This window comes from Marmota flaviventris, chromosome 14 (genome assembly GCF_047511675.1).
Source record: "Marmota flaviventris isolate mMarFla1 chromosome 14, mMarFla1.hap1, whole genome shotgun sequence".
Taxonomy (NCBI): Eukaryota; Metazoa; Chordata; class Mammalia; order Rodentia; family Sciuridae; genus Marmota; species Marmota flaviventris.
The window spans coordinates 64,041,768-64,113,856 of record NC_092511.1 but is presented as its reverse complement, the minus strand read 5'-3'; positions in this window follow the sequence as shown (position 1 = coordinate 64,113,856).

Sequence of the window (72,089 nt, the reverse complement as noted above, 5' to 3'; positions counted from 1 at the left end):
ATCCCTAAAAAACAAATACCAAATGTCTTCTTTGATATAATGAGAGCAACTAAGAACAAAGCAGGGAGGAAGAGCAGGAAGAAAAGATTAACATTAAACAGAGACATGAGGTGGGAGGGAAAGGGAGAGAAAAGGGAAATTGCATGGTAATGGAGGGAGATCCTCATTGTTATACAAAATTACATATAAGAGGTTGTGAGGGGAATGGGAAAATAAACAAGGAGAGAAATGAATTACAGTAGATGTGGTAGAGAGAGAAGATGGGAGGGGAGGGGAGGGGAGGGGAGATAGTAGAGGATAGGAAAGGTAGCAGAATACAACAGTTACTAATAGGGCATTATGTAAAAATGTAGATGTGTAACCGACGTGATTCTGCAATCTGTATTTGGGGTAAAATTGGGAGTTCAAAACCCACTTGAATCAAATGTATGAAATATGATATGTCAAGAGCTTTGTAATGTTTTGAACAACCAATAAAAAAAAGGAAGTATGAAATAGTACAACCACATTAACAAGCTCTTCAGCAAATCCTTAAAAAATTAAGACATCTGGCTCAGAATTTCCAATCTCAGGTACAGATGCAAGAGATGTGAAATTCATGTTCCAAAACCAAACCAAACCAAAAAAAAGATTTGTATGAAAAAATTTTTGGTAACCTCACTTATGCTATCCAAAAAGCTAGAAGAAACCCAAATGACCATTAAGAAAGAATGGGTTAATGCACTTGATTAAACTCAAAATTAAACAAATGCTAGAATGTTGTATTTGGGTGATGGAGACTGAGTGGAAATGAGCAGTGGGGAATGTTATAGAGTCAATGAAATGTTTTGTGTCTTGACTGGATATTGGTCATATAGGTGCATATATCAAAATGTACCAGATTGTGTACATAAAATCTGTACACTTCACTGTAAGTTTCACTCCAACAAAAAAATATGAGAAAAAAATTGTATAGAAAATTACACAGATAGTTTAGAGCACTGAAGCAAGCAAGGTGTTGATAATTGGAAAATCTGGTAGTAAAAATGCTATTTCATATCTTTGAGAGTCCAACATGCTCAAAGATAACTGGAAAAATATTAGTGGATGTTACACTCCATGGCAAGATTACACAATGCATTCAGTTCTTTTTCTTGTATCTCAAATTATTGATTCTGTTTATTTTAATATTGGTCCAAAATTTAAAAAAATATTATTTTTAAACTTTTTAATTAGTTTTAAACCAATTGAAATATAACTCGTGGCAACATATGTACTACTTATCAAACATTTGTCTGGAGAAACTTTTATTCAAACAAACAAACAAAACCCAAAGGCCATGAGGGCAAAGAGAATGGAGAGTTTGAATAGAAGTAATGACATGATCTTAATTATACTAATGAGATAAAATCCCCATGCATAATGTTTTCAGTAAAAGTGATTAATTTATTTAAAAGTCTCTGCTATTATATTAAATATGTATAATATTTAACAAAACAAATTACAGTTTAAAATCATTTCAAGTCCAGAAAGGAGATACATTGATTTTTTTAAGATAACACAATGACACTTTCTTTCAAAACAAAACAAAAACTTCAACTACGAATAAACATTAATTACTATTTAACAAAGAGTGATCAAAGGTCCACTATATTCTGGGGACTGTACACAGTTTAGAAATATCAAAGTAGGAGTAACAAACCACAAGCTAGGACAGTCTGGTATGAAAATACACATTGTAAATAATATAAGCATTTTAATACATCTGTGTTTAATTGTATTATTGCTTAAAATTTTTTAATTGATAAAGTCCTCCAGGAAAACATTCAAAAGGAAATAATAAAAAGGTCCTGAAATATTCATGCATAGATATTTATTTTCTAGAATCCATTAAGAAATTGAGAACAAAGTGCCCAAATGTAGTGACTAGTTAAATGAGTTTTGATACGTGTATACTATGGAATAACATGTAACAATCAAACAAAACACATGCAATAGATTACAAATATACCTGACTTTCAGCAAGACTGTCTATATTTTTCTGTTTCTGTTTTTCCATTCCTAAATAGCACAAAAATATCTCTCAGACCTACCTTGCAGGATTATTGGAATGATTAAAAGCTAGAATGTAAATACAAAGTATTAAAAAGATCAAAATATTAAAAATTTAAAAATCTACTCTTCGAACAAATGGGAAATTAGTGGGTGAAAGCATTTCCTCTTTATCATGAAATTCTACATTCCCAGACTAAACAATAACCCTATTACTTTCATGAATAAAACACTTATAAAAACAATATGTGAAAGAACCTATTCTATTTCTGTTGATTTTTTTCTGTATTGACTTTTGAAACTGAAGAGGTTTCCACAGCCTTTTCAGTTCACCTCCACAGAGATGCCTCAAATAGAGAGATGTTAGCCCTGGCCCTGCTTTGCACATAATTACCGTACATCTTTTCCCATGAGGTCATTTTGGATTCCATTTTCATTATCATACCCACTTCATAAATCTGATTTGAGCTCATATTATGGAAAAAAGTAGAATATACAAGCCTATTCCCATCTTGCTTTAGTTCATAGAACAATGCACTCAGACAGCACAAACATAGCATACAGGATATGCATGGTTTCTCCACAACTCTGATTACTTAATAAAATGGCAGAAGGTGTGATTTATTCAGTATTCAAATGGGAGAAAAGAAAAGAAAGTGCTCAGGTAGAAGTGGGTTTTACATTGCATCCAGAATGGTAATTTCATGACATGATTCTTCCTTTCCCAATTCTTCTTTGCCCATTATTTCTGGTACTGTTCCATGTTGCTATATAGAACAGCAACCTGCTTCTTGCAAACAAATTAGCAAATTACTGTCATTTGTCAAAGAGCAAAAAGTTCACTAATTTTAAAAAAAGATATCCTCCAAATAATGTTATGCAATAATCAAATGTTATCACACTCTGTGTGAGGTCCAGGCCATTATCTCAGAAAACATCCCCTCTGCTACCACCTTGGGTTAGACCGTCTCCAGATGAGCTCTGGGAGTTGCATCCTCCCTCTATATCCAGATGATAAAGGGATGACATCCAGTCACCATTTCTCCCTTACTCTTTAGGCCCCTAAGAGATGGGCTTTTATTATTTTCTCATGGAAAAACTATAAACTATTGAGTTAATAAAAAAAATAAAATTTCTCACATAGCCAGGCTTGGTGGTACATGCCTATAATTATGGAAATTAGGGAGGCCAAAGCTGGACAATTGCAAGTTGAAGGCCAATCTCAGCAACTTAAAATAGAACCTCAGCAATTTATCAAGACTCTCATCAACTTAACAAGACCCTATATCCAATTATGAACTAAAAAAGACAGGAGATGTAGCTCAGTGATAGAGTGCTCCTGGGTGAAATACTCAGTACCATAAAAAGGAAGGAAGGAAGGAAGGAAGGAAGGAAAGAAGGGGAGGGAGGGAGGGGGGGGGGAGAGAGAGAGAGAAATTCTCACAAAATTAGTCTAAATCCAACATACAGACCAAAGAATATGTGGTTATGATCCCTTCCTTCATTATAGGTCTTCTTATCTTTTTTCAGTTGTCAATCAACCTTTATTTATTTATATGTGGTATTGAGAATTGAACCCAGTGCCTCACACATGCCAGCCAAGCGCTCCCCCACTGAGCCACAACCCCAGCTCCTTGTTTTATCCCTTGGGAACAGTGGCCTAAACTTTGCATTGTCAGTTAAGCAAGTCTGTATACTCTCCACATAAAGGTAGCTTTGCAGCTGGGTAAATCAGGGAAAACAATTTTAACTCTGCTTCTACAGGATTCTGGAATCCCTCAGTTCATCAGATTCACATGATTCACTGTAGTAGATACTTCCAGCATAGTGATCTAATAGAAGATCGTGGATATCTTCAGACTCTGCCCCCTTGAATTAAATGGTAGTTTCCACCTAAGTTCTTTTTTTAGAAGGAATGGTCTTGGGAACACTCCATTTATTTTTCCTTTTCCTGAGTCTGCAAATCCAATGAATCACAAGATCCTTTAGGGCTCGTGTTACAAACATTTTAAATTGACTTAATTCTTCTTAGGTGCCTCCACCATTATCTCTGGTCAGTCTCGGATCATGACCCTGGCTGTGAGATAAGCAGCCTAATGACTGTAACATCCCCTGGTCCCTGAGCTGGCAGTCCCCCAAAGTGAGCTATCAGACATTTATACACTGTGGACCTGAAGCCAGTCACTGTCTCCATACTTCTCCCAGAACAGGGGCCACATGTGTCATCATGGTATGACCGAGAAGCCTCTCTGGGGAAGGGACAGGACTCTGGGGTCACATTCCAATTCCAGCTCTGACACATGAGAAAAACACTGTCCTTCTCCTAGGCCCAGGTAGAGTGGGTAGTCACAACCCCATAGAGTCTTGACATAGGGTGTAATAAACTGCTACATTGGTGGTATGTTTTCACAATAATCAAGGATAGAGTAAGCAGTCCAGAAATAATAATAATTATTATCTTTACTATCATTATTATTTGCACTACTTTCATGAAATAATTCACATGTCATTACTGGTTTTCCTACCATTCATTTTCTTGTTTTGTTTTTGCCTTTTTTTTTTTTTTTTTTGGCTTATGCTCCCTATGCAAGGAAATTACACATTATTACTTCTTCCCACTCTGTACCACACCTCCCCTGTGGTCATAGCTCTGTACCTCTTTCCCCATTACAACATTACATGGTAGCCATCAAGGCAGGACCTCTAGCTGGTCTGACAGAAATCTAAGGCCTCAGGAAAATGTATGTGGTGTGATACACAGAAGTGTCACCTCTAGTCTAAAGAGAAATTCTATGTGGACTCGCAGAGGGGAGGCCAGAAGGAAAAAAATTTGGGGACCCTGGGACAGCAAGAAGCTGGCTCTGCTTTGTCTGCCTCCTGGAAGCTGGCAAGACCCGAGTGGGAAAACATTTCCTATAGCACTGGGGGAAACAAGCTCATTGTATCTTGTCAATATTATTGACTGAAATATAACTGGAGTGAGTTGTTTTCAGCTGGCCATGAATAAAATAGAAAAATCAAACCAGAATCCAGTGACAGTAGAGTTTTACCTTAATTCTTATTAGTCAATTAATTAGATGTTTCACTCCTAGTATCCATATCTTTCACCCCAGCTCACAGCTATCATGGATATTAGAGCACTAAGGTGAAAATTGCCATTCTGGAACAGGTGTTCCTATATTCCTAAATCACACTTACTTGGGACAAGATGAGCTTCCAAAAAAAGATTGCTATTTTAATGATGCTCATCACAGTCATGCCTGGCTCAGGGTTTTCAAATCTCCTCCCTCAACTGCAGCAAATTTAGAAAGGCTGCATTTTTTTTAAAGCATTCTAAAAGATTCAACAGTTTTCTCCATGTAATCAGAGACACTAATTATCAAGCCTATTTCAGATAAAGTAGTAGTTAATGCCAATTTATCAAGACGGGAAATGAATCTGACTTTATTTCTATTGCGACTGCCCAAAGGCAGGTGGCTTAAAGCAAGTATATTTAGTTTAATGAGACTCTGGGGGATAAACAGTCTAAGTTTGAGCACCCTCATTATGCATCAGCAAATACAGTGACCTGCCTGCTGCAGAAATTCAATTTATATCTACACAAAACATGGCCGTAACTAGTCCACCGATATAAGCGTAAGATATTAGACTCGCCCTCCCCCAGATGGAAATTGTGCATTTCTGTTCCAATGCTTGTGTCTGAAGCTTATTTGGGAAGCAATTTCCTGTGCTCTAAATGTCTCTTCCTTCACTTCTTTTAACAAAGCTATTATTTTCTAATTTGCAGGTATAGAAAAGAGTCTAAAGAAACTCTTCTTTAGTTTATTCACCAACAGGCTTTCATCATAAAATTGTCAGGGATTTACTATCATGTGGATCCATTGTTACTCAATCCAAGGTCCCAAGTTTCCTAGGACAGAGAAATACGAAGAAAATATTCATCCATAACTCCTTTTCCCAGAAGTAAAGCCTTGGTAATATACTTGGTAATATTTAGGCAGATTGGTCATCTAGAGTTTATTGGATTTATATCATTAGATTCAGATTAATTAAGGAGAAAAGAACAGAATTAATAAAGATACATGAAACATTTGGAACACATTTTTGAGATGCATGTCTAAAAGAGATATCTTGACTCTATTTGGATGCCAAACCCTTGATGGCATGGTACCCCTCTTTCCCAATCTCATCCTGATTTCTGTGGTCCTTCAGAGATACTTCAGTATAGATGAGAAAACAATGTAATAAAATATAAAATCAAACTATTGTACACACACTAAAGATGGGATTGTATGGTAACAGAGAAAGAGAGGGGTGAATTAGACGAGATCGGGCGCGTTCAGGGTGATATGGCCAAAGACAAGAGAGGGGTGAATTAATCTGAGAATTATCGTTCTATTCTCAAACTTGTGCATTTATTCCATGGTCTCATCCACTTGAAAGATAATATGCAATTTGCTTTGATCAATGTAAAGACAGATAATAATTTTTTTCATTATGTTTATCCAGGGAAGTTTAAGAGCCATTGTGGATATGACATGTGACTCTTTTCTAATAACTGGAAATACTCCAAATGAGGGTTTCCCAGCAGCCTGGGTGGAAGCAAGAGGGAAGACAACAGAAAGACCTGTCTCCGACTGACCTGTGATGAGCAAGGAATAAGCCTTTTGTAGTTTGGGCATGGAGGCTGGTCTAGATTTGTAAAATAAATAGATAGCAAGAATGGAGTATGTTTTATTCAGCTTTTCCACCACTATGACTAAAAGACCTAACCAGAACAATTGTAGAGAAGGAAAAGTTTATCGGAGGGCTCACGGTTTCAGAGGTCTTAGTCCATAGAAGGCCAGCTCCATTTCTTGAGGCTCAAGGTGAGGCTGAACATCATGGTGGGAGAGTGTAACAAAGGGAAGCAGCTCACATGATGATCAGGAAGCAGAAAAAGAGATACAAATATATACCCCAAAGCCACGCCCCTAATGCTCCACCTCCTCCAGCCACACCCCACCTGCCTTCAGTTACCACTCAATTAATGTCATCAGGTGATTAATTCACTGATTAGGTTAAGGCTTTTGTAACCCAATCATTTCCTCTCTGAACCTTCTTGTGTCGTCTCACACATGAATTTTGGGGGACACCTCACATCCAAACCATAACAAGGTACAACCATGACAAAGCCCTTTCTTTGTGGCACACGGGTGAGAAGTTAGAAAACTGGCTTTAATGGATGAGAGGACGGTGGTTCATGATAGGAAGAGACTGAACATTTGATAATTATCTCTTGAGGTTTCTTGGAAGACAGACCACATTCTTAAAAAGCATGTGGCTGTAGGAGGAAGGGATGGGGAGGAATGCTGAGTGTGTGTGTGCTGGTTAATGCAGGCTTTATTTGGAAATGTAATATAAGAAAAGATATCATTTCAGAAGACAATTAGCTAGTCGTAAGCAGAGAATTAGTGCAAACTTAGAACTCACAAGTTCAGAGAGTCATCAAGTTCAAGAGATAAGCACCTCTCAACCCAAAATCTGGTGGGGAGGAGTAGCAGGGGAGAGCTGAGAATGTTTTGGAGAGACAAAAAAATGCTATTAAAATTTAGAATCCAGTCAAGGGTATGATTACGATACCTCATTTAAATCTTCCAATTCATCGAGTTCTCTCAACATAAAGGCTAATGAAAGATACGGCAGCAATAAGTCCTCTCTATTTGACAAAGAGGTTAAGAAAGAAGTGACTAAAGTGGTGTGCCCTCTGGAGCATGGTACACTCAAGGCAGCCACAATCAAGCCACAAAGTAGACAGATAATCAAGAGTGATACTGTGAAGATGCATTGCAAATTCCTAAGATGTATATCTGAAAAAGAACTGTGGATACACCTGTGGTGTCTCTGGTTCACAAGGAACCATCTCTAAACATGAGGAACACACTGGCCCCCATTATCCAGAGATCCTAAACTTCCAACTAAATAATGTGAATGGACAGAACTTTTGAATTGTTCCCTTTAGGGAGGGATTAAGATATAGCAGAGCAGACACCCCAGCCGACCTGAGATAGATATACAGCGACAGCATGAAGTAAACCTTGTGAATTTAAACTCTGAGGTTTGTTTCTACTTTTAAAACCAGAGAATAACCTAACTCATCTTGATATAGAAATACACGTAAATAGTTCTTAAAGTTGGAAGATGAAAGATATACTTTTTGCCTCATATGCATTTCTACTTCTAAAATGGACATATATTATTCATGGAATAACATAATAAAGGTTTAAGATGATGGCTTTTATGAGAGCATTAAATATAACATAACAGAAAATTAACATGTATATAAAAAGTTAACTTAAAATAAATTATTCAGTAAATAGTACTGGGATGATAGTCATTAAAAAAAATTAAAACCTTGCACCTCACCCACAAAAAAATAAAAGCTAATGTCTTAACATCAACTGCAGTCACTTCATTATTATATCTGTTAATCATTGGAGTTTTGGTAATGCTAATAACAAGTAATGATAAATGGAGTATTTCTGACATCTATTAATTCATCTATTAACTGGCCCTGTGAGGCAAGTTGTAAGTGTTATCATTTTTGTTTTTCCATCCAAGGAAACAGTGAGAAACAGAAAGGCAAAATAAATTACCTGAGGTTACACAGCTAGAAAGTGAAAAGATGCAAACTGGCTCCAAACTCTGTAATCTTAACTACTGTGATGTCTATATCGGCCTCTCCTGATCATTTGAGTTAATGATCCATTAGGATAATATTCGTGTGAAAACGTGTTGCATGTTTAAAATGGAAAACTCTCTACTATAACATTTGGCTCTTATTTACTATTTTAATAAGAAAAATAAAAGCGGGTATGATGATAGGAAAGGAAAGCAGCATATGAATTTAATACACTTGAGAAAAATATGGAAATCATTAGGTGTAGCAAATTGTTAAATCCAAATCCTCAACTGCGAGCAAATTGGACTGTTGAATTGAAGCCAACCGTCTGTGTGTTCAACTATGAAGGAAAACAACAGAATGAAAGAACATCTTGGAAATGTGAGAAACATTTCATTGTTGGTTGGATCTCAAAAGAGAGATGTTAAAACTCCAGGGAAGATGGCAGAGGGCATTGAATTTGCATAACTCCTCCCTGAAACACACTGAAATTAACAAAAGGGGAGGATGAATGAAACTGAGGAATGACTACAACGCCCATTAGAGATAGACTGAGAGAACCTGCATAGAGGGGGACTTTATATTGTCCCCCATAAAACCTCTGAAGTATCAAGCTTCCCAGACTTCCACCTTATGGCCAGCTGTGTGCAAGATCCTCTCTTTATTTTAGCATTTTAGGTCCTCATTTACCTATCCCCATTTCCCTGCCATATAAACAGAGTTCTCTACTTCCATCTGGCCTCATAAGAGCTACTGCCTGGAACAGGAAACACTTGCCACTGTTAGGAAACCCTTCTAGTTCAGTCTAGCTGCCCCGGGTTTTTGTGCCTGTCCTGGTCTTGAGGGTTTCATTCAATTTTTCCTTCCTATCTTTCAGGAGTGACTTCTGGCTCTGTTACGAGAAATATGTGTCACAGTGGAGAGATCTCTCCAGAAACAGTGGTCTCCCCAATCACTGTGTTGTCTAGTGTCTACCATTTCTCCACCAGACTTGAGATCAAATCCCCTACAACATAGAACCTCCATACAGATTTCCTAGAAGTCAAATTCAAAGGTGAATCAATAACAATAATAAAGATAATATGCCTTGAACTCCAAGAATTGGGACTAGATACAGATTGGTACCCAGAACCCTGAGTTCATTTGTCCATGATGCTATTGTCCCTGTGGGTTAACCGGCCCCATGTGCACCATGTCAAGGAGAAACTCTCTCCTGCTTTCCGTATGCATAGCACCTCCCTCAGCTTCCAGTAATCATACAAACTCTTCCCTACTTTCAATATTTTCTCGATTAAAATTTGGGCAGGGAGAGGAGTAGGAAGTTAGGAAGACTCCGGTGCTCAGTTGACATCCTATTTCTTGGAAGTTTTCCGCATGCACTGTTGATTTTGATGCCAAATATACGCTTTTCATTGATCTGTCTTGATACAAATAAATCAAGAGCAACATCCACTCTCAATCTACAATCATTCAAATGGTATCTGCTCTTCTCAGTCATCAGTCTTCTTCTTGTGATGTATCTAAACTTTGTCATTTTGAGAAAGGTAAATGGCTCTCCAAAGGCCAAATAGAGCAGAAAAGAGACTCTTCAGACTACTTGCCTTTCAAGACTAAATACATCAAATTTAGGTGTCAGAAGTTTATTGGTGGTGCTTGTTTACTTTTTAAACATTATTGAATTTAAAAATCCCCTGAGTGTGCTCTTATTCCTTACAGGTAATACAAAAGTGGAAAAAAAAATGTCATGTTAAGGATCGTCAACATGTCCATCATTCTATTGTATAGATGTAAATGAATGTTCTCTAATTTGTGAGGCTTTTGGATCTCTTTGATGCTGGCAATCATGATGAGGTGGCCAAGAGCTGCCACTTCATTTTCCATGGAGGTTAAGTTATTTTTTCATTTCATTTATGCAAAGGGATCAACAAATTCTGAGTTGTCACATGGAGATAATCACATTAAGGGAATGATAATGGGATGTTTTCTTTTAAGATTCCTATATTGAAGGTATACTGTATTATTTATTTTCTCGTTACAAAGCCTCTTTCATATAGACATGGTTAATTACTGCCCCCTACCAACCACCACTCCCTGTTATAGTTACATAGCAGTCATTTGACACAGACCTGGTAAAACACAATTCCTCTAAACAACACATTTAATTGTGGCTCATTAGTGAGCACATCCTTTAAGCATTTTTTTCCAGATGTCTGCTACAGTAAAGTGATCACCTGATCCCTGGAAACAAACAGGTAGGTCAGCTGTGCTGGGTGACCATATAGGACTGGATGAAATCTGGTGTGGCAGTCAGCAAAAGATCAGTTCCAGTTGTGATATTTACGATTAGGGATGTCTATTCCAAAATGTGTTCTTGGCATACTAAAATGTAGAAAATTAGTAAGATGTAGGAGTTTGCTGTTCTGCTCAAGAATAGCCATTAACATTGTTGTGAGAACATTGGCATAGACCTTCCTGTTCATCATCCCTTTCAAATAATAATGTATTGAAAGTTCTTTGAAATCACCAGGTGGTAAAGCAACAGATAAATTGAAGTTGTTATTATCAAAGGCATTCTCATTTCAGACCAGTTTGTCAGGCACTGATGTTCTAATTTACATGCAGCCAAAAGCTGCAGATCTTTGTAGGGCCATGTGCTGCAACTCACTCTGTGGTTAGTTTTTCAGTGACAAAATTTCCATGGTTTACTACTGAGGTTGTAAGGCTAATAATATTGACTGAATGAAATAATAGGAATTTCATCTGATACATGGTGATAAAAATGATTTAGTATTTTTCACTTAATGCTTTGTTAGAAATAAGAAACTTATTATAAAATAGGTATTTTTTTTAAAGGAAGAAGAAAAGAAGGAAGGGAGGGAGAGAAATAGAGAAAAACTGGAGTGAAAGTTTCAGATATTTCACTCTTAGATTATTAATTGCATATCTGACTTTATTAAAAAATGAAATGTCAGCATATCAAAGTTTATTATAAATTAAGTCTACCATGTTATTAAAGTCACACTAAATGGTTCTGTTAAAAACTTATAATAATTATTTGCAATTGCTTCTATAAAGGTTATCTTACTAACTTACTGAGGGAACTGGAATGACCCTGGCAAATTTAAAAATAGTTTAAAAATGTTTTTAAATGCAACAAAGGTAGAATCATGAATTTAAATTTAATGTTTGTATTTTTATCCACCTTTAGAGTCCTCTAAACCCTTTAATCTAAATATACTTGCATGAAGTAAATATTCATAGAACAAAAAATAGAAATGAAACTGAGCACAGTGTGTTGTAAAGATCCCCATGTCATATTTTACGGAATTACATCCTTGAGTAGGATTCACATGAGCCTATTCAATATAAGGCATGGATGCAGCTCTGGAATTTGATTCATTGATCAACTTAGATGCCTTGCCATCTTTTCACAACATGGAGATCATATTATATATTCATTATTAATTTACAAGTTAATGTTATTAATCTTGAGGGCTGGGATTGTGTCTCAGCAGTACAGCACTTGCCTCACACATGTGAGGCACTGGGTTCAATCTTCAGCACCACATAAAAATAAATAAACAAAATAAAGATATTGTGTAAAAAAAAGGGCTTCATTTTTAAAAAGTTATTCATCTTAAACATTGAGTCAATTTTCAACTTTCTGCATTTCTTCATGAATTTATTGCTTGCATTTGGATAATTTGATACAAAACTAAATATGGCTAATGTATCAAAATTCTTTAATCTATAGGCTCCCCCTCTGTTTTCCATTTACAGTCCTTCCTTCCTTCCTCCCTTCCTTCCTTCTTTCTTTTTCTTTCTTTTTGAGAAAACAATATTCACATGTCCTGTCAAGATTCCCACATGATGCTGGTGGTACTTGCCTGTAATCCCAGTGACTCTGGAGGCTAAGACAGGAGGAACACGAGTTCAAAGCCAGCCTCAGCAATGGCAAGGCACAAAACAACTCAATGAGATCCTGTCTCTAAGTAAAATACAAAATAAAGATGAGGATGTGGCTCAGTGGTCGAGTGCCCCTGAGTTTAATTCCTACTATCCCCCCTCCCAAAAATAAAACAAAAAAAGATTCCCACATGGTGAACTTTATTGCTCATTCATGTTATTTTTAAAAATATTTATTTTTTAGGGTTTTTTTTAGGTGGACACAATATCTTTATTTTACATTTATGTGTTGCTGAGTTTCAAACCCAGGGCCTCATGCATGCTGAGCGAGCACTCTACCACTGAGCCACAATCCCAGCCCCTCATGTTATTTCTTAACATGCTTCTGCGTCTCATTTGTTTTCTGTCAAAATCAGATATGTTTGGAACATATACAGGTTGCATTTTGGGCAATATCCCTTCCTAGGTTTGTGGCAGAAATATGTCTTATCTGCATCACCTGTGTAGAGCCAGAAAGCCACTTCCTTTGCCTCCCTTTCTAAAGTTGAGCTCTGAAGCATCCTTGCTCACTCACCTTACCTTTCATTTGTATTGTCCTTCATCATAAATCTAAGACTTCCTTCCTGGACCTGAAAGCCTCTACTCAAAACTAAGCATCCCTCTTCCAGGAAATACTAGCTCTTGTTACCTATTTAAGGCAGATGATGACTCTACAGGACACTTAAATCTGATGTACCCAGGAACAAAGGGACTGTGTTCCCTTTAATATCAAGAGCCTAATGTGCCAGAGACCAAGAGATTCTGTAACATTTAGAACTAGCCCTTGAGTGACAGTGATTTCAACATCTGGGTTCACCTGGGTTCTTTTCCAATATCACATTTCTAGATGCATCAAACAGCACAGAGATGAAGCAGTAGCCATTCAAAAAAAATTTGAATGAATTGAAATATAGCAAAAAGTTGAATCGAAATATAACTAACAAACCACGCAAGTTTTAATCTCAGATATTCTACTTTTTTACTGTCTATGTGACCTAGGAAAAGTCATTTCACTTTTTTGAGTCTCATTTTTCTTATCTGTAAAATAGTAGTGGCACCATATTCTCAGAATTGTTTGAATCACATACTTTTTAATAAAACACAAAGAGCAACTGAAACTATAGATCAAAATACAAGTATAAGGTCATTATTTAGTACCCTTGAGCTATATATGTGAGAAACCAATGGTAGATTATCATAAATAGTACATATGAGGGAAGAAGAGGAATGGATATTGTTTACCATGTGCCAAACATTTCATACACAGAAAGAAAAAAATATTTCATGCAATGTCCATATTTAAGGTTTTTCACCAAGTAAGGTTCAACTATTACTAATCTCTTGTATAGGATGCTTTGGAACACATGTTTAAAGTTCAGAACACTGAAACTCAGACCCATTATGAAACTTGCCTGATGTTTTTATACTTCTCTCTCAGAAAAAAAAAATGTATTGGTTCTTGAGATTTCTTTGACATAATTACAAGAGGAAATTTAAATGGTAAGCCAAGATTATAAAAAATAATGGTGAAAGTTGTTCTGATTATTAAAGAAAAATGATTTGAAAAATTGGTCTCCAAACATTTCCAATTACCATATGTTGAAAAAAGAAATAGTGAAATTAGTTAGAGGTGATGAAGTGACATGAGAACACTATTAGATTCTTGGCCACCCCACAGACAGAGCTAATAGAAAAGTAATTGCTAAATGTAAGCACTATGGGCAATTGTCTACATGCAATTCAAATCCACAAATAGTTATTAAATCTCTCTGAACTCCTTTAGTACTTGCTGCCTATGTCACTTATTTGCTACCTTACACTGCACTGAATTGCTAATTAACTTCAAGTGTGTACCTGTCATCTCTCCAACACAGGAAGCCCTCCAATATAGCCAGTCTGTTCCACCCAGAGGACCAACTCCTCAGGGAAGATGTGGGTTTAGCATGCTCTTTCCTCAGGGACAATCCCCCTCAGAAATCACAAAAAGATCATTGAACAAGGTTCTTAAATCCAAACAGCCTTCCTGTGGCTCTTCAAGATTCATGTCAGCTATGGAGCTAAAGAGGAAAAAGATGAATTATTTGAGAGGAAGGTGCAGTCTATTGTTCATGATTGTAATAAGTAGAAAAGACCATGGGACTCAGTATGGAGAAACTGAATAAAGACCCCAAAATTGCAAGTGGCTGTCTCTACTGCAACACCCACCAATGAGGATATACATCAGATGAGGAAGCTGATAAACAAAACAAACAAGAGACTCTGTCAAAATACTCACTAACAAGAAAAAACAAAATGACACCATTTTTAAAAGGCAAAGGGTCAACAGATATGAAAAAAAAAAAGTTTAACATCTTTAATCATAAGACAAATGCAAATTAAAATCACAGTGAGGTAGCACTTCACCCCAGTTAGAAGGGTTATTACTGAAAAGATAAATGATAACAAGTGTTAGGATATTCAGCATCTAGACATCTTGTGCATTGTTGCTGATACTGTAAGTTGGAAGAGTCATTATGGAAAACAGTATGGACGTTTCTCCAAAAATTAAAGGAAGAATTACAATATGATCCAGCGATCCCATTTCTGAGTGAACATGTATACACAAAGGAATTGAAATCAGTATGTAAAAAAAAAAAAATGTTTGTACTCTCATGTTCATTGTAACATTATTCTAAATAGCCATGACATGGAAACAAACCAAGTGTCTACCAACAGATGAATAGATTTTTAAAAAATGTATATACATACAAAAATGGATACTATTGAGCCTTAAAATAATAGGAAATTCCATCATTTGTTACAACATGGTTGAAGCTAGAGGATATTATGATGAGTAAGGTAGATACAGAGAAACAAATACCATATGACCTCACTGTATGTGAAATCTAAAAATGTTGAACTCACAGAACTAAACAGGAGAATGGTAGTTACCAGAGGTTGCAAATAGGGAAATATGAGGAACAGGGCGAAAGGGCAGACATTAGTTAACAGGTACAAAGTACTAGTTAGGAAGAATAAGTTCTGATGTCCATAATAGTGTACCATATGTTTCCGAATGGCAGATAGGGTTTTAAATGGTCTCTGAAGCTGAAATGCCCCAAATTTGTCACTAGCTATGGTGAAGGGACTGGACCTTTCACCCTTCCACAACTACATCAGGTATTGGCCATGGCGCCTCTAAGGAAGAAAGTGTGGCCTGGGTGGAACAGCTCTCCTTGGCCAAGGTGAAGAGGGCTGAGAACCGAGGGCTACTGTTCCCAGCAACTACTTACAGCTGGAGAGTAAGTCTTGATCCAAAGGGATCTGGGCAGCTCAACATTGCATCCACCAAACAGCATCTTTAAATTGCTTCAAGTACCAGCTGGTAAGGGATACAGGCCTGTAATCCCAGTGGCTTGAGAGGCTGAGGCAGGAAGATTGCAAATTCAAAGCCAGTCTCAATAACTTAGTAATACCCTGTCTCAATATTTAAAAAATTAAAAGGGCTGGGGATGTTGCTCATACTTAAGTGCCCCTGGGTTTAATCCCTAGTATCAAAACAAACAACAATTAAAAAAAAATGGTACAAGTGACTGGGATTTGGCTCAGTCGTACAGCACCTGACTAGCATGCCCCAAGTCCTGATTCATCTCCAGCACTAAATAAATAAATAAGTAAATAGATAAATAAATCAATCAATCTGCACAAATGAATGTTTCCATCTGAATCTCAACTTTCTAAAAATATGAAAATTTTCAAAATTTACTCAATAAAACATAGAAAACCTAAATAGCATTACAACTACAGTAAACATTTTAAGGTGGCAAACTCTACCCCAACTCTTGCACTAAACGGAGATTTTAGTGCAGGAGATACATTTAAAAGAAAAGAAAAAAGTCATGAACCAATCTTATTTATGAATCCAGGTGCTAAAGATTAAATAAAACACAAACAAATATGAACCAGCCCTGGACTATAATACCATCATGATTATAATGTAATAGAAGGTATTATTATCTTGATAGATGTCCTTAAAAGGACACATAAATTTTTTTGCTGTGATTCATTCATGATTACAAAACTAAAAGTTTGTGTTTTGTAAACTCTCTTTTGTTTCTTAACATGCTAAGGTTTATTAATCTCAAAAGAGCAGTTGGTATCATACTTTAAAAATCTGAAATACTTTAGGATATTATGAATTCTAGTGAGAAAAAAGATTGATGCCTATTTTCACTGCATTTAGTCAGCATTGTTCACTAAGTGCTAGATAATGTAAATAGCTCTGTCAGCTGTCTCTCAACTTAGTATTCTAGACTAATTCTTAGTCTGGCAATATCAAAGAAAATGTAGTTCTACTCCTAGCCCTTTGTGATTCCACAAAAATTAACATTCATACAATATTACCACTCTAAAATGACTCTTAGTTCTGGTGCCTAGTATTTTGTCTTTCTTTCATTTCAAGACCCCAGTGTAATTTTAAACTCATCTCAAAAGGAAAAAAAAAAATGATTTCTAGCTTTATTACTGACCTGACCCCTCCATCCTTTCAAGACATAAATTCAACTTTCCTCCAGCAACACCTTCCACCTACTGTGCCAGAGATGATTGTTGGGTTACTGAGCCAAGCCAACTGACCACATCCCTGCTTCGTGCTGTTTTTAACCGATGCTAACTGCTTGCTTAAATAGTTTTGGATTTCTAAATAGTCAATTCTATATTTTCTGGTGCCACAAATGCATGCTAGGGTTGCCCCATATCTTCATTTTGGAGTTCCAGTTGCTAGGTGCTGATCTGCACCTTTACCAGCTGTTTCCTGCAGGTACTTTGTTTTTAGAACTGTCAAGCTCTAACATTATTTGCCTCACTTCTTGTGAAGATATTTGCCCAGGTGGCAGTAGCAGGAACTACTTTACTTAACCTGGCCACACACAGCATTGCGGGGTACTTGAATATAAAGTCAATGATAATGCTCAGCCTAGGAAAGCTAAGGAATTCCCTGACTTGTTCACTTCCATATCCCCAACAATTAACAAAGTAACAAACAGAAGATACTTCATAAATATCTGTTGAATGTATTATAATAGTCAATTATCAATTTAAAATAATCATGTGGTTGGGTCTAATATAAAAAGTGATTACCAGAACCTGAGAAGAGTGTGTGGGAGAGAGTGGAGAAAGTTCACTTAATGGGTACAGGAGTACAGTAGAAATAGAATGAGTGACTTCTAATTTTTCTCTAGCACAAATGAATAATTATGGTAGACAACAATTAACTGATTTTTTGAAATAGTTTATATGATATTTTTCAATATTTTCACCACAAAGAAATAGTAAATGAGTCAATGACCTTGATCTGATTGTTTCATATTGTCTATGTGTATTGAAGCATCATACTGTCAGACCCATACTCTATCACTGAGCCACATACCTAACTCAGTACAGTACTGTATCCCATAAGCATGCACAATTATTATGTGTAATTATGGCTGAGGTCTAAAATGTTCCCCAAATTGCGTTAGGCAATGCAGAAATGTTCAGAAGTAGTTTGGTTTAGATATTAGGTGCCCCCCAAAAGCTTCTGTGTGAGACAATGCAAGAAAGTTTAGAGGTGAATTAATCGGGTTATGAGAGCCTTAACCTAATCAGTTAAACTTGAATGATTAACTGGGTGGTGACTGTAGGCTGGAGGAGAAGGTTTGCTGAGGGTATGCCTTTGCGATATATTTTGTCCCCGATGAGCAGAAGAATCTTTCTCTGCTTACTGATTGTCAATCACTGGGCTTCTTTCCTTTGTCACACCCTTATGCCTTGATATTCTGCCTCAATCAGGCCTAGAGAAATGGGAATTGACCATCTATAAACTGAGACCTCTGAAACTGTGAACCCTAAATAAAATTTTCCTCCTCTACATTGTTCTTGTCAGGTCCTTTGGTCATGGCAGTGAAAAAGCCAGCTAAAATAAAGCCAAAGAGATTGGATTATGATAGCTATGACCTTACCAGTGGATTAATCCATTTGATGGATTAATAATTTGAATGGACTGTTGAGTAGTAACTGTACACAGGTAAGGGGTGGTTGGAGGAACTGAGTCACTGAGAGTGTGGTGTTGACTGTTTGTCCCTAGCCCCTTTCTCTCTCTGGCTCTCTCTGTTTCCTGGCTGCCAAGATCTGGGTGTTCCTCTGTCAAGATTTTCTGCCATTGATCTTCTGCCTCACCTTGGGCCCAGAACAATCATGTTAGCCAACTATAAACTGAGTTCTCTGAAAACAGGATCCAAAGTAAATTTTCCTCCTCTAAGTTGTTCTTGTCAGGTATTTTGGTCACAATAATGAAAAACTGACTAATATTTGTGTCCATTAAAAATAAAAATAAAAAACAATGTTAAGAAGATAGTACCAATACGAGTCCTGTCGGATTTAGAAATGTTAGGCAGATCAAAAAGAGCAGATCAGAGAACTAAGAGGAAGGGCAGTTGGCAGATGGTCTCAGGGAGAGCTTCATGACTCCTGTGGGGTCTGATATCCTTAGGCTTCCAGTCATTATAAAGGTAGCAGGAGAACTCTGGTGACATGAGAGACAATGCCCATGAAACAAAGGAACCTCACCTTTGGATACTTACAGTGTGAGTTAGTATTCAGGATTGAAGAATCCCTCCTTTTCCACTGACACTTCCATGATGCTTGTGAAAAGCACTTGTCTTTGAACAGTCTTGAATTTAGATTTAAATTTTAATTAAAAAATAAATTAGACTAAAATTCCAAAATGTGACTTTGTTTAAAGTACTATGTCCTCTTCTGCTTTAAACTTCTCTCACTTATCCTCCGTGTGACCAGGATCTCTGTGAGCTCCTGTATTCACACATTCTGTAACCCTGTAAATGAGCAGTGACTCAATTTTAAAGAACAAGGGCAGCAGTCCTCAGGCAGAAGCAATACCCTGTGTTGTCTACCCTGGTGAATGGGACACTGAGATATATGGGGTGATTCTGGCCACTGTTGATGAGGCATATGCTGGCTCAATCTGGCCCATGGCATCATCTGTCAGGCAGTGGAGTTATCATAGGCCTGTACTGGGTACATAATGCTTAGATACAGTTGAACTTGACCCGAAAGTGCCTCCAATATACCCAGGATGTGGCGTCAGGGGACAACCTTGTAACTTAGGTATTTATTTTTATTGAAGTTCAAATGGAACCCAGGGGACTCTTGATAACAAAGACACAAATCCTATCCTAATTGATGTGGTCCAGAGGGTGTGATGGAGGTCAGAATGCAAGGAGGAACAGTAGGGCTCTTGAGGGAATCTAAGATGAAGTTGGAGAGAATCTGGAGAGTAGGGAGTTGGGGGGAGAAAGAGGGTGAAAAAGAGGGAAAGAAGGAAGGAAGGAGAAAAAAAAATAGATTTAGAGATATCAAGACCAAGGACTGCAGAGGCACAAAACTTTTGAAGAAAGTGTTTGATGTGATCTTGGGAACACATTCCAATCCTATGGCACAGCACTGTGTAATATTTCCAAGGAGAAAACAAAAACTAGAACAAATCTGTATTTGTGAAAGAACTCCAAATTCTGAAAGTACAAGAGTCCAAGTTGTCTGGCCCTGAGGCTTCTCCCATGCTTCTTCATAAAGACACCAAGAATTTTCTTTGTGCTTTTTTTTTTTTAACAGCTTGGGTATTTATATATCAGACTTCTTGTTAAACAGGAATTGCTTTAAGAAGCTTGTTAAAAATACAGATTTCTGGGGTGTTTTTGTTGTTGTTTTTGTGTTTTGTTTTTGGAACTGGGCTTTGAACTCAGGAGTACTTAACCACTGAGCCACATCCCCTGCCTTTTATTGTATTTTATTTAGAGATAGGGTCTCACTGAATTGCTTAGTGCCTTGTTAAATTGCTCCCGCTGGCTTTGAACTCGTGATCCTCCTGTGTCAGCCTTCAGAGTCACTGCACCCACAGATTTCTAGGTTCTCAGCCCCATAAACACTGATCCCATAGGAACAGGAACCCAGAAGTCTGCATTACAAACATCAGTGGTGACCGAATGACACGTGGTACAAAGATCACAATTTGAGAGACACTGCTCTGAGACCTGGCCATTTCACAGTGTGGTCTCCAGACAAGCAGCAGCTCTAACAGCTGGAAGCTTGTTAGAAAGGCAGACTCTCAAGCCCCACCCCAGACTAGTTGATTCCCAATCTGCCTTAAGCAGCATTCCTAGATGATACATGTGCAAATTAAACAGGAGATGCTGTAAAATTTCAGGGGTTGTGTTTAATTTCAAGGGTACTGGCCCTGATGTAAACAGTGAAGCTACAATGTATCTCCTGAAAACAGTAGCCAATGTCTCTAGCTACTCACAGTTTGGAGGCCCCTGGTGGGAAGCTAGAGTACCTTTCTTACCTGTAGAGAGATGGATGGTAGAACAACCTTGTGCATGTGCTTAAGATAACTTTGAGGATTATAAAAAACAAGTTGGAGATGGGTAGCTTTTCAAGGAACTGGACACCAACATTATAAAGGCACAGGCTTGAAACAATTGAGATGCAGGCTTAAATAGTAATGATGCTAAATTGATATACGGATAGTAGAATTGGCATTAGAAGTTCAGAGGAATCTTTAATTCCGAAAATGAACAGATGATGTATAAGATTTCCTTAAGCTTAAAAAAAAAACCTACAATGATATTTTCTGAATACTAATCATAATTGTCCTCTCCATGCATGACTTCAGCTGGAAAGATCTGGCATGTTCACTGGTGTGGGCTCTTATTGCTACCAAATCATGACCAGCTGTCCTCCATTTACTTATTTAAACACTGTCTCTTGTTTGTGACCGCTGAGATTATTTACAGAGTCTGTCACTTGCTGTGGCTTTCCGGTTATCTGCCTAATTTTTTTTTTTTTTTTAATAAAACAACAGCAACAAAAACATACTGCCAGGAAATGGGACATGCCAGATGTACCCATCTAGCCTTCATGTTTCAGAGCGGCCAAGACACTGGGCTGCTCTTCACTCATTGATCCATCCATCTATTCAACAATCTTTCCCTTTTCTGCCTTAGATATTTTGCTTTTCTTATTTTCCCTTTTCCTTCTATTTTACTCCACCTATATCCCTCTTTTTCCGCTATTATTGATTAACTTACTTATGTAGGCATCATTTATGTATTTAAGCAGGGCATACAAATCAATTAAAATCAATTAAATGTTATTTTCTATGTCAAGTAGTAAGAATAACATCTGGCCACTACAGGCATTTCGTAAATGAGAGTATCCACCAAACATTTTTTGATAGATGCCTATATACATGCCATGTTGCCATAGAAAGTGTAGGATATAAAAGAGAACACACAGGTCTTGTTCATAATCCAGGCAGGCAGAAGTTGCCTAAGCTGATTATCAAGATGAGGCAGTGGGTAGTTGGTGAATTGTGGCTTTCCCACCAAGGTGATCTCCTTCACATATTTGGCCCTGAATTGGCTCATCTTGGCACAACCCTCTTATTCAGAGGAGGACGGATCCACTTGTCATTTGCCTCCAGAGCTGGTGACATAATTGGCTGGGCTCAAAGCAAGTTGAAAATGTGGGCCTCTTGTTCAAAAATTATTAAGAATTGCAAGATCGGTAGCCGTACAGTGGGCACAAGGCATTCAGCCAAAAAGTAGTGACAGTCACCATAACCTCAGTCAGAAAAGTCTCTTTTCAATAGACTGGTTCTATTGCTAGTTTGGAAACAACTAGCCTTTAGCTAGTGTGCAAACACATTTAGCAAACACAATTTCCATTTTCGGTTTCCCAGTATGTAATCATCTATCAGAGCATGTCCAATTATTTGTTGCCTACAGAAAAAAAAAGGTAACACATGAAAAGGGGGAGAGCTGATCAGCAGAATTTAAGAATCACAAAGGGATGATGAAGACCACTAAGTGTTTTTAACCTTAAGAAGATTTTACATTTCAGTCTGGGTCCATTTACCATTACTAGAGACATACATAAGAATGGCAGTCAAAAAATGACAGATGTTTGTAAAAATGTAGAGAATGCTTAATGTTGGTGGGAATGTAATGAGATCTACCATATGATCCAGTAATCCTACTACTGGGGATATCTCCAAAGGAAAAGAATTCAAGATATCAAAGAGATACCTACATTCCCAAGTTCCTTGCAGCACTGTTTAATATAACCAAGATCTGGAATCAAACAAGGTGTCCATGAATAGATGAAAAGATACAGAAAATTTTAGCATATACATTCAACAATATACTATTCAGTCATTAAAATTCTGGACATTTGTGTTGACATGGATGAAACTGGAGATCAAAATATTAAGGGAAATAGGCCAGGCACAAACAGACAAGGACTGCATGATCTCACTCACATGTGAAGACTGAAAAAGATGAGCTTATAGAAGTAGAGGGCATAATAGTGATTACCAGAGACTGAGGCTTGGGAGTACAGGGGAGAGGCAGGTATGAAGAAAGACAGGCTAAGGTAAAAAGGACAGACAGATAAGAAGGTGTAAGCTCAGTTGCTGTCACAGAAAAGTATGAATACAGTCAGCAATTTTGCATTATGTACTTCAAAACAAATAGAAAATGGGGCTTTTAATATTCTCATCACAAATGAATGATAAATGTTTGAGATGATGGGTAACCAAATATCCTGAGTTGGTCATTACACAATGAATAAATGTACTGAAATTATTACATTGTACCCCATAAACATGTACAATTACCATCTGTCATTTTTTTAAAAGTCATTTCTATGGAGAAAAACGGTAATTCTACATGTTTATAGGGTACAATGTAATGTTTCAGTACATTTACCTTCTTCTCCTCACCCCATGCCCCTGGAATTCAGAAGATGCATTTTTGGGCTAAGAAAAATGTTAATAATGAGAAATTAATCATATTGAAATGTGCCACAACTCTTTGCATTTTGGAGTGTGTAAGTATGTTGGAAGCTACTCCTTTAACATGTGCTGCATGGCTATGAAGAATCCTCTAATGATTCTCATTTGCATAGACTTTCATAGCACCTGGCACTCTGCCCTGTTCTCACAGCTTCACAGCTGTGTACACATCTATCTCCATCACTAGACTCTAAGATTTTTCAGGGCTGTTCTGCAGTGTTTTCATATGACCTGGAAATTGAAAATGGGTTGGACTTATTTGAAATGGTTGGGGAAAAAAATCAAAAGAATAATATAGCACAGGAAAATGACACGAAGTTCAGATTTCAGAGTTGGAACAAAAATCACACTTTCTTTTGCATATTTTCTCTGATGGCTTTGGCCCAACAGAGTTGAGTATTTGGGACAGAGATCATATGGCCCATGAAATCCCAAAATATTTGTTATCTGAACCTTTGTGGAAAAACTGTGCCAATGCCTGCTTCTGTTTGAGACATGGATCATCTTCATCCATGAATGCCTGAGCCTGGCACATTACCATATGTTGAAAGCAGTAGGAATGTGGAGGGGAAGAGGAAGAAAGCAAGTGAGTTCCTTTTTCACATGATATTGCTCTGGAAGCCCTCTGTCTTCTAGGGCTCTCTCTTGAATGAAACTCTAGCCTATCCATCTGTATGTCTCCTCAATTTATGACTTGACCGTTTTGACACAGAAGAGCACATCCTTTGTTCTAGATTGCACCATAGTCCCTTTACTCAAGGAAGCCTTAGGGAGTGCTGTGCTACTGATGATGGTCATGGCACACTATTGACTAAAATGCTAAGGAAGTTTCAGATCAGCTGCTGATAGCCCACAGAGACTATAGTAGACCTGATTAAAGAAACATAATAAAGCAACTTAGTTTAGAAAATAAACAAAAAAAAAATGTTTTGCAAAATAAGTTTGGGGGAGATAGTGGATATGTGTGTGTGTGTGTGTGTGTGTGTGTGTGTTATATCAATTTGCTCCCCATTCACCCTACGCGAATTCCTGTTACTTCCTTAAACTCAAGGATTTGACACCTTCCGTTTTAGGAAAATAATTAAAATTGTCTCTTCCTATTTTTCTAGTAGGGTCCTGTGGAAAAGTTTTATTCAATGGATTCCTTTGCCACTACAAACTTTACAAAATTTTCTCTGATTAAAAAAAAATAAAACACTATTTTTTTTAAGATCCACTTTAATTCTTTTAAATAATGGTCACTATCTCTCCAAAACATATAATGCAAAAGTAAACTTTTTTTTTTCTTTCCAAACTGAGGGGCTTTATTATGATCTTTTAATCAGGTCTACTGACCAAAATGAAAGCATGCATTTTTTTTTTCTTTAGAGAAAGGAATTAAATGAAATTTCCTTCCTTACTCTTTTAGTTGGAAAATAGTATTATGTAATAAAATAATATATTTGTAGCCTTAGAGAAATACTGTGCTTTTTAGAAATGTCAACTTTTGGCTGAGAAGAGTGTCTCAATCAAGACTCTTAGTGTCAAAGCTAGAAAACCAGGCAGAGAAAATGTCACTCCAAAGCACACAGTCTCACACAGGCATATACGAGGAGTTTATTGAGCCAAGAGTCAGAATGGCCACCCGGGAATCACATACCCTCGTTACACAGAATAATTGTTCTGAAATGGTGTCTGAGGAGTCTGGTTTTATAGACAATAAAGAAAAACAACAAAAAGTTTGCAGCAGTTGGCTGTCACAATTGCATTGGTTGACAAGAGTAGCACAGGTCAATGACTGGTTGCCATTGGCTTATGTTACACATTCCAGGTAAGATACGGTGATAAGTAGGAGCAAGGCTTCTCCATACTATTACAGCACTCCCATCAGCACATCTACCAGGAATACATAGAAATGGTTAAAGGTTAATATAAAGTAGAAGATGAGATCTTGGAACCTGGGAGGATATGATTACTGGTTCAAAAATCCATATCCATCAGACTTAAAGGAATTTGCAGACTCCCTTTCTTTTTGGATGTATTTGAAAATAGGTATAAACAGAAGGAGGCTGGGCTGCATGGGAGCACTCATGAGCATACCATCAGAATAGTCTGACCAGGAACCTAGTTCTGTGCAGTCTTCTCAAAATATAGCATCAGCATGGATTAAATTGTGTCTCCTCAAAATTCTTACGCTGACATCCTAATCCCTATTGCCTCACAATCTGACCTCTTGTGGAAATAGGTTGCCACAGATGTAATAGGCTAACAGAAAGTTATAATTCAGCAGATAGTGTCTTAGTGAGTTTTGTGTCACTGTGACAGATACCTAAGAAAAACAACCTACAGGAGGAAAGATTTATTTTGGCTCAGTTTCAGAGTTTCAGTCCATGATCAACCATTTCCATCACTCTGAGCCTGAGATGAGGGAAAACATCAAGAAGGAAGGGCTGCTCAGTTCACGAAATTTGCAAAGAAATTGGGAAAGGAGAGGCAAAGGCAAAAGATAAACCCTTCCAGGGCACACTCCAGTGACTTACTTTTTTCAACTAGGTTCCACCTGCCAGGAGTCCATTCCACCCATCAGTGGACTAAGAGAGCAAGGCATCTCTGTACTATTATGGTACTCCCATCAGCACTTTAATCCACTTGGTGGATTAATCCACTGATGAGGTCTGAACTCTCATGACCCAATCATTGCTTAAAAGCCCCACCTCTAAATCTTGTTGCACTGGGCACAATGCTTTCAACACAAGACTTAGGGGGAAGTTCCAGATACAAACTATAACAGGTAGGTATCTAATCCAATATGACTGGTGTTCTTATAAAAAGGAAATTTGGGATCAGAGATAAGCACACTTCACAATGTGAAGATGTTTGCAGACATTGGTGTCATCTTTCTACCAGTCAAGTGTGTTAGTCAACTTTGCATTGCTGTTACCAAAATACCTGACAAGAACAACTTACCAAACGGAAAGTTTACTTTGTATCACAATTTCAGAGATACCCCTGCCACAGGGTGGACTCTCTCCATTGTTCTGGGCCCCAAGTGAGGCAACACATCATGGCAGAAAGGTGTGGCATTGAGATGTTGCTCAGGATATGGCAACCAGGAAGCAAGAGAGGAAGTAGAAAGAGTCACAGGGAAGAGGAACCCTCCCAGGGTATGTCTGCAGTGACCTAACTCCTCCAGTCATGCCCCACCTGCCTACAGTTACTGCAACCAAAGAAGATAGGATGTTTGACTCCACTCAAAGTAGGATGGACTGAATAGGGTACAGCTCTCAAACCTATTATTTCACCACCTAACATTCCTGCATTAACACAGGAGATTTTGAGAGATACTCCATATCCCAATCATAACACCAATGACTGCCAAAGATTGCCAGCAAACCATCAGAAGCTGGAGGAGGAGCAGGGAACAGATTCTTTGTCACAGTCTTCAGAAAGAACCAATTTGGCTGTCATCTTGATCTCAGACTTCTAGTTTCCAGGACTGTGAGATAATAAATTCCTGTTGCATACGCCACTCCAGCTGTGGCAGCCACCCCAGAAAACAAATACTAACAAATACTATTGCTGACTCTTTCCCTGCCACACCATTCCTAACGTCCCTAATAGTCCCAGTATCTTTGCTTATGTCTAAAGCTTCAAGTCTCAGGAAGAAGTCTCCAAGCCCATAAGCCTGAGTCACAGGAGCAAGCTTTGTTTTCGTGAAACTGGAGAATGAATATATAATCCCTTTGAGCTCCTGGAAATATAAGCAATACCCTGCCTTCTCCCAAGATAGCTCACTGGAGACTCTACACCTAGGAAGATGCTGGGGTGCATTGTTGCCAGACGGCATAACTAATGGCTGTTGTGTAGGATTAGTGTAATAGGATCTCCAAAGTGGCCAGGGCATTGCAGGCCACTTGAAATTTATTGGTTTCTCTAGTGGTATGGAATCATTATTGCTGAGAATGATTTCTTTCCAATATTAAAAATAACTGAAAATTCCTAGACAAGAGTAGTTTGTGACTTAGAGTACAGTCCTGCATCTCTTAACAATAGAGAAATGTCATGGTGTGAACATCAGAGAATGCCACATAAACCTGGATGGTACAGGTCAGTCACCCAGTGTGGTCTCTTAATATGATCAAACCATGTGGGAGATACAAGATGTATGCGGCTGCTGCCAGCATAACATAATACAGTTTTAGAGTAAATATTCTTTGTAAGTAGGAGTACACAAAAAAATGATAAAAAAGCATAGTACAAAATGTTGGGGTGATCTTATGAAAATAGAAGGGAGACCAGTAGAGTAGAAAGAAATCAGGGAAAGGGAGGAGGGGAGGGAAAGAGAATGTACTGGGGAATGAAATGGACCAAATTATCTTATGTGCATGTACAGATAGGTAACAACAAATCTCACTGTTATAATTATAATGCACCAATATAAAAATAAAAATTAAACAGTACAGTAGATACATAAACCAGCAACAGTCATGTATTATCATTACCAAAAATTATACACTGTACATAATTACATGTGCTATACTGTTTTTAGACAACTGGCAACACAGATTTGTTTATAACAGCATTACCACAAACATGTGAGCAATGCATTGAGCTATGTATGACATTATGACAGCTACTATGTCACTAAACAACAGAAATTGTTCAGTTTCATTATAATCTAGCGGCACCACATTGTGGTCTTCATTGACCTAAAGTTTTTATGTCATATACAATCATACATATAATAAAAAGGTACTAAGAACGCAGTAACATTTTTACAAATAACTTTGTACTTATTAAACAAAATTGAATGCACAAACATTGAGAGAACATTTTACCTATCTGGATGAGACATTGTATATTGCATCAAGAAACTATGTTTATTTGATGTACTGCCTGAAAGACCTCTTGCAATAATTTGCAATAACCTGGGGCCTCCCTTGTTTGTTCCAGGGGTCTATAATCCACAGGCTTGGAACTACTGTTTTCTCGTGCAACTGATTTATTGGAAAGGCACAATTCTTTGAGAACATAAATATGAAATGGCTTTCTTTTTTCTCTAGTTCTTACTTTAAACTATGTGTTTTTGAATTATTCTTTTCCATCATCCTATAATTTCTTAGACTCTTTCAGTTATCGTAAGTTCAGTTTAATTTCCAACTTCACACAAATTCATTTAAATCTCATATTTTCCCCTTCCCTAACAAAGTTGAAAGAGTCTAGCTGAGAAGTCCCCTTCCATTTCTCAGCAATGGCTAGATCTTCTGATGCTTCGAAACAGGAAGCAGAGGAAAGACAAATGTCTCTGGCCTGTTCCTACCAGCTGTACCTGGCGCTCTGGGCAGCCTAGACAGGACATCAGTGCTAGCTGGGTGTCACCATTCAGGTGCTGTGTGGTGTGTGTGAGATTCTGTCAGAGGGCCAGTAGAAGCCTCCTGCTGCTCAGCTGCAACATGCAACTGCAGTCTGACCTCTTTTTCTCCTCCTCCGACTTTCTTCTGGTGATGTTGACCTATGGCCTCTGGTGCTGAAGTTCCATAGTTCCCTTGAGTGAGGCTCAGTAGGACCATTCGATCCTAGCTACCAAGTGTCCTTTGGTGTCCATACCCTTGCATACCAAGCAGATGCAGTGCATATCACCCCTCTACTTGGATACCTCTTGCCCATTTCTCTGCACAGGCCAAGTCAGGAAGTCTGCTGCTTCAGAGTGTGTAGGCAATGCATCCTGATAGAGGCTTGGGTTACACAAGGATATGTATGGTCAAAGAACACTGAAATGTACTGTCAAAAATCTGTGTATTTTACCATGTATACATTATACCTCAACTTAAAGAATGCTAACAAATGGAAAAGAGAATAACTAAAAATGAAAATAAATGCCTATTTGTTTTTTGTTTTTATTTTTGTTGTTTTTCCTTTTTGAAAACATACTTAGTTTCTTTGACTATAGTTCTTGAGGTCATTTCTCTCTTGACTTGGCTTTGGATTGAAATCATCTGTACTTCTTGGAGAGGGGAGAAAAATCTCACCTGACCATGGAAACTTTACTCCCCATAAATCCAAAAATGTAATTATACTTCGATTCTTCCTTTCTTACTTGACTCCTCTCTCAAAAGTGTTGATTGGGAAAAGTTGGGAGGGCCTGGCATGGTGATCTGTGTTGTAAGAGCCAAATATGCTGTTTCTTGCTAAACCCTTAGGAGGTATCTGGCCCAGCTACTATCAAAGGTGGCTTGCTTAAAATTCCTGATTTCTAGTATACTATAGTGATGCAGCTCTATCAACGTTTGCAGTAGCAGCTTAATTCACAATAGCTAACTATGGAACCAACTTAGGTTTAACAGATTAATGGATAAAGAAATTGTGGTACATATACACAATGGAATATTACTCAGCCATAATGAAGAGTGAAGTTGTGGTATTTGCTGGTAAATGGATGGAACTGGAGACTATCATACTAAGTGAAATAAGCAAATCCCCCCAAAATTACAGGCTGAATGTTCTCTCTGATATATAGATGCTAACTCCCAATAAGCAGGGGAGAAAGAGAGAAAAGAACAGACGTTCACTGGATTAGACAAAGAGGAATGAAGAGAAGGGAGAGGGGATGGGAATAGGAAAGAGAATAGAATGAGTCAGACATAACATTCATCTGTTCACATATGAATACATGACCAGTGTTAACTCCACACCATGAATAATCACAAAAATGGGAAGTTATACTCCATGTATGTTAGAGATGGCAAAATACATTCTACTGTCATGTATATTGAAAAAGAACAAATAAATTTTTTTAATTAAATTAATTATTATTTTTTAATCCTCCTGATTTCAGTTAGGTCTTGGTAATGAATTGCAAGCATCTGGTATAAGTGCCATCCACAGTCTCTTACCAAACAAACAAAAAACCCAAAATGAAACACATATAGTAATACCATGAAAATCAGAAAATTCATACTTCAGGCCTGATTCTTCCATTTCTCCATTTTACAAATAATTGTTAAATATAGATCATGTGCTAGGATCTTTCCACATAGTCACCTGGGGAGAAAGACAATTACCTGGGAAATCATGAGTCTGACCCTAAATAAGATAGAAAAAAGAACACAGGGTCCTACACAAACACTTAGGAGAGCTGATGAACCAAAATGTAGGAAGATGAAAGAAGATTTCCTGGGGAGGTACATCAGAGCAAAGACCCAAAGCTTGTGTAGGGTTAGGAAAAACAAAGAAGAAATGATATTCTAAGAGAGAGAACATAGAGTGACTAACTTAATTGAGTGGGACTTCCTTCCAAATTCACCACCAACTTAAAATAAGAGAAACTCTCATTCTGATTCTCTCACAGTTAAGGAGGCCAAAAGTCTGACATCAAGATGAGGCTAGGTTGGTCCCTCTGGAAGCTCCTGGAAGAATCTGTTCCACGCCTCTCTCCTAGCTCCTGGTGGTCACTGACAATCCCTGGCATTCCCTGGCTCATGGATGCACCATGCCAATCTCTTTCTTCTTCATCCCATGGCCTTCTTTCCTATGTATCTCTGTCTCTGTCTGTGTGCCCTCTCTTCTCCTTATAAGAGCACACATCATCCAATTTAATCCAGGATGACCTTATTTAACTAATTGCATTGGCAAATACTACATTCTGCAGCTCCAGGTGGACATAAATATTTGGAGGACATTCTTCCACTGACCATAGTGACTAAATATCTGTGTGATATTTAGCAACTTATTGCCACTCGTGCTCATAGTAAAAGCTCTTACTTCTGCAATTCATCTGTTCACTTTTTATTATAATTCATGATTTGAAGCTCCATCATCCCTCATAAATGTGTTAGCTCCTGGAAGTAGAGAATTAACCAACTTCAGCTATTATTCCAGAACCCAGATAATCAATAAATGTCCCCTGAAATCTGAAAAATTTTAAGATTTGATTTTCTTACTTTTAAGTATGCTACGGGTTCACTGCATTAAATGTGGCCATTCTGTTTTGGGTCAAGGGCTCAAAGTCAAAGTGTGCATTGGTCTGCAATCTTAGCATGACATACATACCAAGTATAAGAAAAGGTGGTTTTAAAATGTGATTTTTAAGCTGTGTTCTTTCTACCACAACTCATTGCCACTTTGATTTTTATGATAATAGTAATTAAAATAATGCAGAGAAGGGGTAATGATACTTTAAAGACTTTGAAGTCACATTTTCTGCTTTCTAGAACAGTCATGAAAAATCCCTTGAAAACTGATTTTAGATATATAGTAATATTTCCTTTGCAAACCTTGATAACGTTCCTATATAATCAGAAAGTCTTTGCTTTCTGGCTGGAAAATGGAAAAATTAAGCAAAGTTTTATAAACACAGAAAAATCATAGAAGATATGTTCTACCTTCTAGTAACACATTTTTCCAGGTAACTTTATCATTCTTAATATGGTTTCACATATCATCTCTTGGACCCTCACCAATATCTCATGAGGATAAGAATCTAAGGTCTGGTAACCTAAAAGCAGAGGATTGGATGAGAATCTTGTTCAAGTGACTCACTGAGGTAGGGCTCTGAGGAGAAACAGAGAGAATCAACATATCATAGCAGAATAAGTCAGCCCAAGATGGTTTCAACTAAGGTTTGAAACCACAGGAACTCAGGAGAGTGAATTGCAATACAGGGTTGCTCCACACTTAGACAAAGGGATCGGGATTGTATGCATCTAGATTAATCCGTTATTGACCGTGTGTCTGCTACTTGAAGTAGAAAATGAAATCTTCCAGACATTTGGGGAGAGCTGGTTCCCCTTCTCCTTTGGTACCTTTGAGGACCATTAGCACCCAACCCTTACAGCAGCTGGTGGTAGCTACTATAACACTAGAAAACACATGTGTATGGTACCAGCAGTGTCTACTCAGCAGGTGTCATGACTGATCCCATTTTACGTAAGTCACAGCCAGTGCTTAGGGAGATTCCTTTCCAAGGCTACTCAGCCAATAAATGACAGAATCAGGACTTGAACTCAGGTCTTGCTTCATAGATTGTGTTCTTCCTGCCATCTCTGGAGAGACTCCCTTCTGATGAATGTCTCACAGCAACTTCTTTGATAAATATTCTCTGATGCTATGTATGATCCCAATGGGCAAGAATAAGGCTCACACTAGAAATTATTAGACAATATGTCTTTCCTAGGAGCTAAGTATGATAGTGATGATTGCAGATCACATTTGTATAGATGGACCAGGCTATGGATATTACTTAAGGTGGACTCTATAATTTTTCTCAGTATATGAATTTTTCTTTTTTTATTTTTTTTTTCCTTTCATGAAAGATCTTGCTCACTCTCTGTCATGATGAGACTATACTCATCATTAAAACTTCGATGCTGGATAAGCTCTATGGCAAGCAATAAAATATTTTGCAAGATATTACTAAGCATAATCAGAAAATCGACATTTGACCAAATCATCACAGGCCTAGTGCATTCTACCTTTATATTCTTTATCTCAGAAAGGGAAAACATATTTGAATATCAGGCCCATTTATTAGAACATCTAGCAATAATCTTGAGCCATGAGACATCGTTAGACCAAATCTGAATAGAGCAAGTCTGAGAAGAAGCATTATTTCTTACAGACACCATAAAAAACCCATTTCATGCAATATTCTCTTCCAAAGTAGCATGCAAGCTCATTCTAGCACTTTGGAAATGAATCACTTGCTCTGATTGTCTCATTCAGGAACTTGAGTAAATCATCCTGCTTGTGAAGTTGCTAAAATACAGGGAAGAAAATTAACTTTCCAGAATACTTATCCAAAGTCCTATACCTGCTTTAGATTAGATTAGGGACTTCATTTCCTTAGTCAAACTAGGGGATTTTATTCCATTCTTGAAGATAACTAAATACAAATGTGTTACAAAACCATCTGAGGGGCCTGCACAGCATGCTTTATTTTAGCTGTAAGTTATAGTCATTTCTTCATCAGGTTATAGCCTTCAAGCTACAATAGTTCTTAAAGTTAAATTTTCTATCACCTGATAAAAAATGTATATGTGAAGATGATGTATCACAGTGCTAGTTTGAATTTCAGTCTTTGACCCCAAAATAACAAAACTGTAATGACACATTTCTGTTATATCTGACCTGACCAAGGGCAAAGTATTTGGTAATAATATACCCTGTACGTTCCGTCAGGACATTGGATAAAATGCCAAGAAGTTGCTATCTTAATGAAATCTAAAAGTAATCTAATTAAAAATGACACATAAACTGTGTCTATGAGGGAGAAGATGTGATTTAACTAACAAATTTATGCAGAAAAGTTACACTTAAAAATCTACTTGAGATATAAGCAATTTTAAATTAATTTGCCACCTTAAAAGTGAACTGCTTGAAAAGAACAATTTAATTTTATGTTAAAGAGATAACATTCCAATAAAGTAAGAAATTACATATATATGCATATTTTAAACGACTACCGATGTCTATAGTTAAAGTGACAATAAAATCTGGGGATAGTTACTTTTTCTCTTCAAGAGAACTGGGTGTAGTAATCCTTACCTATCCAGGCTTGTCTAATTAATGCTTGCAGAGGGCTCTAAGTTCTTGCATGTGAATCTCCATAGCAGAATAAAACAGACTGTTAGGAACACCTGAGGAAGCCACCAGGAACATTGTCATGAAAGCCTCACGAAGCCTCTCAGCTTCAAAAAAGATGATACATTAGTACATATTTGCAACAAAGGAGACTATCAATTCCTCCCTTCCAAAGAGAAAAGAAATGCTAAAAGAGAAAAAAAAAATGATAAGAATTGTTCACTTCAGTACCACCTCATGCTCACCTACAGCACCATGTTCCTATCACAGCCATTTATATTAAATAAATTTGTTTTTCTTTTCCATTTTTGTGCTGGGGATGGAACCTATGGATGCTTTACTACTGTCTTTTTTATTTGTATTTTGAGACAGAGTCTCACTAAGTTGCTGAGGGTCTTACTAAATGGCTGAGGTTGGCCTCAAACTTGCAATCCTTCTACCTTTGCCCCCCAAGTCCCTGGGATTACAGGCATGTGCCACCACATCCATCATCAGCCATTTATTTTTTAATCCATTCCAGGGAGGTCTTGAATTCAAAGAGGTACTATATGATTAATGCAACCTGTTCTTGTTAGCGGGTTAATATTCACGGGTGGTCTTTTCACAAAGATGTCTGCATTTAACAAGAGGCTTATTTGAGGTACATGTAAAACATTCCTCAATATTCCTTTATTGAATGAAAGCACTGCTTGATAATACATTTATTCCAGTCAAATAGACAGTCTTGTCTTGTAATAATAATAATTATCATTATTATTACTATTATAATACTATGAATGTTAGTTATTGATATAAATGACTGGTTATGCAATGAGAAGATTTGCTGATCTTGGGCTATCATCTACATGATAGGGAGATCATTTCCAAGCCTATCTCCTACTCTATATCATTACTCTAATTCCAACTTCTTTCCTAACCCAAATTCTTTCTATATGGAGAGGATTCTTTTTTATAGAGAGAACCTGTAGCATATAGGATTTAATAACAGGCAACTTCCTAGGAGCAGAGCCCTCTCTGACTGTGTTTCAGATCTAGCCAAAGTCACCAATTACTGGACTCTCTGGAGACCAGACCTTACAATGAGTTTTCTGACCCTGTGAGGATTTAGATAAGCTCCGGATAAGTTTTGTTCTGTGACATGAGCACTGAGTTGCTTAGCACTAAAAAATCTTTCTATTCTTCTACACCTCAGCCAGAAATATTTCCCCAGGATTTATGAGGATGCAACAGGGGGAAGGTACTGAAGCCCCATTGTGAGAGCAATTTTTGACAATCCAACATTAGGTTTATGACCCTAAGGCCATTATCAACTCCTTCTGAGTCCTATTATTATTTTTTTTTTAGGATCCAGGATAGAAGAAACTCTGCAAGTGTTTCTTCTCTACCTTTCCCCAGGGAAAAGTACCAGGCAAGCAGGGCTTAGGAGAAGCAAGGGTTCTACTGAGCTGCTTCTCCATGAAGGAGTGTGGACAGGAACGATATAACAGGGGGTGCTGGGGGTGGTCGTACTGTGGGTGTCAAAACCACGGTCTCTAAAGTGGGTCTGCCTGGTTCAGATGCCAGCACTGCCCCTCCCATAGCCCCTCTGTGCCTTTGTTCCACCATCCAAGACAAAGGAAGATTTTCAAGAAGTTATCTAAATGGAATATTGTGGTAAACAAATAGAACAGTTAAGAAACGTAGGAGAGGGCCTGACACCTTGTAAGCTCTCAATAAATCTTAGCAAATATGCAGAGGAAAAAAAAAGAGGTATTGTCATTCCTGTTTTACAGTTGAAGAAATGGGAGCTCAGAAAGGTTAAAAACTCAGCTAATTGGGATCATACAAGAAGTTCAATGGAAGAGCTGGGATGTGAATCTGTGGCTGGCCCTTGGCAAAACTGTTCCCTCCATGCCCTTAGCATTGAGTCATGCTAGTAGTGTCGGTAGAACCTGTCACCCACCCTGGAGTGGAAGCCCAGGGGCTCCATTAAGGACATGGTGCCCAGAAAACCAAGATGAGGGTGAACATTCTTGAAGAAAGGACTGTTTCCCCTTGGTTAGCTTTTCCAAATCAGTTGGGGGCACATATGACAATTAAGGGAGAGATGAGGATGTTGGCTTCTATCAGGCTGAGCACGTGCGATAGTCTGGGTGCTGAGCTAGGGGCTTTAGGTTATCACTCCCCTCTTCCTAGGACAACATACAATGTAAGTGTTATCACTTCACAGATGAGGAAAGGGAAGCCCAGAAAGATGAAGCATCTGTCCCAAGGTTAAGAGCTATTAATCCACCAAGCCAAGGCTTTCCCACGGCTACTTTTTACTGTCTGTTTTTCACTCCGAGCCTGCTTTCTGTGCAGCAGGCTTCCTAAATGTATTAATTTGTTAATGGAACTTAGATAAAATTGCTCTATCAACAATCTGGCAGCTACAGTTCTAGCCAGATCTTGTGCTGCAAGTACCCAAAGAGGGGACAGGCACCCAGGAGCTGTGGAAATGCAGAGAAGGGGTTTGAGGGGCAGGGGGCCACCAGCCCTCATCTTTACTCAGCAGGTAATCAGAATACTGTAGGCCACTTGCCATGCTTGATGTTGAAGTGGATTTAGAGGAACAGGCAGTTAAAAATGGATTTTGCCATTAATGCATTTCTGATTAATGCCTTGCACTCTGTTCAGAAGTCAAGTAAGTTCATTTTCTTTTCAGGAGACCCATACCTTGGAGATTCTGTAAATATAGCTCTTCATTTAACTCCAGTGAAGGAAAGGCAACATCTCTCTTGAGTAAAATTACTACCTTTTAGAAGCACTATCTCTCCCTGGTTGCCACTACTTCCCTGAACACTCATTAGCCTTCCTCTGGATAGAAAATAGACTTGTGCAAGGCCCCCCCGAATGCTAAATGCCCTTAGGTTGAAGGGCGTTTGTTCTCTGCGCCCGTCTGACTCAGCAGTGATGTATGTGTGGAGGAAATCTTTCTTTGCCTGTCTTGACCGCTCTCTCATTGCTCTTTCAATTGAAAGAGCGTGATTTTTCTTTTCCACTCAAGTTCTATTCAGAAAGCAAAGGAAGTGCATAATTGTTTGGTTGTCCCTTGAAACCTTCTGCTGCACATTTCTCAGGAAATCTCATTACAAAAATAGGAATATTATTCATAATCTATTTAAATAGATTTGTGTTCATCAAAAGCCATAGTTGGGAAGTGGGGAGGGGGGAGAATGAAAACCGCATGCTGTAGCAAAGAGGTCCATTTTATTGAGCTGCCCTGTAGAACCTGTTGTCAACTGAAGGATGACTAGAGCAATAAATTCTGGGGATCCTTGGGAGAAAGTGTTTCTTATCGCTCTTGGTTTGAAAGGCTTTCACGGTGTTTCAGGGTTTTTTTTAAATTTTTGTTTTCTTTTTCCTGGTTGCCTTGAACTATTGAAAAAAAAATGTCAAGGAACATTGGGTAGGAGATGCCAGATCCTTCCACTGAGGTATCCCAGTGGAGGGCCGATGGGCCCGTCACAGGAGCTGTCCATCTGTGAAATGCCAGCCACCCCATAGAGAAGGGGTCTGGCACTGTGAAACTTCTCTTCTCCAGCCTTTGCAGAAGGAAAAGAAATCGAGGGCTCCAGCTGCATCACACTCCAGACATGCTCTGACCCTGAAAGATCGAACTGATGCTGGCTCAGAAAGTCACTGGCCTTCTTTTCAGAGTTTGCACCAAAATAATTAAATCCATCATCAATCTCCATCTGCTTGGGCTCTGACCTAAAAGTGAGAGTCGAATCACGATCAATGCCAGTTCCTCAATTATCCAGTGTCACAGTGTAATAATAATTGTAATTACGCAGATTTTGATTTTCCACAGTGAAGAAGAAAACCATCCAAGATCCCTAACAGCGATCACTGCAGAATCCAGGCGCAATCACTCACAGGCCAGACGTAGTTTTTGTCTCCAGATCCCACTGGGAGAGATTTATCTGGTTTAAAACAAAATAGAAGCAAGCAAATTACCCCCACACCACAAGAGAAAGCTCATTGTTTACTAGTTGTTGTGGCAGTGGGTAAATTATTCTTTGTAGTGCTTGGATTTTCTTATTAGAAAATGAGGCTAAGAGTACGTCTATCTACATCATAGGTCAGTTATCAAAATTAAGTGGGTGTTTATTACAGTGACTGGAATATAGCTGACACTCTTTAAATGCTTCCTGTTACCAGGTATGCCACTTCACCCATAAAGACATGAAAGCCCATATTCATACCTAACCTCTCCAGCTCCCTCACCGCCACTGCTGCAAGCAGATCTATTTGAGCTTGATATTCTGCATCTCAAAATACTGTTATTTCCAAACAATAATAAATGTTGGAGAAGTTGCAGAGAAAAAGGAACATTTATACACTGTTGTTGGGATTGTAAACTAGTAGAACCACTATGGAAATCAATATTGGAGGTATCTCAAAAGACTAGAAACGGAAGTACCATATGATTCAGCTGTACCCCACCTTGGTATTTGTCCTAAAGTATTAAAGTCATCAGGCTATAGTGATACATGCATACCCATGTTTACAGCAGCACGATCCATAATCACCAAACTATGGAACCAGCCTAAATGTCCATCAACAGATGAGTGGATAAAGAAAATGTGGTATATATACATAGTGCAGATTTATTCAACCACAAAGAAAAATGAAATCATGTCATCTACAGGAAAATGTTTGGAACTTGAGACTGTTATGTCGAGCAAAATAAGTCAAATTCAAAGGTCAAGGGTCATAGGTTTTCTGTCATATGAGGAAGCTAGAGAGAAGAAAGGAAAAGAAAGGTGGTGGTGGAGGGAGATCTCATGAAAATCAAAAAGAGATTAGTAGAAGAGAGGAAAGGGAACATGGGGTGGGAAGTGGGAAGAGAGAGAGGCAGAGCTATTAGCTAAATAATATTGTTATACTGTGAACATACAACAACAAATTCCATCACTCTGTGCAACTATAATGTACCAATAAAAAGTGCGGAAAAGTAGAAAAACTAAATCTGTATTTCACTAAATAAACATGCCATTTGGGGCATTTTTTTTTTTCAAAAATGTGAGGTGTGACTATTAGGTGACACTTTTCAAAAAATATTCTGGTATTACTTAAAAATCATTTATTTTTGTCTTTTGTGCACAATTAGGATGAATACCCATGAATACATGTTAAAGTTGAATAGTTCACATCTACACACATCATTTCTTTATGACAGTTTAACAAACATTTTTCTGGTCTGAAAAAAAAAGTTAACACATTAATTGTTGTTAATTTATGCATTATATTTGAAATGTTATACTTGAGAACATTTACTACAGTGTTGTGCAGTATGAGCTTACAAAATTTAAGCTTCTGTGTCTGAAGTTTTTGTGCTGTTCTCATTGGTTTCACTCGTTATCTGCTGCATGGTCCTCAGTGACACTCATTAGATGTGTTTACCATTAGTACTGCAGTGCCTTAAACAAACCATGCAAGTTGACTCTCAAAAATACTGACAATGAACAGGTGCTGAGAATTCAAGGCTTGAGGTTCACAGTGAGAAGACAGATGTGCACCCAAATGCCACTGGTAAACATGTTGCTTCTCTGTTGGCCTTTTATGTGCCCTGATGATAAGAATTATGCCATGTGACAATTACACAATTAAAGGTTATAAACCAATTTGGGGTAGATTATGTGGTGGCGACATTATGCAGTGAAATACGGTAAAAAGGCGTCTACCTGGACACTCCCAGAGAGGTCACACAAATGACCTAATTGACTCTTGGCATAAGACTCTGATGCTCCCTGGAGTAACTGAGGTGAAAATAAGTTGGCTAGATTAAAATCCCAATGGTATAAATACGCTGACCACAGCTCTTCTTGAAAACATTAAACTTGGAGCATAAAAGGAATCATGTTTTCAAGGTTGTATTTTCATTGAGCCATGGGTTGCTGAATTTAAAAATTAAGCAAAAACTCTAGTCATAGCAGATCAAGTTTTTGTTTGTTTGTTTGTTTTTTCCTTCCTTGCCATATTTGTTCTTTAAAAGTTTCTGTTTCTGAGGATTTTTTCTGTGCTGGAGGCTAAATAAATGTTAGCTTAGCCCCCATGTGCTACTGCCTATCAAAGGAGTCTCTAAACGACTTCATGCCTCAGGCACAAGGAAAATGGATTTGTGAGATTTGGGGGATCCACTGTAGCCAAATAAGGCTGTGTATAAGAAGGTTCTACTTAGGTGAACTGATCTAACTGGAGGGAAAGCAAGTGACAATGAGAAAGAATGGGAAGGTTAGTGTCTCCATGGACAGGCAGCAACAAACTAACACTAGAAGGATAGACAAACGGAAAACTGCTCTCCCTAAACATAGTCTTCTTTGTGCCAAATCACACCACTGAAGATGGAATAAAAGATGAGCCCCAGGAAGCAAATATAGCATGAGTCAGCTTTCCATAGTTCCCAGGGATGCGGACATCTGTCAACAGCACAGGTACTGAGGACCAGAGGGGCTTAGTATCACTTCAGAAAAGGTTCCTTCCAGACAATCATTGTACTAGAGCATCCTAAAGCCAGATGTCAGGGCACATTTACCAACAAGTGCACTGATCAACTCCATAAAATTTTTGGAATTATTTGGGAAGTTTGTTTCCTCTTAGTTGGAATATAGGCAATAGCATGTCACACAGTATGAAAACTGTACACACAGATCTATACACATGCCTATAAATATATATGTATATAATTTGTAGGTTATTCATAACCTTTCAGAGGGTCATGACTTTAACCATCACAGATCCTCATGTACTAACTCAAGTTACAGAAGTTCAAACAATAATTTGATACTTGCCAATCACTACAAAGGAAGCAATTTAGTGACAAAATTATTGCTTGTCACCTCTTGCCCTTCCTACCCTTTGTTTTGGTTCAGGGGTTTTAATTCCCCTTCTTACCCTTTGTTTTAATTACATGCCCCCTTACCTGGGCACGTAATGGCAACCGTGTTCGTGTAATGGCCAGTGAAGGCTAATTGAACAAGCTTAGGGCTGAGAAAATTGTGATAAAAGAAAATTTTGTTTCTCTCTCCTGCCTTTTGTTTCTTTGTTTGCTACGAATCTTTGCTGCCCACGTCACTCCTCCCCGGTTTTCTTATTCAATCATCAATTTTCATAAAAATTTACTCTCAAAAACATTCTGATAAACATCCAGATTAGGATTGAGAGAGAAAAAAATCTCTATTTGGGATCTATTCTTTAAGGAGTCAATATTTGACAGTCATGAAAACTTAAACACAGAGAGCGAAGGTCTAAGGTAAAGGATAAATTTTTATAAAGTTCACTATTCGACAGCCAACCCCCTGGATGTGTTTGAATTCCCTCTCTATGTTAATGGAAACAGACCACCACGAAACTTTTCCTGGTAGTATTTACAGCCTAACAACAGAGACATAAATATAAATGCATCGCGTGGCAGCGAGATATAAAAAATGGTACCGGAGAGGTGCAGAAGCATTTTGAAGAGCAAGTAACTCACTCTGCCTAGGGAGATTGTCAGATGCTTGGTCTTGATGGAAATGTAGGTACTTTGCCAAGAGAGGGAGGGGAAAGTTTGATCCAGAAGAGAGAAGAGAATGTGAAAAGTTGTCAGGGCATGAAAAATATGATACGCTTGAGAACAAGTCAGGAGAAGAATGTCCCAAGACCTAACAATGACACAGTGTGGGTGACTCTGTGTGAGGCTAGGCCTGTGGAAACCAACACCAGCTTCAGGCCAGCCATCACATTTCTAAAAAAAATAAATAAGAATGCTGTGGACCATCTTGTATATCATCAGTTCACAGAACAGCACACTGCCATCGTGAAAAGAGTTGAGCATGGTATTAAGACTGTCGAGGGGAAGGGTCCACTACTTTCCTGGTCAGCAGATTTCAGGAAAGAACAAACCTTAATCCAAAATGCTGTGGAGGCTTTTTAAAGAAAACACCAGTGTGAAAATGAAGCACGCAGTAGCCAAATGTCAAAGGCAGAAATATAAACCGGCCTCCTTAGCCTGACTTCCAATCTAAATGGAATCTGTCATTAACTTTGATTTATCTTCCAATATTTATTACTTACATTCTGCTAATCTTAATATGTCCCCCAAACATTGTGTTTTCACTTGTGTACTCTTTGAATTCTCTGATCAGAATTGATGTGTAGGGAAGATACATAGCAGTTTTAATTACCAGCCCACTTATTCAGCAACCTGGGTGAATGGGAAGGGATCCATGCCATGGAATGGTATATTACTCTCTGAACTTGGTAAAGTTTGACTTCTGAGATCTGGGTTGCTAGTCATTGTTCTCCTCTTCTTCTTTCTCCTCCTTTTCTTCTTCTTCTTTCTTTTCTTCATCTTCTTGTTGTTTTCTTCTCTAATCTAGTCTTTAAATTTAGTTTGATTTCCCTAGAAAGAGATCAGGGTGGTCTTAAAAGAAGATGCACTGTCCACTTATTTAATGTAGTTTCATCTTTACGTTTCAGTCTTGTAGTATAGACATTCCTGACAGCTAGGAATTCATAGTTGCAAAGGGGTACAGAGTACAAAACTCTCCGTGTTATTTCTCTGTGGCCAGTACTGTCCATTTCCCTCTTGTCATCCTGGTTACCATCATAGGTGCAGATTGCAACTTACTTGTGGTCAGTTATTGCTGTCCCTTAAAGTCCATCCTGCCTTTGCCTTCATTAGCTCTTCCATGGTCAGCGTACTGTTACCTTGTGGTTGGATTAGGTTTGAAACATTTATTTTGCTATTCCTAAAGGCAAGGCCTGGATGAAAAGATGTAATCTGTCAAAAAGCATGCATCCAAGGACTCTGGGGTAGGCGTTGCTGCCACAGTGAATGGTGACTACCTCACCACTGCCATCAGAACAAGTAAAATATGAAAGTGCAAAATCGGTGAGTATTTAGGAGTGAATACCAAGAAAATTAAGGGAGTTCAAGCCAGAGGCATTGACTTTTGAGCAATGAAAAAGTTAAGTGGTTAAGAAAGCTTCAGAAGAATGGAAAACTGGAGTAGCCACTGTGGAGAAGAGAAAAAGGTAAATGATAAACATGAAGAAATGTGGCCAGGCACCATTGAAGTATGACTTAGAGACTGTGAGCTCTCAAAGAGATCCTGGCCAGGAAGTAGGAATCAAGAAGGTGGACAGAACTATTGTTTTTTGTTTGTTTGTTTGTTTTTAATTCCTGTTCATCAAAGATAGAAAATGTTGAAGATATTTATAAAAATTGGGTTGAATTAATGGAATATAAAGTTTAAGGCAATGAGGAAAGAACATGAGTACTAAAAGGTATTGGAGAAGAGAAGGGCAAAAGGTCAATGATACGAAAATATCAAAGCAAAGTGAGGACAAATTGAGTCAGGTGGTAGGACATACTTGCATTTAACATATCAAAGGGAAGCTTCTCTGAGTGATGAAATGGCTTTGCATATCATAAAAGGATGTGTCTTAATAATCTTAAATAGGGACAGTCCTTTTGGAGTAGATAGGTGGAGTAACACATGTGTTAGTAGGTAGCCTTTGAGTCATCAAAATAACGTTAGATTGCCTGATGAGGAAGACAAACAGCAAAGGCTAAATGAAAGGATGATCTGCAGGTTGGGAATTTGGAAGGAAAATGAAAAAAATTATTCTAAAATGCCTTTTTCTGTGTACAACATGATTAACCTTTACATAAACCAAGTATTGCACTACATATCCAAGACACTTCTAGATGTTATCAAATGTCATAGCAAGGTTTTAGTTTGTGCTGGCCAATTGTCTCACTAGGAGTTCTTGGACAGGGATAGTGTGTAAAGTGGATTTAAGGAGACTAAATGTTATTTTGGAGCGATCCCACCCCTTTCACCAAAGTTCAGGCCAAAATACTCCCCTGGCTGCATTCTGCATTCAGTTTTAATCCAATAATTTAGTGCTTCCATAGACCAAAGAACCAAGCTTATCTCTGATTGGAATCCTCCTACCCGGTCTTTATAAAGACACACAAAGCTCAGTAATTAGGAGACATCACTTAGTTTTTTGGAATTTGATTTGATTTCAAGGGTTATATCAAACATGATTTCAACTGCCTCTATTGGTATTCAGAAAACAAGGGTATCGGTTTCTTTTTCCAGCCTACATTCATTTCCTCAAAGTGAACTGAATTGTAATTAGGCTAAACAATTAAAAAGCTTGTATTCATTTCCTACTGTGAAGGATGCACAAAAGCTAGCGAATATGACACAGTGGTCCCAATCTTGGTGGCACGGGAGGCAGTCAGTGTGTTTATATAGCTAGATGAAAGAGACAGCAAATGAGTGTCCTGTGGCTCAGGCAGGGGTGAAATGAGAATTTAGGCATGATCCTAAGTCCTGGCTGGTAAGACAGTGGAGGTCAACCTCTCCCATAAAGGGAAGGCACAGAACAGCATTCTCTTCAGAAATTCCTGCCATTCTCATTCACAAGAAGGCGGCAAAAGAAACAGTGTGACATCCGGGAGTGGGATGATGTTGGGCCAGGGAGCAGTTGCCCACCAAGCAGAGCACTTGAGAAATGTTGGCATTAGCACATTAGCATCTGACTTGGAGGCCCAGCGAAGGTGCCAGATGTTGTTTGCTTGATAATTACTCTTAGCCTGCCTGCCATTAGTTTCCGGTACTGTACAACTGCCCAGGGCGTGGACATTCAGTCATGAGAGTCACACCCACTACTGAGAGGTCTGCGAAAGGAAGAAGCAGGGTAGCCCAGCAATTATTTCATTGTTGTAATTTTGAATCACTTTTTTTTCTTTGAATCTGTCAAAACCATCTCATGAGTTTTAACTAGTGCAATATCTTATTTATTTAATTAATAAGATATCTCATGGAACAGCAGTTAAGTACAAAGATTCATTCTAATAATAATACTTACTGTCTCCATACCATTTTGAATTCCACAGCCATTTTGATTTATGAATGAATTTAATCTAATAAGCATCCCTGTATGTGTGAGACATGCAGGGATCCTAATTTATAAGAAGTAGAAAGTAGGGAAAAGAGAGATGTCAAGGCCACTCTCTGAGGCCTCCTGAGTTAATGTTCTGCCAAAAATATAACAGTCATACTAGGACAGAGTTCATCCCCTTCCTAACTCAAAAAGCTATGAAGTTAACTAACACACAGTGCCAAACTCTGAGATTAGGTTTTCTTTTCCATTTGTTATTATGAGCAAATGAAATGATGAATACTTTTCTAATTAAAAAGAGGAATGCAAACCCAGCAAACCACATACACATCATAAAACATGGTGCAAGAATAGAATATTGGATCAGGTAAAATTCCTTCTGATTCCTTTGTGCCCTTGGATACTGACATGCTGCATCATAAAAGCAATTATTCTAGGAACTCTCAGAGCCTGTGGTCAATGTTAGTTCCTATGGAGAGACCTGGCTTCCCCTTGCCCATTAGCCAATACAGTTTGGAAAACTCCTACTGAGTGTTCAGCAGTAAGTTCAATTTCACTGAAAATACAGCATCCATCTAAAATCTAAAAGTGTGACTCTAAGGACTCAAAGACTGGTTGTAGAAAAAAGATTGTCCTGATGTAAAAGGGAGGTGGTAAAGTGACATTTGATGGAAAGACCCAGAAATGCTTGAATCCTGTCCTCAGATTGGAATTACCTGTTTCTGTGTAACAAAGCATTCCAAAATTCTGGGGAGGAAAATGATCCCCACACATGATGTTACGGTAGATGACTTGCCTGTGCTGCATAATGTCAGGAACATCAATACTGAATGCTGGAATGAGTTAAATTGCTGACGCTGGGAAGGGTGGAGGTTTCTTCCACACACATTCACACAGATGTGGTGAGCACTACCACAGACCATCCCTGCTTCTATACACAAGACTGATCTCATATTATACCAGATTAGATTAGAAGCATCCCAAATCGTACTAGCTTCAAGAACATAACATATGAGGTTATTTCCCATAAAGAGAAACAAACACATTTGAAACAACACAAAAGGCATTTGTATTAGCAAACATTTGGAAAGGATTAATTTAGTTAATTTAGATTCTTAGGAAATCTTTGGGAGGAATAAGGAAGAAATATCAGGAAGGCCACTGCTGGCTGTCAGGAAATCAACAGTATAGGATCTCAAGGCACCACCATCCACTGTCCCAGTTCCTAGAGCATTGAAGTGGAAAATTCTTGGAAGGATCTCTGAAAAACACGAGCAAAATGCAATGTTTGCCATCTTCTAACACCCACACATTGAAAATAACGACATTACTTTAGCTACCAAAGATCAGAGAATGTCTCTCTTTGACAGGTTTTGACAAGAACCCCTGCTGAGGACCAATTCTTGACAATGCAGTTCTTAAGCCTCTTCCTTGAAATATACAAATAAATGTGATTGTGGAACAGGTGGAGTCAATGGTGAGTTAACAACAAACAGTTCAGCACAATGATGGTTAATTGTATATTTCATTGAGTCTAGGGAACCATCAGTTCTAAGGCAAAATTGATTTATAAGATATTAAATGCATGAAAAAAATGGTGTCTATCTGGTGCACTTCAATTTCAGAGATATCAAAATGTGAAAAAAAAATTGGTATGGTAAAATTTAGAAATGTGTATGGGACATTTAGAAATATGTACCAACAGAGAGCATTGATTAGCTGATCAATTAAAGCTTCCTTCTCCTTTGTTCATAGAAAGCCCTGGGTTTACTTGGGTGTTAATGTGTCCAGACTTGAAGTTAAACCAGGATTTATTTAATTCAGTCTTGGGGACTGAGCTCCTGATTGCCAGTGATTAATATGGAAGTGGGCTTTTGTTCTGTGCTCTTTCATCTGATGGTCAGTCAGGCACAGCCGCAAGAGGAAACCCAGAACAGACACAAGGAAACAAAGCTTATTACACTCACAGGTCAGAGAGAAGGCTTGCATTGAGCATTACTGCTGATCATTCCTGCTTCTAGACACAATTCCTGAAATTGTGTGTGCCACTTAGGGTCACAGGGGAAGCACTGAGTTGTAATAAGTCTGGCAGAAAGACAGAAGGGAAAATAGAACTTAGGACAAGCTCTTATTGGGGTAGTTGAAGGAAAGGCAAGAGAGAGTTCAGGATTGGCTAGTATTTTAGTCAGCTTTTTCACTGCTGTGACTAAAGGACCTGACCAGAAAACTGTGGGGGAAGAAAAGTTTATTTGAGGGTTCACAGTTTCATAGGTGAAACCTAGTCCAGAGAAGGCTGGCTCCATTGCTTGGGGCTCAAGGTGAGGCAACAATATGGCGGAAGAGTGTGGTGGAGGGAAGCAGCTAACATCACCATGATCAGAAAGCAGAGAGGGAGATTCTACTCTTTAGACACAAATATATACCCTAAAGTCATTCCCCAATACCCATGTCCTCCAGCCACACCCTACCACCTCTTAATCCCATTAAAAATTCATTCACTTAGACTAAGGCTATAACCCAATCATTTTGCCTCCAAACCTTCTTACATTGTCTCACTTGTGAGCTTTCGGGGGACACCATATCTAAACCGTAACAGTTGGTCTGAATCATTTTCAGTATCATGACAATTAACGTAGAGGAATGGTTAAACTCCTTACATGTACTTTTGGTGTGTACAGGCACTAGAGAGGAGGTCTGGTTCTGGTTTTGTTATTGTGTATTATCAAAAGCACTTCCCAGCTGAGCCCTTTGCTATTTCTAAGAGAACCAGTCCCCTGCCCACCAAGCAGAAAGGGTTTTAAAATGTTAAAACAGCAGATCATAGTAAAAATTATAAATAGATGTATAGATAAATAGACAGACAGATAATACAGTAGGCTTCTTGGAGGTGATCATTTCAAACCCCAAAGGAGAGACAGCATCCGTGTGCAGGAGATGGAGTGCAAAGGGACTGTGAGAATCTGGGTCCTGGTGACATTGTCAAGCTCATGTGCCAACCCTCTGATCTTCTCTCTTTATATTTATTGTCATGAAAAATGAATCCACTCTTACTTTTACCTAAGTATTTTGTTATTCATAGCTGAATATACCCCAAGAGAGAGAGAGAGAGATATGAATGTTGAAAGATTTCTGTGACAGTATGAAGTAAAGTTTGAATGGATTCAGATTGAGAGCTGTGTGTGCAAAGGAAAGTAACCTTCTCTGACTTTAGGACCCTTCATTCCATCATTTGGGTCATGGACATTTTATCTCAAATTGCCATCAACATATCTAGTGGTAACCATATAACTAGGATAAATCCTATATCCAGGTTACAGTGTCTGTCGAGTTGGCTAAAGGCATCTCATTCGTTTCTTGAATGCTGCTGAACTTAAAAAGAAGTAGGAAAAGAAAAATTGGCTTTATTGTCCAGTATACAGGATGTAGCATGTGAAAACACTTGTACAATGGATGAATTGTCCTAATGAATATTTGTATTTTCTCAAAGTACATACTGAAGTCCCAACTACCAACGTGATATTATAGGAGTTGGGGGTCTTTGTGACAGAGGTAGGTCATAAGGTTGAGCTCTCATGAATGGGATCAGTGCCCTTGTAAAGAGCACCCCAGGGAGAACTCTCTTGCCCTCTTTTCACTATATGAGGATATGAGAAAAATAGCAGTTTGTAACTCAGAACAGATCTCCACCAGAACAGACTAAGCTGGTACCCTGGACTCAGACTTACACCACTCTAAGAAATAAATTTCTGTTTTTCACAAGACATCCTGTCTCTGGTACCTTGTTATAGCAACCTCAATAGTCCAAAACACATTGGATTTTCATTTTGCCAGTCTAGCCACCCACAAAAAAAAAAAAGACAGATTTCTCATATTTCTTGGTCTTTTTCCGTCTTAAACCCAAATTGTTATGGAAAAGCCAGTATGTGGCCAGGCTGTTAACAGTGTGATTGGCAGGGGTAGCAGGTCACAGGGAAATGTCTAAAAATGTGGATGGGGGCAGGTGAGCAGCCAAGCAGTAAGATTCTCCATACATGGAGCTATGAGGGTTAGGCCAAAGGTCACATGGAAAGGCAGCACCATAGTTGTTCACCACAGGTAAGAGGAAGGAACAAAGGTGAGAAAGATTGGCTCCTCATGCTATGAAATGGTAGAGTAAGCTCCATACAGTGGCATCAAATGTTTCAGTACAAGAAGAATGAGGAGACTTAGAGGGCTTTCCAGAATACCTGAGACAAAATAAGAGACTGTTCTACCCTCTAACCGCGTTTAGCATCTTGAACACATCTACTTGGAGCCTGGGGAGTTCAATGGTGGTAATATGTTGTGATTTAAGATCCCTGGATGTCCTGTGACAAATTGCCCTTCTGCCCTCTGGCATATTTTATATTTCTCCAATTTAAATCTTTATTTCCAGATTTAAATTCACTGTAGAGAACAAGAACTTTATACTAGTAGAAAAGCACCCAATAGGCTGGGCACAGTGGTGCACGCCTGTGATCCCAGCATCTCAGGAAACTGAGGCAGGAGGATTGCAACTTCACAGCCAGCCTCAGCAACTTGGTGAGGCTCAAAGCAATGTAGTGAGACCCTTTCTCTAAATAAAATATTTTTTAAATGGCCAGGGCCTGGGGTCGTGACTCAGTGTTGAAGCAGCCCTGGTTCCATCCCCAGTACCAAAAAAGAAGAAAGAGGAGGAGGAGGAGGAGGAGGAGGAGGAGGAGGAGGAGGAGAAAAAGAAAAGCACACAATAGCTCTGTAACTAATTTTTAAAACTTAAAATGTCTGAGCCTCATGTCTTGATTCATCAGGGAAAAGTAAGTTGAGGCCCAGGAACCCAGGTAACTGATGAAATTGGTCCAAGGACCAGGACCACTGTGAAGAAACACAGCTTTAAATTTAGTGTGAATGTAAATTACAAGGGCAAATGTGCTTAAGAAAGAATTTTCTCTAAAGTTGTATAGTTGTGGAAATGAGATATAAAGGAGTGGTAATAGGGAAATAATGTAAAAACAGGTTGAGTTGCCAAGTAAAGTTCATACAGCTAATTCCAGCACATGGGTTTTCTAAGGAGAATCAGGAACAGCAGGGCATAGCTTCCAGAGAATTTTTTTTTATTACAAGTATATTTGAAAGCTGGGAGTTAAATGGAGGCTTCTGCTTATTTTTTATCCAATAATTGACATCCTCAGTCACCTCTGCTATGAATTAAGAGAGTGGCAGGAACTCCATTATGGTCCTCTGTCCTGTGTCCAGCCCTGAGAAAGGCTTTCAGGTAAAAACTGAAGAACAAACACTCAAAAAGGAGACAGGGACCAGCTGGGATTTATTTCAGTGTGTCAGCTTGACACAAACATGGGTGAAGGCCAGATATGGATTGGTGACTCACCCACATTTAGATGCAGCCTGTGTAAAATGTTTTCATTTCCGCATCATGGAAGCAAATCTGAAAGCTTTCACTCAAACCATGGAATTTAATTTCTTGCAACAAAAAGTGACCTACCTCCTAGAACAGTTTAAAAAGTACCACTTTGACTCCTGCTTAGTTTTTCAAATCCGGTTTGACTACCTTTTATTTAATTCCAGCATGGAAAAAAACAAAATGATGATATTTTGCCTTTAGGTAATTCTCTATCCCTGCATGCATTGTTTTTAAATAAGAATGAATTAAAATTTGGTTAATCTTTAGTATCGCATAATCCTTTCAAAATAGACTTTAGATATTACATATTCTTTTGAAAGGTACTGATATTGCAGCTTGAATGTCTGCCCTTTAGGGGGTCAAGAGCGATCAGGAATGTTAGTGTGTATCTATTACTATCCACTCCTGGAATATTCTTTTTGTAGAGGAGTCTCAGCATTTCTTTGCAAGCTTTTGGAAAAGACAAGAATTGAAATAGTAAAGATTTGTGTGTGACTTCCAGATATTTCTATCCAACATTGGTTTTTAGTGTTCATGATCAAATCAGTCAATAGAGAAATTCTCCCTGAGCACACGTGTGGACATCCCTCTGCATCTTACCATACATATCAAAATGGTCATCAAGAAGCATAGACATGAGGATCCAGGGACTCCTGACCATCATCACAACATCTGGATGTGTTTCAGACAGCTTTTTCACTGCTGTGACTAAAGGACCCGGCCAGAACAACTGTAGAGAAGAAAAGGTTTATTTGAGGGCACATGGTTTCTGAGTCCAAAGAAGGCTGGCTCCATTTCTCAGGGCTCAAGGTGAGGCAAAACATCATGGCAGAAGAATATGGCAGAGGGAAGCAGCTCACATCATGATCAGAGAGCAAAAAGAGAGAGATTGCATTCTCCAGATACAAAATATATACCCAATAGCCATGCTCCCAATTAATCACTTGCTCTAGCTACACCGCACCACTTCAGGTACCACTCAATTAATCCCTCTCATGGGATTGATTCACTGATTAGGTTAAGACTCTCACAACCCAGTCATTTCTCCTCTGAACCTTCTTGCATTGTCTCACACATGAGCTTTTGGGGGACACCTCACATCCAAATCATAACAGGATGACAGGAGATATAAATTTTTGTGACAGAGATTGAACAATTATTTATTGAACAATTACTGTGTGCCAGACTTGAGATATATCAGGGAGACCAATACTTACCCTATGACTTTTAGTAATTCATATTCCCTTTTAAATCCTCAGCTTTCCCATTAAGAAAAATTGAGAGAACTAAGGTTGATTTTGCCTCAGGCACAGCCTGGCACTAAGATGCAATAGACTTACAGAGTTTATGGTCCTTGTGAACTGGCAACAAAGGGCATGTTAGTGGGTACTGGTTGTAAGAAGGGCATTTGTCTAATGAAGGACTTGACAGGATAAGAATAATCCTTATATCAGGATTTTCAGCATTTTCATTATGCTGTGTAATTACAGATGATTTACCATCATCATTTTTAATCTGGCTAATTAAAAAGGACACTCAGCCAACTCTGGTGGCAATTGCTTTTTCATTTTGCTGCATTGTTTTCAGTCAAGAAAAAAATTGAACAAATTACTGTCATGAAAATAAAACAAGTTTTCCTGGAAGACAAAGAAGGGATTCATTTGCAGGTAAACAGGCAATCACTAATTTTCAAAATTAGGTAGCAAGAGTGAGTCGTCCACAGGAAAAGAAAGAAATGCTTTAATTTCTTGAGGAGATCCGTGTGTTGCAAGACTAATCCTGAACTGCCAATCAATAATCTGAGTACAACTTCCCTAAATTGAGAAAAGCCATCAAGAAAGGCTTTAGAACTTTAATGGCAGCTTTAAAAGAAAAAGAGAGAGTCCTATTGAGTTTCCATCAGGCTTTAATATTAAGGGAAGAAACATTCTCAAGAATTTCACTTAGAAGAAGGAGGAAGAGGAGGAGGAGGAGGAGGAGGAGGAGGAGGAGGAGGAGGAGGAGAAGAAGAAGAAGAAGAAGAAGAAGAAGAAGAAGAAGAAGAAGAAGAAGAAGAAGAAGAAGAACAAGAAGAAATTTCTTATTCAATATAAGAAATGTCTATCTCCTGAATTTAAAAAAAAAATTATTATCAAGGTTGCTTCTAGGTTGTTTAAAGGTAAGTAAATTAAAAGAATGGATAGATAGATGTGAGGTGGAGGGAGCTACGGTTTGAATATAGGTAGTATTCCCCAAATGTCTGTGTGTTGAAGGCTTGGTCCCTAAGATGACATTATGGAGATGCTATGAACCTTTAGGAAGTGGAACCCAATGTGGGGTCCTTAGGTTTCTTAGGGGGTGGGCTCATGAAGGGGACTGTGAGAACTGCTCTTTCCTGTTTTGCAACTCTCGTGATGTAAGCAGTTTGCTCCACCATGCACTCTGCCATGATGCACTTCCCTTGCCAGAGGCCCAAAGCAGCAAATAACCAACTTAATCTTTAACTGGAACTTCCAGGTTTTAAGCCAAAGTAATCCTTTTCGATTTAGAAGGTAATAGTCTCAGGTACTTTTGCTATAGTGATGGAAAAATGACTAACATAAGTAGATAGATATAATACAGACATAAATTTAGGTAAAATACTAGAAAGAAGTATTTATTTATAAAAGTGAAACTGAAAAATATCACTTTGGATTCCTGTCCATAGTATAAAACTAAAAATATTTTCCAAATAGTCATTTTATTTCCCCTAAAGTTTAAAGCATGTTTGTTTCTAGAATTAGTATAAATTAAATCAGATTAAGAAAAAAAAAATGAAGAAGTAAAATAAATTCAGGAGTTCTGGAGTGTTCAGAAATAATTGTTTCTACCTTCTTCACTTTCAGTTCTCCCATTCTACTCCCTCTCCTGTGCTCCTACCAAGTCAGTTTACCCTTCTTCATTCCTCACAGTATGGATAGAAGTCATAGATGGGAACTGCTTCCAATTCCCTCTGTCACATCTACAAGACTTCCCTTGTCCTCTCCTCCCTTCCTCCCTGTGCATGAGAAGTTTCCCTCCCCTGACTCCTCCCACCAAAGGCCAGGAGAGTGCTTCTTGGGTCCTACCACCCTTTCAGGGACCTCATTCGACTATTATTTCTTCTATTTCCTATGAATCTCTTGGATCCTTCCAATTAGATATCAAATATGTTCTGCATTTCCCATGTTCAGTATACCTTCTCCCTACAATTGTCTCAAGCTACCTCCCCGATATCTTGGCTCCATTCAGTGCGAAGCATCTTTCAAGGAATATCTACGTTTGCTATATCCACCTGCTAAGAACCACATACCCCTTCATCATTTTGATCCTGGAAAGCTGCTCTTCCTAGAACAATAATTAACTTCCATGTTGCTAAAAGCAATGGGCTTGCTTATCTCCATCTAATGCTGTCCATTCCTTAGAAATCTACTCAGCTGACCACAGCACTCTTGAGATATTTGTTCTCTTTGTACCCAGGGTCACACTCTCTAACTTCTTCTTACATTTTCCCATAACTGTATTCAAGCATAGGCTGTTTTTTTCTGGTCCTGTTCCCACTCCACACTTGTTCTACACTTTCTCATAGTTAAGTTTATTTCTTTTACTTATCACAAGCTATTTATGTACCTCATCTCTGATGCTCCACCTTTATAATCCATTTATACTTCATATCCTAATATTGCTACTCAAATCTCTCTAAAGCTTCTCAAACTAATTTATGTCCCAAACCGACCTCATTACTTCCTCTTTTCAAATTCCCTCTACATGTTAATATTCTCACATGAGCAACTGATGTTATTCTATCTTTGTTCACGTCAGAACCACGTGGAGAGACTCTAGATACGCACCCTCATTTCCCAAACCTAATCATCTCTCACCAAGTAATAGCATAGACTCTACATCCAAAGTGCATCTTAAATCCATCAACTTCTCCCATCTCTATTTCCATCACCCTAGAATATCATTCTTTTTCTGATCTGTCAACTCAGCCCCTACAAACTGATATCATTCCTCTCCACCTGATCCATTCTCCATGCAACTGTTATGTTCATGTTTTTAGAACATAAATATCACAACAAAATGCTTCTGCTTTAAATATATGAGAAGCTTCTTTTGCTCTGAAAGTCTGAAGTCTTTGCCTGAGTCATAGACCCTGGGAGATCTGGCACTTGCTTGCTTCTGCAGTCTCATGGATTCCCAACTTTTCTACCTTCACTTACTGCAGCTAGTCAGAGGCTCTTTTTAGTTACTTCCTGCCCACAAACTCCTCATGCAGTGTTCACTCTGCCTAGAATCCACCCCTCACCTGCTCACCAGTCCACCTCCTAACATCCAGTAGGCTGACTCAGCCTGACCTTCCTCAAGTTTGATCCACAATTACATTTTGAGAATATCTCATACTTGCCACAACTTAATTGAAGCAGCAGGATGTTGCCAGGGACATAGAAGGTACTCAAACTATTTGCTGAATAAATAATATTGGAGAGAGAAAATTTATGATTGTCTAAATGACAATTTAAAGAATGTCAACCTTAAATAAGAAGGGCTTGGCTTTATAATTGAGATTTTATCAATATTCACTCCAGAAGTGACTTCATGAGTTGGTGTCCTCCATGTAAATTTCTATAAAATATGTCTCTGACTTAAACTAGAACACTCCAGAAACAATGTGGATAAGCCAGTCCAATTGCTTATTACTACATACAAATGTCTTCACCATGAACCATTCATACAGAAAGTCTGGAAACCTAGAGAGAAATAGTCCAAGGAAGTTGAGCACTGAAAGCCAAGGCCCTGGAGTCACATTGCTTGTGATCCTGACCACCTTATCCCAGGTTAAAAAGAAAGACCTATGAAACCTCACTCTACCTGATGAGGAATAAATTTGAAAAAGAAATTGATTGTGTCTTTTTTTTGTCAGAGGGCATGTAATAGGGATTGAAACCAGAGGTGCTTTATCACTGAGTTACATCCCCAGCCCTTTCTATTTGTTTATTTTGAGTCAGAATCATGCTACATTGATTGTCTGGGCTGCCTTCAAACTTACAATCTTCCCATCTCATTCACTCACGTGTCTGGGATTACAGGACTGTGCCACTGTGCCCAGCCTGTATTGTTTTATTTATGAGGGCTTGAATATGCGTTTATGTATTGGGCGAAGGGTGATGATCTCTTATTTGAGTAATATTTGCACAGTCCTTGAATAATCCAATTGTTTATGAGCTGTCATATTTTAGATGTGGTGTGTCCCCAGAAGTTCCTGGGTGAAACAATGCAAGAAAGTTTAGAGGTGCAATGATTGGGTTATGAGAACCTTCTCCTAATCAGTTCATTAATTTCTGATGAGGATTAACTGAATGGTACCTGTAGGCAGGCAGGGTGTGGCTGGAGGAAGTGGGTAACTTGGATGCTTATATTTGTCCCTGGTGAGTGAAGTTCTCTCTGTTTCCTGATCATCAAGTCCTGAGATGCTTTCCTCCTCCATGCTCTTCTACCGTGATGTTCAGCCTCACCTGGGGCCCAAAACAATGGAGTCGGCCATCTATGGACTGAGACCTCCAGGACTGTAAGCACCAAATAAACTTTTCCTTCAGTAAAACTGTTCTTGTCAGGTCTTTTGATCACAGCAGCACAAGAGCTGACTAAAACATGAGCCATACAAATGGAGTAGTTTTTTTTATAGTGCCCGCTTTGTGATATATACTAGAAAGTAAAAATTCAAATTATTCATCCGCTCCTCGGATGTGTATAAATTTTCAGCTGGTGTTCTGATACCCACATCACTCCTAGTTTCATCCTTCTTCCTAGCCTTATTTCATATTTGGCTTACTTCTCTGGCTTATATTAAATTTACTTATTATTTTTCATCTATACAATATATTATACATTGTACACATGTTCTTTAAAACCAGTATCCAATGTTATTTTTAAAAACCAAGTAGATGTGACTAAAGCATAAGATTGTAAAAGATCAAGCATATAGATTGTATATTTTGCAGATAAACCAGAGATAAAAGAATGTACAAATTAAAAATAAAGTCTCAGGAAGCAACAGAGAATAAAGTAGATAGTAGGATTTTTTTTTTTTGTTGGAACATTCAAGAAATAAAGAAGTGACATCAGAGAGCAAACAGATCATAGACCTAATTTTTAAACAGTACAAAATATAAACAAAGAGTCACCTTTTGAATCAGCAATGGTGCTTTCCAATTCTAAGATCCAGTGCCTATAAGGCAAAGAAACAGAAATTGTCATGTGTTAGTCACAGGACAGTGAGGTAGTACATAAACGAGCACAATTTATAAGGCAACTATTTATAAGGCATATCAATAAACTTAAAAAAAATGCAACCTATCACACCTATTTATCCAGAAATCGCTTTCCTGGGAATTTATGCTAAAGAAACACACATGAAAGTTTACAAAGATTTGGCTTCAATGAATAATTCTTTATGATATTAAAACATCCTGTTTTATGATATACAAACATCCAATGTACCTAAGGAATAACAAGGTATTATATCAAAAAATTATGGAATCCTATATAACTGTTAAAATTGCTATTATAAAATAATTTAATGCCACTTAAAGAAAATTATTTTACATTAAGTGAAAGTCAAGTTATAAAATAATAGGTAGATACTAGCTCATAGATTTTAGATACATTCATGTATTACACATACCTCAAAGAAAAGTTATAAAGTATCTTTGGATTATGGCATAACGTGAGGTTTTTATTTTCCACTCTCTGTATCAATATTAAGATAAATTTTTTGTTAAGTTGAAGAAGTTATAGGGAAAAGGTTCCTGAAATAGAATATGTTCAAGGATAACACATCCAATATCTCTTTCATGGAATACCCAGGTGCTATTTTAGTTTCTGTCTAGGAGCATAAATTCTAGGGTTAGATCATTCCATTTAAAATCATTGTCTACCTTTCATTTAATATTAAAACTTCTATTGACCAAAGTCAATCTCAGCTGAATTGATAACAAATTAAAATGGGCATGAGTTAAAACAACACAGGTGGAAACAGTACATAGGTCTAGATACCAACTGAGGCCAGCCTGGCCAATGTCTCCCTCTCTCAATGGAGGTATATCCAGACCACTGAGCCCCATCTGGGCCAGACCTGAGAGGAACTCAAGATATTCTTGACCCTTAGAATGGTGTCAGGAGCACCAGCTCTCAGCCTTAGGATGAGCCCATATTTCTGACCAGTCTCTCCAATTTGGGTTTTCCCATTAAGAAGCCAAGAAACTGGAATCATATTTGGCATGAAGATCAGGCCTCAGTCCCAGGAATCCACCTGTCGCTCATCTGTCACTCTGCAGCCTGAGCCAATCCAACACTGAAAGCAGAGAGTGTTCACTGCCAATGAATATGGCCTTGGGCACCCCATGGGGCAAAGTAGCTGGTGTTTCATTGAACTGCCTCTTTAATGTACATTAGTGCTCTCTGTCCTCAAGAACTGCCCTTTGCTCCCCTGCATGTTCATGAAGTCTTTTGCATCTCAACAATCCGGCATTGTGTTTCCCCAGTCTATCCATCTATTAGAGATAGCACATAACTTTTTGCCTTGTGCTATCCTTGCAAGTGGGGCAACATGAACTTCTTAAACACCATGCCACATGGTCTGTGTTAGTCAAAGGCCTATCAACAGACAGAACCAACTTAGTTAATTAACAAAGATATTTTAGTAGAATAACTACCAGATGCAACTTCCATGTTTAATCTTGGCAGAACAAAAGAAAGAGGTTGGAATTATTAACACTTAGAGATTTGAAGGTAAGGTTCTCTGGGTCTGAGACCCAGATTTCTGAAAAAGTAGTACTCTTAGTTGAAATATGTTTCTCACAAATGGGTACAAGAAGAGGCTGATTTTTCAAATTGATGGAGAAATTGCAAAATGAAATGAACTGCTGCAGGGGTGAAGAAGTATTGCCAAGTTGCCCTCAAGGAACAGGAAGCAGGAGGCACAGATCCTTTATTTTTGGGGGCATTACAATCTTTCAGGGCCCCATATCTGCAGAGTCTAAGAGAAAACAGCTGGCAAATCAAACATATGGCTACAGCACCACCAAAAAGAGTATAAAAGACAGGGTTAGGTACGGAAAGAAAAAACCTCAATGAGTGGCCCAATGTCTGAGTAGCCCTGGACTTCCTCTAGACTACTTATCTTTTTTTTTTTTTTTGCTATTGTTCTTTTTTTAAAATAAAAAAAATTATTAGTTACACAGGACAGTACAATGATCTTGACATATCATACATTTAAATCAAATAGGGTATAGAGATTGCCAGCATAAGGTGCCTAGAGAAGCTAAAACCAAAAGCTCAAATAAAGCTTTCCTACTTAAGGAGATTGCTCTGTGGCCTTCTGACTCCTGTGAGGTTGTGTACCCCACCTATGTCCAAATTATCTTTCAGGAATGCATCCCTTATTCTCTGGAATAAGCAAGGGAGATGCCTACATTTTCAAAGCACTTACCAGATAGCTACATCTGAAAATCAGACCATCAAATTTCCACATCAATCCCTATTTCAGAAATCAAGGAGGGACTTTGTAAAGCCCGAGTTAAGTCATGATGACCTGAACCAATATTAATTTACAATGAAAGGACATCAGGAGAGTGAATCTAAATGTTTAAGGGATAGGTATGTTTACCTGATTTAAACATGACATAATGTATACAAGTATCAAAATATCTCATGGTAACCATAAATATGTATATATTTACTTTTTGATGAATCAGTTCAAATAGTAAATTTAAATTAAACAGCGTCAGTCTACAGGTGCACCTATCAGGAAGCTGTCTGTATCATAGTTAAGACTTCGGGAGTTACTTCACAACCTTTAAGGGTTTAGGACCTGTCTCAATCCATCTCCAAAAAATCATTTTCTTAGGCAAGGTGTCTCTGTGGAATTGTCTTCACCCTTTTCACTAGGAAAAGGAGCTAGACGCAGACACATTCATACTCTATGACTAATATTAACAGAAGATACAAAGTTCCAAAACCTGACATGACAAAGATTGCCCCAAATTCTCATTCTCCAGTGAGTCATTTTTCTGGGGCTACATTGAGAGAACTTCAGTTTTCTGTCTACTGCAGCAAACAAACCCCATTGGCCTTTGCTAAAAACAAAACTAAAGCCTATCAAACAGCTTTACACTTACGAAGGCAGGTGTTTACTACAGTCATTGAATGGATCTGTGCTGGCCCCAGACAAGCGAACACACCAACTACAATTCCTGGGGAAATCCATGGCATCCATTGAGGCATACATGCTGTTCTACCTTCAGATGCAGAAACCACCATGTACCTGTGACCCTTTCATCTACTTAAAATGCCATTAGACTGGAAGGTCCCAAAATTGGTGTCTATGTTTGTGCTTTTTGAACTAAGGATGAGAAAAAGGTAGGCATATTTTAAATGAACTCTTTCACTTGCACAACATTTTGTTTTTCAGCCTTGTTAACGTCCTACTTCTGTAAAACAATGAGGTATAACAACATTTCCCTGACTTTGTAAATGTGAATTTTGTCTAAATGCATTTTAAATAGACAATATTATAAAAAGCAAGACAATTGACTATGGTTACTGCTATCAGTAGTTAGATTTATTTGAGTAAGATGGACTATGTGCTCTAACTTTTCTGCTACCTTTTTGCATTGCATTTAGGAATGAAAAATATGTTACATTTCTAAATGCAATAATATCATAGATAATCCAATAGGAAAATGTCCAATCTCTGATTTTTCTAGTTTTATCAACAAAGTCTGTTTATGAAAGCCTTAGTTTTTAGACTTGAGTGCATTGAATTACTCTGTTTTTTTAAATGATGGATTAGAGCTCTTAACTTATTATTCCCTAAACTCCATAACAGAGCAGTTTAAAAAATATTTGCATAGAAAAAAATTATTTTCCTCTCATGCTCTGGAGCAAAATAGTTCCTTTCACTATGAACGTAATATTCATGTGGATGGTGCCTTCAAAATTGATACCATTACAGAACCTCTCATAACCACAAAACATACACTCACACACTTGAACATATGCATACACAGGGACAAGTTCTCTTTTGCTCCTATTAAGCCTCTAGCAGGTAAAATGTGAGCAGAGGGTCATGGAGCATAAATGTAATGGGAAATGGAGGAAAGAACATAGCACCATGATTGCCTAAAATGTGAGGAAAAAATTGATGAAGTGTCTAAGATTCTGACTGGTATAGGCTCAGGACCTTTGAGGCAGTGAATAGTTAGGCACGAAATCTTTATAGGACTTTTAATATTTATAACGTCAATTCCATCAAGTCTCCTGCAACTTCTCAGGAGGCGTTTATTTCTTGACTCAAGTCAGACAATATCATATGCTGAACCTTTAAAGGTGTTTCCTTATTGCTGTTCTGTCTACCCTATAATTAGTGACAATTCCTCCCAGATTCTGGCATCAGGCTGTCCGTCTTTGTTCCTCTGTTGTTATGAGGTTTTGCCTTTTTCTATTACTCCAGGCATATTTTAATGAGAATTTCAGTACCTCCACATGGATGGCACCTATCATATTCTATTTTAGATTAGCAATTTAATGGAAAACAATCTCAATCAAGAGAAAATTAATCCCTTCTACAAAGCATGTAAAATATAAGTATAAATAGAAAAATAAGAGATAAAAAAGGAAAAATAAAACAGATGTTACCAAAGGATTTTAATAAGTAAAAAGATAAATATAAACCATTCTCCATGACAAAAAAAAAAAAAAAACCTTTTCAAAATTTCCTTTTTTCTCCAGTAGTGGATAAACTGTTTACTGTAAGATATTTATGAGGATTATATTTTGAAACTTGACACAATGAGTCTAATATCATCTGGACATATTATTGAAAAGAAGAAATTTTAAAAAGAAAATAACTGGTGGAATTTGCACTAACAACATTAAGAATTGCAAAGTTACACAATTCTTAAAGGTAATTAATAAAAGTCCAATATTAGACAGAACAATACTGTAGAATGTAGAGAAGATTGATCATTCAATAAATATAAAATTTCAGACCAACAGGAAAAAATGTTGGATTATTTTTAAAATTCTGTAGTACTACTAGTTAACCACAGAAAATCAAATGATGCTATAATTCTTAACTAACAATATATTAAAAGTTTATAGAAACAGGAAAAATAAATATGCTAAGCTAAAACATAGGTCAATACTTACATATTTACAAATATTACATATTGGAAATATTTACATATATAATTTCCAAGTATCAAAGGACTTTGTAAGTATACAGGCAAAACTAAATATTGTCAGAAATTATATAATAATATAAAAATAAAAGTATGTGAACACAAATATTACATAAATAAAAAACTATATAAAAATAAAATTGTTGTGCAGCATATAATACTACAAACAAATGAAGAACCAAGAAAAAAATGGAGGAATTTTTGTAAACCATTTTCAGGAAAGTCCTCTAGGTCTTGGACTGGCCTCATTCCCCACTTGTAGTTTTCAGGGAGAAATGTAGAATATTCTGGAAATGCAGCATTCTGAGATAGGATTAACTAGCTTTCATGGCCTGGGCTCTGTTTCTGTTCCTCTTAGAACAATATGCCCTATAACAGTTTAGCCCATCTAGATACTTATCCCTGGGGTATAATACCCAGGGCAAACATCTTTCTGGGGCTCCTCAGTTGCAATGCAAGTGGGGCATGAACAGTAGATGCCATCTGCTCTGAGTAGTTTTCCTGAGCCTTAGGGGACTGACTTGCCATGAATCTTGGCTTTTTCTATCCCTTGCTATCTATCTGGAAATAATAAGTTCACTTAACTTGTGAGAGTTCTGTCTCACTGGACTCTTCCAAAGGATAAATATTGCAGTCCCAAATGCAGGGGACTGGTGTTTAGACTCCTGTTGCTGGGTGTTGGCATAGTGATGATCTTCACAACCCTCCATGAAGGGGGAGTCCTACCCAGGGATTTGTAACTAGTGCATAGTGAACCTGCTTTGCATACATGACAAACAAATGGCTCATTACCTCTTGTTATAAAATATCAAATAAAAATTAAATTAAAAATTAACACTTCAGTGACAAAACAGTTAAGACACAAAGAAAAAAATAATATGTGTCAAAGAACAGAATTTTTTATTGGAATCTCATTGTCAATTTTGAGAAATGAAATGTCAGGTTTTAAATAAAATATAAAAATAAATTAACCATTTCAAAATGCTTATAAAAATGTGTATTCCATTACTCCTGCTATAGGCTATAAACCCACTAAAAGAGATTCAGGGTTGAAAACATTTCACCAAGGTCCTCTAAACCAGACATACTCTTTGAACCAGTAACTTACCTTTGCATGATATATTCCAAAGAAATTATAATAAGGGCATTTACAAATAAGGATGTTAAGCATTGTAATGTTCTAAGGATGAAACATATGAAACTTGAACGTCTAACAATAAAAGAGTCTTTAAATAATTATGGTACATTTACTGTGGTTCAGAAACTAGGATGCTTAAACACTTCCTGGGGAAGCATGTTAAAATAAAGACTTTAACCACCGGGCATTTCTCTGTTGGAGCCCAGACTTCTATTTCAGCTATACTTTAATCTCATTTTTAGCAAAATAAATAAATAGGTAATTCTATTGAACCCTATTCTGCATTTTAAGAATAATTGAGCCAAGAGCAGTGGTGTATACTTGTAATCCCAGCAACTTGGGGGGCTGAGGCAGGAAGATGGAGAGTTCAAAGTGAGCCTCAGCAAAAGAGAGGCCCTAAGCAACTCAGTGAGACCATATCTCTAAAATATATATTAGAGATAATATATATATATATATATATATATATATATATATATATATATATATATAAAATATGGATGGGTATGTGGCTCAGTGGTCAAGTGCCCCAGAGTTCAGTCACCAATAGTACCAAAAAAAAAAAAAAAAAGAATCATTGAAACATTTTATAGTAGTCAATCACTGAATTGGTGTTTTAGGTAAGTACATATTGATCTAAAATAATGTTCACAAGTTTTAGCAAAACAATGGACTGAACTGACATTCCTATATCAAATCATAATATAGTTCAAATGCTACATCAAATATAACACACACATACAAAATTAAGTATATAACCAAGTTCAAAGTCCAAAAGGAAACTCAATATGGGCTAGAGAAATGCCACAGTTCAAAACCAATAAAGCAAGCACAGAGCAGATAGCAGCCTGGCCTGGGGAGTGGCACCCCCAGGTAGACCTTGGGCACTAAGGGATGATGTTTTCATACCACTTGGAGAGAATAGAGGAGACCTGGTCTTGGTGATACTTAGGACAGGACACTAGAATAGAGATCCTACATTAAACATGGACTCTAAAAGGAAGGTTTCTCTTATGCAAAGAAGACTAGAAAAACTTCTTTCATTGCTATAAATGCAGAGAAGAAGCTGCCTCACCTCAGCACTTGGGTAGAGAGGGTTGGGGAAGTGACTCTCATAGGAAGTCAAGACGCCACTCAGATTCAAGCACCAGCTCAGGCCTGGAATCCATAGCATAAAAGTAGCACAAATCCAGTGACAGGATGGAGGGAGCAGAATGCCTTAGTCTAAACAAACAAATGTAAAATTTCTCTGGAGAGACCGCAGAAACCCTGGGTGTGAAGAACTACCCAAAAGGAAGCAAAGCAACTAACTTTACAATAAAAAAAACACAATTCACACCAAGAAATGGTCCACTATGAAAGTTTCCATAATACCTGAATAAAAGAAAATTAGCACAACTGGAATAGAAAATATAAGATCTGGAAGATCTATGTATAGATAATTTCAATAATTTAATGGATCAAAAAAAGAAAATGTCAAAAAGTAATAGGTCATTATGAAACAGGAAGAGACAAGTTGGAAAAGAGACAAACAACTTTCTAGAAGTGAAAAATTCTGTCATTAAAACATTCAGTGGATATGTTAACATTCTGCAGTTGACATAATTAGGCAATATAAGGCTCTGAAAAAATAAGTCTGAAGAATTTTAGACTGGTATTTCCACCATTGGTTCCTCCTTTAGAACCAGACTGAATGAAATCAACAACTTTATTGGTTCTCCAGTTGTTTAATGGCAGATGGTGGAATTTCTCAGCCTTTATAAACATGAGAGCTAATTTCTGAATATAAATCTCTCTCTCTCTCTCTCTCTCTCTCTCTCTCTCTCTCTCTCTCATTCTCCATTGATACATATATAAATTAGATAAAATGGTAGTTGAGTTTGGTAAAGCAGTTAATAATTTCAATTCTGCTCTAACTGGGTATACATATATGTGTGTGTATTATGTGTGTACTTAGACCAGGGTGTATATATATATATATATATATATATATATATATATATATATATATATATATATATTATTAATATACATATTATATAGAGAGGTAGGAGAGAGATGTATATTGTTTACATAAAAAAAGACAAGAAACAAGATTGATTTTAATTAAGTATTGCAATGGAGAGAATACCCTGGATTCAAATATAAGAGTTCATGGCAGGGTGGTTTTGCCTTGGGAGGAATAGACACATTTTTATTATTATTATTATTATTATTATTATTATTATTTTGTAGTGCTGAGGATTGAACCCAGGGCCTTCTGCATGATGCAAGGCAAGCACTCTACCAACTGAGCTGTATCCTTAGCCCCACAGACACATTTTTGATGGAGTTATTCATAGGATTATTTTGCATCAAGAAAGTCTCAGTGAGTTATCAGAAGAGAAAATGTTTACCTCTGTATCTGGGTGGTTTTCGGAGAAAGCAGTTCTAGTAACAGGAAGTTGGATAGGGATGAAAGTGGAAGTCAACGTCCACCTTTGTCTATAGGATCAGGAAGAAGGCAATGGGGCTGGGCTTGGTCTTGTCAATATGAAGACATGAATCAAACACACATGTAATTTACAATGTAGCAAAAGTGAAATAGCACCATGGTTAACCTCCCAGGCTTTGGATCCAAAGAACTTAGGTTAAATACTGAATTCTGCTAACTGATTACTTAACTCTTGACAAATTATAACCCTCCATAAGCCTTACTTTACCCACTGATAAAATAAAAATAATCATTGTACTTATTTCTTCTTTTGAGAACTAAATAATCAAAGTAAAAGCACACAGTAAGAAAATGTAAAAAGGGACCTCACAAAACTGTAGCCAGGCCAGTAGAGCTGAGGAAGGAAATCAGGTGGAAGGAAGAGGGAAGAGCAAGAGTTGGTAATAGGGAATGAAACATTCAAATTATGTTATGTGCAAGTATGGATATAGCACAACGAATCTCACTATTATGCAGAATCATAATGTACCAACAAAAATAAAAATATAAAATTTCAAAATATTGAAAATCAGTTTCAATACAAAATTTATATCTCATCATTGAAGAACAATTAAACACAAACGCAAAGTATTTCAATGAGAGTAAAGTTGTGACATGTTTTTCCATTCTAAGTTCTTTTTTTTTTCTTTTTTTTTTAAAGAAAGAGTGGGAGAGAGAGAGAGAGAGGAGAGGGAGAGAGAGAGAGAGAATTTTTTTAATATTTATTTTTTAGTTCTCGGCGGACACAACATCTTTGTTTGTATGTGGTGCTGAGGATCGCACCCGGGCCGCACGCATGCCAGGCGAGCGCGCTACCGCTTGAGCCACATCCCCAGCCCATTCTAAGTTCTTTATCAGTCAAAACAATACCAAAAAATTAATAGTATTTATTTTCTAAATTCCGCTTTTTTTCCAACGATTTATTATGAAATTTTCAAACTTCTAGCCAAAATAATCATACAGTGAACATGCATCCATCTCCAGTTTCTACTATATATATCACTAAATGTGATTTATCACACATCTGGCTATGCAGTCATCAATGAAGACTATTATTAGGTATATTCCAAAGTATGTCTAGGCATCAGTACACTTATCCTCCCTTCTGCACATCATTGAATAGGGCTCACCACTGCTTTATAGTTATTTTCCCAGCTCTATTTCAACAAATTATAGTTTTCTTAATTTATTAAAAAAATTAGAAGTACTGGATCCTTATGAATTTGTGTTTGTTTTCATTTTCACTCATGAATAAGGTTTAAGTTTTTTGCAAAGATCAACATTTATTATATTCTAAAATGACAAAAACTTACACATGTAAGCCACTGCTGTCTACCTGTGAGCCCTGTCAGAAAAAGAGAAAACATAATTTTTCATCAAAAAAAATTATCAGGAGAATTGAATAACACATCTCTAGAAAATATATCCCTTAAGCCCCAGATTGGTTCTATTCAAATTAGATTTAGTTTAGGTTGGGGTTGATGGAGAATATTTTTCCTTGGGGGTATCTTTAAAAAAGTGTCAGATTCTAGAGCTTTTCAGCTGATAAAGTATAAGATGACACAGTTTTATTGTAATTGGATTTTCTGCATGTAGGTTAAAGAAGGCGTTCATTTTGAACAATTTAATGTCACTGAAATTGCTAACTTAATTTTTTTGCTTTTAACATTTTCATTTTATGACACAAGTAATAGATGGTCACTGTGGAACAAATTGAAAATACACATCAGCACCCATAAAGCAATTGCCTAGACATAATAATATTAACATTTTGATATTCCTCCAGACCTCATATATAAACACAATGAAGTTTATTTTTGTCTGTTTTCCTATTATCACGTCAAATAAAAAAATAAATGCTGGGTGGATCGCAACAATCCAAAGGATGTTAGTGATGGTCATACTTAACACACAGGCTATGTAGACAGTATACATGAACGTCGCTTTGAAGTACCTTAACAAACTGCCGGAAGAGATATGGAAAGCTGTTTTCAAAGCCCATAAAATAGAAGCACACCAAGTCACCTAGGAGGCTACAGCTTAGACTAAGCATGCCATGCATATTAAGATACTGTGCACAGAGGAGACACATTGCTTTATACTTGGGACCTAACTAGACAACTGGAAGGTCAGTTAATTAATTTGAAATTGAGATGTTCATCCCAAAGGAGACCCTGTATATCCTTTTCATTAAGTAGCATCAGGACTTTACTAGCAGTGTTGGATAATGTTTTGGAATATTTTCTATAAAGCCTAAAAGTGTGTGTCTGCATGCATACAGTAGTATTAAAATGCTTATTATGAAAATGTTTTTATAAACAAAAGATAAGTATAACCATTTTATGGAAATTATTATATTAGGACTAGTTGTAGCAGCATGCTGGAGAAAAATCAAATTAGCACAAGTAAAATTCACAACATTTAGTTCTCTTAAGTAAATACCTTTAAGATCCACAGTCAGGGTTATGTGGTGGCTGCAGGAGCTCCCACTATCACATCAATATTCAAATTAACAGAAAAGGACAAGAAAACTGCCTCTCTACTTAAAAGATCATTCACAAAAATTGCATACTACTTCTCATATCTCACTGTCCATTAATTAGATTGTTTAAATTAGATATGAATTAATTAACTTAAAAATGCAGAATTTACTCTGCTACTACTGAGGTAGAAAAGGAGATTATCAATTAAGGAACAGATAAAAATTTGCTGTAGTTCATCAAGTTCAAGCAATACTTGCTTCTTTTCCACCTGTCGTCCTGTATTATTTTGGTGAAATTATGTGAAGAAAATTAGGCTTCACACATATACATAGTTGGAAACTGGAGAAGCATTTTAATAGTCTTTAACTGTGGGTATTCTTTTTTGATACTTAACAATGATAGTTTTTTTTGGGGGGGGTGGACGAAGGGTTTCCATATGTATGTTCATTTATTTGAATTTGACGTATAATTGGAAAAGCAACAAATATTTACTACCTTGTTGAAAATCTTATATTCTTACCCACTTATACATACAATTAGTAGATGCTAGCTTAAGCATCTACTTCATGATTTTTGTATCTTTTTAAATTTTTTTTATTTATATATGACAGCAGAGTGCATTACAATTCTTATTACACATATAGAGCACAATTTTTCATATCTCTGGTTGTATACAAAGTATATTCACACCAATTAGTGTCTTCATACCTGTACTTTGGATAATAATGATCATCACATTCCACCATCATTTCTAACCCCATGCCTCCTCCCTTCCCCTCCAACTCCTCCCCCTTATCTAGAGTTCCTCTGTTCCTCCCATGCTCCCGCTCCCTATCCCACTATGAATCAGCCTCCTTATATTGAAGACAACATCCGGCATTTGATCTTTTGGGATTGGCTAACTTCACTTAGCATTTCTTGGAAAACTGGGAATGGAACCACCATTTGACCCACCTATCCCTCTCCTTGGTCTATACCCGAAGGACTTAAAAGCAGCCTACTACAAAGATACAGCCACATCAATGTTTATAGCAGCACAATTCACAATAGCTAAACTGTGGGACCAACCTAGATGCCCTTCAGTAGGTAAATGGATAAAAAAAAATGTGGCATATATACACAATGTAATAAAAATAATAAAAATAAAAAATTTCTCTTTTATTACTCAGCAATAAAAGAGAATAAAATCATGGCATTTGCAGGACAATGGTAGTTTTTTATGTTAGTTAAAATGTTGAGTCTTCAATTTTGTTTTATTTACCCTAATTAGTTATACATGAGAGTAGAATGCATTTTGACACATGGTACACAAATGGAGTAACTTCTCATTCTTCTGGTTGTCCAAGATGTAGAGTTACATACATAGGGTGTGTAATCATATATGAACATAGGGTAATAACATCTGACTCATTCTACTGCTATCCCTACCCCCAAACCCCTTCCTCTCCCTTCATTCCCCTCTGTCTAATCCAAAGTACCTCTATTCTTCCAGAGCTCTCCCTTCATTATTGTGAGTTAGCATCTGCATATCAGAGAAAACATTTGGCCTTTGATTCTTTGGGATTGGCTTATTTTACTCAACCTGATATTCTACATTCCATTCATTTACCAGCAAATTCCATAACATCATTCTTCTTTATAGTTGGATAAGATTGTATTGTGTATATATATCACAATTTCTTTATCCATTCATCTGTTGAAGGGCACCTATGTTGGTTTTATAGTTTAACTATAGTGAATTGAGCTGCTATACATATTGATGTGGCTATGTCATTGTAGTATACTGATTTTAAATCAAATAGCTTTTATAATGTTGAGGTATGTTCTTACTATCCCTAGTTTTTCAAGTGTTTTGAACACAAAGGGATTCTGTATTTTGTCAAATGATTTTTCTACATCTATTCAGATTATCATATGATTTTTTGCCTTTAAATTTATTAATGTGATTAATTATGTTTATTGATTTGCATACATTGAACCAACTTTGCATCTGTGGGATGAACCGCACTTGATTATGGTGCACTATATTTTAATATATTTTTGTATGTAATTTGCCAAAATTTTATTGAGAATTTTTGCATTCATGTTTATCAGGGATATTGGTTTGACTTTTTTTCCTTGATGTGTCTTTGTTTGGTTTTGGTGTCAGAGTGATACTAGCTTCACAGAATGAGTTCATAATGGTTACTTTCTTTTCTATTTTATGGTATAATTTGAGGATTGTTATTCTTTGAAGGTCTTGTGGTATGTGACTTAGAATATATATGGTCCTGGGCTTTTCTTTATTGGAAGGCATTTGATGGCATCTTCTATTTCATTTCTTGAAAGTGATCTGTTTAAATTGAGTATGTACTCTGAATTCAGTTTGTGTTGGTCATATGTCTCTAGAAATTTGTTGATGTCTTCAAGATTTTCTATTTTATTGGAGAATAAATTTTCACAATAGTTTCTGATTATTTTCTGTATTTCAGGACTGACTGTCATGATATTTCCTTTTTCATCATGAATTTTCATAATTTGAGTTTTCTCTCTCTTTCTCTTCGTTAGTGTGGCAAAGGGTTTATCAGTTTTATTTATTTTTCCAAAGAACCAACTTTTTGTTTTGTTAATTTTTTGAATTATTTCTTTTGTTTCAACTTCATAAATTTCAGCTCTGATTTTAATTATTTCCTGCCTTCTTAAGTTTTTGATGTTAATTTGTTCTTATTTTCTAGGGCTTTCATATGTAATATTAGGTTATTTATTCATCGACTTTCTATTCTTTTAATGAATGAGCTCAGTGCAATGATCTTTCCTCTTAGCACTGACTTCATAGTGTCCCAGAGATTTTGGTATGTTGTATCACTATTCTCATTTATCTTTTTTTTTTTTAATTTCATTGCTAATATCCTGTGCTATCCATTTGTAACTCAGTAGCAAATTATTTAGTCTCCAGATATTAGAGTAGCTTGTATTTTTTATACTATCATTGATTTAGAATTTCATTTCATTATGATGTGTTAGAATGAAGGGTATTATCTCTTTCTCTGTATTTGCTAAGAGTTACTTCTCTATTTTAGAGAAGGATCCATGTGCTGCTCAGAAAAATGTATATTCACTCATTGCTGAATAAAATATTCTATATATGTCTGTTAAGTATAAGTTATTGATTGTATTATTTATTTCTATAGTTTTTGTTTAGTTTTCATTTGGAGGATCTATCCAGCAGTGAGAAACCTGTGTTAAAGTTACCCTTTATTATTGAGTTGTGGTCTATTTGATTCCTAAAGTTGGGAACCTTGCTTATTTATGGAATTCAAATGAGTGATATGTTTTTTCACATCCCTTTACCTTCATCCTGCAGATGTCTTTGCCTATGAGGTGAGTCTCTTAAAGATAGCATATTATTGGGTCTTGTTTTTTAATCCAACCTGCCAGTCTGTGTCCTTTGATTGATGAGTTTAGGTCATTAATGTTCAAAGTTATTATTGAGATATGATTTCTTTTCCTGGTCATTTGGGTTTATTTCTAGTTTTTAAATTGAATTTTTTTCTCCTTTGATTGACTATTCCTTTAGTGTAATTACTCCCTTTGCTGATTTAAACTTTTTTTTTTCATTTTAATGGAATATTTTGTTGAGAATACTCTGTAGTTGTAAGTTCTTTTAACTTTTATTTATTATAGAAGGTTTTTATTTTATCTTCAAATCTGAAGCTTCATTTTGATGGATATAGGATTCTAGTTGGCATCCATTTTCTTTCAGACCTCGGTATATGTTATTACAGGACTTCCTAGCTTTGAAGGTCTGGGTTGAGAAATCAGCTGAGGTTCAAATATGTTTCCTCCTATACATAATTTGATATTTTTCTCTCATATTTTAAAAATTCTATCCGTATTCTGTATGCTAGGCTTTTTTACTACAATGTGCCTTGTTTTGAATCTGTTTTAATTTTGTACATTTTGGGGTTCTGTAAGCCTCTTGTATTTGATTTTCCTTTTCATTCTTTAGATATGGGGAATTTCCTGATATTATTTCATTGAAAAAATTGACCATTCCTTTGGTTTGTATTTCTACAACTTTATTTATCCCAATGAATATTAAATCTTGTCTTTTCATGTTATCCCATTATTTTAGTCAGCTTCTCCACCTCTGTGACTAAAGGACCTTACCAGAACAATTATAGAGAAGGAAAAATTTATTTGAGGGCTCATGGTTTCAGAGGTCTTAGTCCATAGAAGACCAGCTCCATTCCTCAGGACTCAAGGTGAGGCTGAACATCATGGCAGGAGAGGAGAGCAGAGAGAAGCAGCTCACATCATGGTGATCAGGAAGCAGAGACTCCACCCTC